The sequence below is a fragment of the Mobula hypostoma genome, chromosome 8 (assembly GCF_963921235.1).
Source record: "Mobula hypostoma chromosome 8, sMobHyp1.1, whole genome shotgun sequence".
Classification (NCBI taxonomy): domain Eukaryota; kingdom Metazoa; phylum Chordata; class Chondrichthyes; order Myliobatiformes; family Myliobatidae; genus Mobula; species Mobula hypostoma.
Genome location: NC_086104.1, coordinates 54,941,286 through 55,013,374, shown reverse-complemented (window position 1 = coordinate 55,013,374; position 72,089 = coordinate 54,941,286). Strand labels below are relative to the sequence as shown.

The 72,089-nt window shown below is 42.2% G+C and overlaps 1 long non-coding RNA gene across 1 annotated transcript; it reads left to right on the top strand.

The window, feature by feature from the left end:
- The first annotated feature begins 24,572 nt into the window (after positions 1 to 24,572).
- Positions 24,573 to 65,007, top strand: LOC134350116 (uncharacterized). The gene is made up of 3 exons (XR_010018819.1): positions 24,573 to 24,795; positions 49,480 to 49,553; positions 64,520 to 65,007. It is a non-coding gene; the product is annotated as an uncharacterized LOC134350116 (long non-coding RNA).
- The last annotated feature ends 7,082 nt before the right edge of the window (positions 65,008 to 72,089 follow it).

Below are 72,089 nucleotides of genomic sequence, written 5' to 3'. Positions count from 1 at the left end.
CAAACTCTCTGCCCCTCCTGCTATACTGGTATCATCTGCCTACTTGACCACAAGCCCATCGATTCAATCATCCAGATCAGTGACATATAATGTGAATAAACGTGGGCCCAACATCAGCCCCTGAGGAACAGAACTAGTCACCGCAGTCAGCTTGAAAGTGATGATAAGCAGCTTTTCGAACCACTGCTGTCCTTCTGGTGAAGGAACTGCCATGATGTTGTTTGGTGGAGAGTTACAGGCGACGTGTTGGGAAAGGTACAATAAAACATTTCCACCTCAGGATAGTGCGTGAGCTGGACGGAAGCCTGCAGTTGGTGCTGTTTTGATTCCCTTATTCTTCTTGGTGGTCAGAGTTGTGGGTTTGTGAGGTGAGGACCTACAGTATACCATGTGTGCCAAGAGCAGAGGAGATGAACATTTAGGATGGTGGATGTGATGCCAAACAAATGGGCTTTTAGTCTTGGAAGATGTTGAGCTTCTTGAACCAGAGGGCAGCTGTGGTCCAGACTAGTATAAGGTGGTTTATGATATGGTTCCCTCACCCCATATTTTAATTGTGATCCTAGACAAAAATATCAGCAAGCTATTTCATTGCAAAAGCATCATAATTAATTCAATACTTTTCTACCTATGATTATGGATTTTTCCAGCCTTGGTCAGTGATGCAAATTATAGCTATTCTCTCCTTTTTCTCATGCAAAAAAATTGAGATGAATAGTACTAAGGCACAGAATAATGAGGATTATCTGCCAGGTCTGTGGAGAACAGTCATACGCTGGGTGGTGTACTTAGCAGCTCTGAAAGGTTTGCCTTGTTTCCTCTGTGTTCCAGGTTTGTTCAACAAATGCATAAATGGACAGGGAGTGAAAAATATCACCAAGGAATACTAATAGCCTCAAATTTCACAAATATCTTTGTACTTGTGCTTTCTGTACATTTTGTGCAATTCACTCTTTTTAAAAATAATTCTGAGCTCCCTTCCTATGAGCTGCCCTCAGCCTACTGCTGAATAATGAATATATGGATAATGGGGAGAGGTTGCGGAGGTGGTGTGAGAATGACTACAAGCAGTAATTTAGCTGAGTTCAGATGATGTCATAAACCCCAGGAGTAAAGATTGATCTTTAGCAACTGCCAGTGATTAGATAATAGCACTGAAATTGTTTGCTGGTGTCTGTCCTGTTTCTGTTTTCTGTGAGGCATGTACACTTCATAGGTCAGCTTTTGTGCTGGCAAAGGCTGTCAATGCAAATGCCAAATGTTAGCAGGGAGGCCAGCATCTATGTGCACTATGCCCTTGAAGTGCGATGCTGATTACACAGCATGATGAATTACTCTTGGTTTACAATAAAAAATGATCTGTGATTGATTACTGATAAAATACGGGAACTGCTACACGGGATAGATGCAAATGCACACATTAATTCTGATATAATAGTGAATAAATTCACCATTTATATGAATTGGATGTAATAGCTGTGGACAGACAGTGCTATGTGTTCTTTACTCAATCCAGATTTATGTTTTTACAATTGTACTTCCTTATGATTTCCAAATCTTTCCTGCAAGACACTAATGCAAACTGAGGCACAGTTTGCTAAGCGCCAGCCACCTTTCTGCATTTGTCCTTTATGTGGGAGCCTAGGCATCTTACTTCTGTCAGGGCAATTTGCCCATGGCTAATTGATAGCTAATGAACAATGGAAGAATGTGCTAAGGAACCCGATCTTACCTTCAACTAATGCCCCCGCAAATACTCTCTAGCATTAATCACCAGACAATAATCAGAATTTGGAACAAGGGTATTTTTTAAACAATATTTTTCCTAAGAACTTGCTTATTTATCTTTTCAGGATCAGATTCCCTGAAGAGCAGTTGGGGAGTTCAAATCCATCTTAGCTTTACCAGACAACAGGAATTCTGCAGATGCTGGAAATTCAAGCAACATACATCAAAGTTGCTGGTGAACGCAGCAGGCCAGGCAGCATCTATAGGAAGAGGCGCAGTCGACGTTTCAGGCCGAGACCCTTCGTCAGGACGAAGGGTCTCGGCCTGAAACGTTGACTGCGCCTCTTCCTATAGATGCTGCCTGGCCTGCTGCGTTCACCAGCAACTTTGATGTATGTTGCTTAGCTTTACCAGAAACTGTTTATTAGGTAACTTGTAAAGGAAGGTTGCTGTGTTCGAGAACTGACATTTCCTGGTAGAACTCCAGGTCCAGACATTATGTCTTGCTGAGAAAACATCATGGTTACTATTCTGTATACAAAGAATGACAAGAAATATGGTTTATCAGTAGAGAGAAAGGCTACAAAAGGAGGGAACAAAGAACTTTTTTCCCTTCTCACTTCTGCTGGTTTACAAAAATAATATTGTTTTCGTGGTAGAAGGGATTCCATATATTTTAGTGAGCAGGTTGCAAAGATACAGCTTGTATCACAAGAGAAGCAATGGTATTCAGCCTCTGGTTCAGAATACTTATTGATTTTGTCATTTCTAAATATTTCTTAGTAATATATAGAAACTCAAAAACATCCTATTTCAATTAGTTTTAAGCTGTAACATTAATGGCAAAGTCTTGGAATGGCCACATTTCAATTCCACATATTTAATACCAGCATGTAATTATTGCATTGTGGCTAATATAACCATCCTAATTATATTTACATGCCAATTGGATTGTATAACACCACTTTTTCAGCTGTTGTACCAATCAAAAATACATTCTAAGCAAAGCAGATTGTGTGAACCATCATTTCTGGGTGAAACTATGCCAAGCTCAAAATTGACCTCGGGATAATGGTGAACCATGTGTACAGATGACATATTCCCTGCATCAGATGCACTCTGACTGATGTCAGTTGTTGTGTAATGAAAGAGTCAACCTCTACCAACATACACTGGAGCTCAGAGATTCTCACAGCAATACTTATTTCTGAAGATGCCATTAAGAGACACCTGAAGATCGGTTCCTTTAAAAGAGGCCTGGACAGATAGTGCCTAGTGCGTCTCTTCAGGCAATGATGAATACAGAAAATAAATAAACAAACAAACAAACAAATAAATAAAGGTAAGTATATAAATAGTTAAATTAAAAATGGAAGTACAAAAGCAGAAATAATAAAAAAGAACTGAGGTAATGCTCATGGGTTCACTGTCTGTTTAGAAATTGAATGCTCCTGAATCACTGAGTGTGTGCTTTTAGGCTTCTGTACCTCCTTCCTGAAGGTAATAATGCAAAGAGGGCATGTCCTGGTGATGGGCATCCTTAATAATGGACACTGCATTCCTGAGGCACCGATCCTTGAAGAGCTCTTGGATACTACAGAGTCTAGTACCCAACATGGTGCTGACTAATTTTACGACGTTCTGTAGCTTCTTTTGATCCTATGAAGTAGCACCACTGGCACCCCCACCATACCAGACTGTCATGCAACCTGTTAGAATGCTCTCCATGGTACATCTGTAGAAGTTTTCAAGTGTTTTATGTGACAATCAAAAACTCCTTAAACTCCTAATGATGTAAAGCTGTTGTCTTGCCTTCTTTATAGCTGCATCGATATGTTGGGATCAGGTTAGGTCCTCAAAGATATTGACACATGGGAACTTTCTCTCTCTCTCTGAGGAATGGTTCATGTTCCTTTGTCTTACCCTCTCTGAAGTCTCAATCAGTTCTTTGGTCTTAGTGACATTGAGTGTAGGGTTGTTGCTGTGACATCATTCAACTAGCTGGTATATCTCACTCCTGTACACTCCCTCGTCTCCAACTGAAATTCTGCCAACAGTGGTTGTATCATCAGAAAATTTATAGATGGCATTAGAACTATGCCTGGCCACACAGGCATTGGTATAGAGAGTATAGAGCAGTGGGCTAAGCACACATCCCTGAGATGCGTCAGTGTTAATCGTCATCGAGGAGGAGATTTTATTACCAATTCACACAGATTGCGGTCTTCTGGTTAGGCAGTCGAGGATCCAGTTACAGAGAGAGGTACAGAGGGGCAGGTCCTGTATTCTGTAGTTTATCAATCAGGACACCGTGAGAATGATGGCATTAAACGCTGAGCTATAGACAATGAACAGCATCCTGACATATGTGTTTGTATGTCTAAGTGATCTAAGGCCATGTGAAGAGCCATTATGATTGCGCCTGCCATTGACCTATTGTGACGATAAGCAAATCGCAATGGCTCCAGGTCCTTGCTGAGGCAGGAGTTTATTCTAGTCATGACCAGCCTCTCAAAGCATTTCATCATTGCAGATGTGAGTGCTACTGGGCGATAGTCATTAAGGCAGCTCATTCTACTCTTTTTGGGCACTGGTATAATTGTTGCCCTTTTGAAGCAGATGGGAACTTCTGACTGCAGCAGTGAGAGATTGAAAATGTCTTTGAATAGACCCACCAGTTGTTTAGCACACGTTTTCAGAGCCTTACCAGGTACTCCATTGGGGCCTGCCACCTTGCGAGGGTTCACCCTCCTGAAAGACAACCTAACGTCAGCCGGAACAAGCAGTTCTCAGCAGTCCACTGTTGTGTATTTAATACTTCAGTAATATTTGAGGAATATTGTAAATATTTGATTAAGCATACTTTGTTTAAATAATTCATTATGGGTTATATGTATGAAGTACATGAATGGCATATGTCATCACGGCAACAAGTCATAAGTGGGCATCTTGCTTAAAGTAAAAACAAATTTAGGCTCGCATTTCCTGGCTCCCTTGTTTTCCTTTCAATCAATTTTTATGTTTCGGAATTACAAAACATAAATATGGTGATGATGTATTTTCAAAACAAACCTGAGACAGTTGACAGTTGACTACCTGTTGAAGTGCAGCAATAAGTTCAAGATAAAAAAAAAGTGCAGCAAAATGGTCAAGTAAAAAATAGCAGCATGGCATGTGTCTCTTGAGAAGAGGTGACAGAGACAATCAAGTAAAAAAGGGAAGAAAATGGAAGAATTTACATGTTCATAAACAATGAGTACCAGGTGATAATAATCATAAAAAAGAGAGCTGTATCTGAAAGAGTGACATGTTTGATTGCATGAGAGATAAGTGGATTTCATATACTGAGAAAATTGAGCAATATTTTGCAGCAAATAGCCAATGAGATGTGAGTGCCAATTTTGTTGAGTACATTTTATTTAAAGGGCTGCAGTTTGCCTAGAAGTTGACTGCTCAAACCATCCCAGTTGAGGTGAGATTTACTGATATTGTGAAAGTAATGCAGGAACATTTAGAAACAAAACCATTGTTGATTGCAGAACCATTTCATAAGCAGAATCAAAAAGAAGGGGATTCCATTTCAGCATATCAGACTGAATTGAAGAAATTATCTGGGCATTATTAGTTCAAAGATGGGGTTAATGATGTACTGAGTGATTGTTTAGTTTGTGGAGTCTTACAAGAAAGCATTAAAAATGTCTCCTAACTTGATGCACAACTTACATTTAAAAGAGCAGCTGAAATAACTATATCAATAGAAATCACAGAGAGAGATGCAATTAAGTTGCAGTCAAGAATGAAAGTGAGTGTGAATAAAATTGCAATATCAAAACAGAAACTGGCCTGGCTGAACAAATTATGTTATTGTTGCGGGAAGGACTCACATACACCAGACCAATGTAGGTTTAAAGGCAAAACTTGCAGAAAATGCAACAAAGTAGGACACATAGAAAAAGCATGCTGAGCAGACACATGTAAATGGACTGCACAAGGAAGAGAATAAGTTAAAATGTCAAGTTAAATTTTCAAAAAGAACATTAATCTGCAAGCTGTTGGTGAAAAAATTACAATGATGGGAGGGACGCAGGACTGGGTACCCTTGAGATTTACTACCTGAAAACTAACAGCAGGCAAACATTACGGCTTATACCAGAAGTGAACGGTAAATTCATTAAAATGGAATTGGACACTGGCTCAGCTGTTTCATTTATTCCACAAAATGAGTTTGAATGGCATTTCAAAAATACTGAACTGAAGCCTGCAGATGTCCAACTAAGAACTTACACTGGAGAAAAATAACCTATGTGGGAATGACATTCATAACAGTGAAATACAACCACCTTGCCACATTAGGCTAGAATGTGGTAAAAGCAGAAGAGCCGCCATTGTTGGGTCATGATTGGCTGGGACAACTACAACTTGGTTGAAGATCCACACACCATTTACATGCCACATCGCCTGCAATAAAGTTAATGACAACGAATTATGCTATGTATGGGATGATGCTACAGCAGTGTTCAAGGATAGCATTGAAAAACTCAGATATATCAAGAGTAAAACAGTGTTAAATGAAAATGCCACACCCAAGTTTTACAAAGCCCGTCTGGTTCCTTATAATATCCGTGATAAGGTAGCCAGTGAGCTGGATAGTTTGGAGGCTGCAGGAGTTCTTTCCAAGATTGAGAGGAGCCCAAGGTAATGGCAGTAGCCAAGAAGAATGGGTCTATCAGGATTAACACAGTAATGTAAGTAGATCTGCACAAGATGGACGATATCTTTGCAAACCATTCTGAAGGAAACTTTTCAGCAGAGTGGTCTTAGCTGAGGCCCACCTACAGATGGAGAAAGAAGAAAAGTCCAAAGTGTTTCTCATCATAAACACTCACAAAGGGCTTTATCACTAAAATAGGCTTATTTCTGGAGTAACATCTGCTTCTCCACCAATGAGAAGCTCACTTATGGGGTAGACTTGCAGTACTTGAAGTTCTTATTGTCCAGAATTGTCTTGCAATCATAAAAAAAGTGTTTAAAAAAGACAAAAACACCTTTGGTTGGCCCCTGAGAGGTCATTGTTTGGAATGCACTACCATCATACTGGAAGTTGTCTGCAGTTGTACTGAATTTAGTCCTAAACTATTAGGAGTTGAGCAGAGCAGGGTGTAGAACACTCTAATGTTGTTGCGTGCTTGTCTTTGACCAGTTTTCTGACTTTCGATGCTACTGCAATACACAATGTTTTACCACACCAGAAGTAGTTCTAAGGTAATTGGAGGAAAGTATAGGGAGATGTCAGAGGTATTTTTTTTTAATGCAGAGTGATAGGTGTGTAGACCAAACTGTAGTGATGGTGGTGGAGACAGATACAATACAGGCAGTTAATCTTAGGGAGGCACATGAAAAAAAGAAAAATGGAGAGCTATGTGGGAGAAAATGGTTAGATTGATTAAAGAGCTGGTTAAAAGGCCACCACAACATTGTGGACTGAAGGGCCTGTGCTGTTCTATACTGTTCTATGTTAGCACAGAGAACATAGAAATCTACAGCACACTCCAGGCCCTTCGGTCCACAATGTTATGCCAACCATATACCCTATTCTAGAATTTCCCTACCGGATAACCCTCTACTTTTCTAAGCTCTGCGTACCTATCTAAGAGTCTCTTTAAAGACTCTATTGGATCCACCTCTACCACTGTCACTGGCAGTGCATTCTATGTACTCACCACTCTCTGTGTGAAAAACTTAACCTCTGACATCCCCCTTGTACCTACTTCCAAGCATCTTAAAACGATGCCCCCTCATGTTAGCCATTTCAGCCCCGAGAACAAGCCTCTAGCTATCCACATGATAGTGTGAAGTGTGTAGTTGAAGTGTCTTGTAATGCACTTCAACCCAGAAGAGAAAATACTGGCCTACAGCTGAAGCTGAAAACTATCAGCCTAAATAGGAGTTCAGAGCTCAACTGAGAGTGGGTCATTGGCTGAGTGTTAAAAATGAGTAACTGAGAGAGAAATAGAAATTGATCCTTGTTCTGTAACTCACAGGAAAAGTTTGAAGAGCTGGAAGTCAAACTTGAGAAAACACTTGGGCATCACTGTGGAAAGCAAAGAGCAACATCAGAAGAAAGGGCAGTGAGCATTTTAAAGTAACTGCTAATTTGTCGTACGATTAAAATGGACACATCATTGGCAGCAGCAGAATATATCATAGAATGTAGAAAATAGAACATAGAAATTTGCAGCGCATTACAGGCCCTTCGGCCCACAATGTTGTGCCGACCATGTAACCTGCTCTAGAAACTGCCTAGAATTTCCCTAGCGCATAGTCCTCTAACCAAAAAAAAAGACAAAAAATTAACTAATTGCACCTACCCTTGGATCTCCTTATCCAGCTAGCATGGGTGCAATAAGGGACATTTTACAGTACATATTGCATGTCAGAAATCAAAGTGGATTGATGTTCCTCCTAATTCTCTCATAAATAAATGGAATAAGCAATTAATTATTGAGGGGATCATGAAATGTTTGAAGAAAAATCACTCTTCCCCTCCAGGTTCCACTTTGGTTTTTCTCTACATGGGAGTAGTGCAGTGTTCACTTTTTTTGCCTAGGCATCAGAATGTTGGAATCTGGAGGGCCAGATCTACCAAATGGGTCAGGCTATAATTAACCTTGCCAAAGCAGAATCTAGGAGAGCAGCAACTCAGGGACTATTAATCTTCTGCTGTAGAGCAAGAGCTGGAGGGAATCCATTTCATAGATTAGCCTCCCAAAGAAGCTGCAATGGAACCGTATCAGAAAGCACCCTTGCTCTGATCCGAATACTGTGCTGAAAAAACACAAAAAACTGACGTGGAGAGTATAGGAATAGGACAGTGCTGTACCTGTCCTGTTTTAAAGTCATGATCATGGGCATCATTTGTATGCCACTGTTTAATTCTGAATTCTAATTTTCCTCGAATTGATTAGTTTTTAAAGACACTCAGAGGGATCTTAATAGTCAATCACATTACTCTATGTGGATCACATATGGGCCACAGCACATCAGACTGGCAAATACCTTTCTTTAATCACATTACTGAACTAAATGAATTGTTAAAACAATCCTAGTTTTATGGTTGCTATTAGTGTCACTAGCTTCTTGTCTGAGTTTTTCTTTGATTATTTGAATTTAAGTTCCTCAGCTGTCATCTCGGGATTTAAATTCATAAAATCCATCAAGCATCTGGAACTCAGGATGACAATTCAGTACTTTAAGTCTATGCTACAAAATCACTGACTTGAACCTGTTTTAGATGCAGCTGTGGTCCGTTTGGAATTCAGGCTGGACACAGCAACACTTGAGCAATGTGCAAGTGGTAGAAACCAAATATCTTAACACTCTCATCTCTTTGTAAGTTTGGGAAAAAGCAATGTCAATGTCATTTATACTAAACTATTCTTACATTAATTTTGGAATTATCTTAAGTTACGTCATTTCAGTCTTACAGTTTTTCCCTTATTGTAACCAATCGCACACCAGAAAGAATAGGATGTTTTGGCAGTTGACTGAAGAATTGGTGCAGAGGAACTCAGCAGGCCAGGCAGCATCCATGGAAAAGATATGGAACAGTTGACATTTTAGGCCAAGACCCTTCGGCGGGACTGGAGAAAAAAAAAGCCGAGGAGTAGATTTTAAAAGGTAGGGGGAGGGGAGAGAGAAACACGAGGTGATAGGTGCAGCCTGAAGGGGGAAGGAATGAAGTAAAGAGCTGGGAAGTAAATTGGTAAAAGAGACAGAAGGCCATGGAAGAAAGAAAAGGGGGGAGGAGCACCAGAGGGAGGCGATGGGCAGGCAAGGAGATAAGCTGAGAGAGACAAAAGGGGACGGGAAATGGTGAAGAAGAGGGGGGTGGGAGGCATTATTGGAAGTTTGAGAAATTGATGTTCATGCCATCAGGTTGGAAGCTACTCAAACGGAATATAAGGTGTTGTTCCTCCAACCTAAGTGTGGCCTTATCATGACAGTGAAGGAGGCCATGGATAGACATATTGGAATGGGAATGGGAAGTGGAATTAAAACGCATGACCACCAGGAGATCCCACTTTTTCATTTGGGACATAGGTGCTTAGTGAAGCAGTCTCCTAATCTACACTGGGTCACACCGATATACAGGAGGCCACACCAGGAACACCAGACACAGTATATGACCCCAACAAACTCTCTGGTGAAGTGCCTCCTCACCTGGAAGGACTGTTTATGCCCCTGAATGGAAGTGAGGGAGGAAGTGTAGGGGCAGGTGTAGCACTTGTTCCGCTTGCAAGGATAAGTGGAGGAGGGAGATAGGGAGATCAGTAGGGAGGGCCAAACAGACAAGGGATTCGCATAGGGGGCGATCCCTGTAGAAAGCAGAAAGTGGAGGCGGAGGGGAGGGTAAGATGTGCTTAGTGGTGGGATCCTGTTGGAAATGGCGAAGTTTTGGAGATTTTTATGCTGAATACGGAGGCTGGTGGGGTGGTAGGTGAGGACAAGAGGAACCTATCCCTGCTAGAGTGGTGGAAAGATACATATGTTACCATCACAACCAAGCCTTTGCCATGGGGTCTACGCACATGCACAGGCTAGAGGCAGAACAAGTTTAGCAATCGTGCTCATAAGTATGCACATTCCAACTAGTTAGTGTTTCATTGTGGTGGTATTTAGCTCCCTTCCTCTCCTTCCAGTCTTGTCAAGACTTGGCCAAAAGCACACAAGTGTTTACACTCCTTGCTTACCTTTTTCTTGTCCAGGAAAGAGGACCACTATCTAGACTGATGCTGGAAAGGAGCAGTATTCATTTCGTATTTAGTTATTGCTTCAAGCTGCAGTGTTGACATTAACTTTCAACTTGAGAGTTTTAGTTAACAGCCTAGTTGGGCTGAAGTTTATTGTTTTTCTTTTCCTTCAAGTTCTTTAACAGTTCACGTTAAAGCCAGTGAACTGTTGACCTGATTCAGTGCCTTTCTCTCTCCTCATCAGGGCTGTATCCACATTATTTGACAGCAAGTCATGATCACAGAAATGGGCCCAGCAGGGATAGAACTGCTGACCTTGGCCCTGACATTCATTGGCCAGAGTGGAGAGAAGTTACTGGCAGTCCAATCAGTGTTGGGAGAAGTGACTGAACCAATATGACAGATACTGTATCTCAGTCTGACAAGCCCAGTCTCAGCTAGAGGAGCAGATACCATCCCACACAGTGGCAGTTCAAAGTCTCACTCCAGACAACCAGAATCAGGTGGCATTGATCTCTGCTCTCACACTCACAGTCCAGAAACTTACTGCTGTTGCCAGCATCAGGCGATAGCCATGACCATCCACACAGAAACAATTCAGCAAGCTTTGGCCACTTGAGTTCCACTCCCAGCACCTCCCAGATCCTCCTTTTCTGCTGCACAATCAAACTCGGTCATTAGGGCCCTAACTTCCGCCTCCCTACCAGAACCGAATATTCCTCCACCAGGCGGATCTTCCAGTGGTACCAACAGCTGCAGGAGTTTCATTACTCAATGTGAGCTGACTTTCCAATCCCAACCTGGTCAGCTTGGTGGTGATGTACATAGACTGGTGTCCATGGTGAACCACCTGGTCAGACCCCCACTCACCCTGCTCAATCTGTTAATGCACAAACAACTTTAATTTCAACATCTCTGTTCAATATATGAGGGCTGCCAGCTTTTTATTTCACAATTCTCCTTTTTCCTAAGTGCCTTCACTAGGTGTCTTTAACTGTACAAGATCTGGCCCTCCTTCTTTGTGAGACAGTCAGCTTGTTGTTCCTTTGTAGTTGACCATAGCAGGTGATGAAACTTGTGCTTGGACAAGTTCTTTGACGGAGCTTATCTCTAGATGAAGCCGCTTCTCTGTAACTGACTTGAGGATTTGATGGCGTCAACCAAAGGGTAGTTGTCTGTGACACAAGTTATTTGTAGTCTGTTCTTCTTTGGGTCACTATGGAAAAGCTCAGAATAGAGTGTGGCCAGAAAAACAGCATTGTCAATGCCTTCAGACATTGCAAGGGTTTCCCCTGCCAGCATACTCTTCGGATGCTTTTTGATTGCCGATAGAGAGGTGCTTGTCTTTGTTTCTATTCCCATTCTCACCAGGAATACGTCCTGCATGTCCAGCGGTTCTCAGACAGCTCTTAGAGAATAACCATTATGCCAAGCTGGAAAAGTGTAAGTTTCTCAAAGAGCAGGTGTTGTTTTAGGGCTATATACTAACCGCTTCCAGTGTTTATTTAAAGTTCAGGCAGTCACAGAGTGGCCCAAGCCATCTATGATCAAACAAGCAACACACATAAAAGTTGCTGGTGAACACAGCAGGCCAGGCAGCATCTCTAGGAAATTTGAAAGGGGGAGCGGGAGGGGGAGATCCGAAATGATAGGAGAAAGCAGGAGGGGGAGGGATGGAGCCAAGAGCAGGACAGTTGATTGGCAAAATGGATATGAGGGATATGTGTAAACTCATTCTTTTTCTCTCTCTCCTCTTTCTCCCTCTGTCCCCCTCACTATACCCCTTGCCCATCCTCTGTACTTTCCTCCCCTCCCCCTTTTCTTTCTCCCTAGGCCTCCTGTCCCATAATCCTCTCATATCCCTTTTGCCAATCAACTGTCCAGCTCTTGGCTCCATCCCTCCCCCTCCTGTCTTCTCCTATCATTTCGGATCTCCCCCTCCCCCTCCCACTTTCAAATCTCTTACTAGCTCTTCTTTCAGTTAGTCCTGATGAAGGGTCTCGGCCTGAAACATCGACCATACATCTTCCTAGAGATGCTGCCTGGCCTGCTGCGTTCACCAGCAACTTTTATGTGTGTTGCTTGGAATTCTAGCATCTGCAGAATTCCTCGTGTTTGCATATGATCAAGCAAGTGCAGCACTTCATGGGATTTGCAAACATTTATCGCAGCTTCATCAGAATCTGCAGTTCTATCATGATCTCATAAATGCACTCACCAAGAAGACATCTGCAGAATTCCACTGGACAAACAAAGCAGACCAAGTGTTCTTGGAACCGAAGTGATGATGCGTCACTGTCCCGTGTTGCAACACCCAGACCCATCCTGGCCATTCATTGTCGAGGTGCATGCATCAGATGTCGGCTTTGGAGCTGTACTCTCCCAACACTCTTCTGCAGATAGCCAGATGCACTACTGTGCCTTTCTTTCCTATCACTTGAGTCCAACCAAGAATAACTATGACGTCGGAAACTGAGAACTTTTGTTAAGGAGGCCCTGGATGAATGATGACACTGGCTGGAGGGGGAAGAGGACCCTTTTTAGTATAGACAGATCACAAGAGGCTCTCCTATATCTGCGACACCAAGACACCCAACTCTTGTTAAGCCCTTTGGGCTCTCTTCGTCACCTGGTTTAATTTCATCCTCACCAACCATGCCAGCAGCAAGAACATCATGGCCAATGACCCCTGCCAGCAGTTTGACATGTCAGAGGGCAATGTCAGTCCAGAGCCCATCCTACCTCCATCCTGTACTGCTGCTCTGGTAACTTGGGGAACAGAGGCAGAGGTGAGGACCACCCAGCATTCGGATCCAAGTCCGGGTTGGGAAACTCCCAGCCGACTGTTTGTCCCCACTATGTTGTACCCCAAAGTGTTGGTATTGGGTTACTCCTCAAGAGACCATTTTGGTGGCCATCTATGTCCCAGGACATCCATGCCTTCTTCTTTGCCTGTCCCACCCACTTATGCTGAAACAAGACATCTTGCTACCGTCCAGCATGTCTTTTATATCTGCTGCCTGTGCCTCACTGCCCCTGGTCTCACTTCTTGGTGGATTTCATGCCCCCGTCTAATGGAAGCATTGCCATTCTGATCATTGTGGATCGATTCTCTAAGGCTGCCCACTTCATTGTTCTCCTGTCAGCTCACGAGTGCCACCCCCATGGTTCAACGTGAAGTCATGTTGCATGGCTTCCTTCAGGATATTGCGTCTAATCGAGGATCACTGTTCACATCCCGTCTCTGGATGGCCCTCTGTTCTCTTTTGGGAGCCACAGCCTGCCTCTCATCTGTTTCCACCCCCATTCTAAGGGCCTGACTGAGAGAGTGAATCACGAGCTGGAGACAACTCTGCACTGCCTTGCCTATTCCAAACCCACATCCTGGACCCTTCAATTGGTTGGGCAGAGTTCACTACCTCCAGACATCTGCCATTGACATTTCCTCCCTTGAATGCCAGAAGGAATTCCAGCCGCTGCTCTTTCTTGACCAGGAGATTGATGTGGGAGTTCCTGCTGTTGAACAATTGGTCCAGCGCTACAAGTACAGATGGAGATGGGCCCCGGCTTCCCTGCTGCACTCTCAGAAACAACATGCTAGGCAGTCTTTTCAGCTCCTCCAACAGGAAAGGCCTCTCAAGCCAGAGGAAGAAGCTTAGCTAATGTGTAGAGAACTTCCACTGAAAGTCAAGAGCTACAAGATGGCCTCACACTACATGGGACCATTTGTAGTGGAGGAGGCTATCAATAAGGTTTTGTTTGGAATGCCATCATCAGTGAAGATCCACCTGGTGTCCCATGTTTCCCAGCTCAAGCCGGTTACTACCTCCCCCTGGCTTCTGTCATCGCCATCCCCTCCCCTCTCCCCCCGTGGTGCATGGTTCCCTGGTCTATACTGTGTGTGTCGTATGGCATCTCACCGAGTGTGCGGCAAGGTCCAGTACCTCGTGCCTTGGGAGGAGGATGGTCCTGAGGAACTTTCTCGAGATCTGGCTGATGATACCCTGGACAAATAGCTCACCTGGGACTTCCAACGGGCACAGGTCAGTGGTATATGTCTCTCTCTCTCTCTCTCGACGTTTGAGCCTGAGACCCTTCATCAGAACCCAATCTATTCCTTTGCACAGATGCTGCCTGACCTGCTGAGTTGTTCCGGCATTTTGGGTGTGTTACTTTGGATTTCCAGCATCTGCAGAATCTTTTGTGTTTATGATCTACTGCGATATAGATATCTATAGGTGAAAATGGCCGCGATCAAACTCCTTCACTTACTTGTCCATTCTGGAAACTATATGAAGCCACTCTATAATTTTGTGTTTAACACTATTTCCCATTCAGTGACTGAAGAAGCATGGGAGTGCACCCACTTAATCACAAGAGACACTTTTGGAAAGTGAGGTCAAATGTCAGCAGCATTAGCTTGTGGAGTCAATCCTTTATATGTAATAAACAATCAGGAATTAAGTTTTGCTGCTGTTCGGAAGGAGCTTTGTCCTTCAAATATGTTCAGCATTATAAATGATTATGATAGGTAGTTAACACCATATTCTTTCTACCTTCCTGACAGCAAGAAATCTGCATTGTTCAGAATATCAGCTCTTTTATCTTTTTTTAATTACATCGTCTACAAAATTTAGTTTTGATCTAATGCACACAATTACTACTCAGACATTTTAAAAATTGTAGAAATGTGCATTTAAATCACATTCTTACACTCAGAATACATACATCTTCTGTATTCACAGAAGAGTAAATCAGGACATTGTGTAGGAAAGCATATTACAGGATACAAATCTATCATGTTTAACATCTATAAATGGAGATCTTTAATTAAGTTTCATTATAGGAAATTGTATTTGCTTTGTGTGAGACATTAGTACTCCTCTCATATAACAATAAGCACAGTATGTGGGAAGGTGAAGAAAATGTCAGCCGCCAGCTACTTTTCATGAGCTTCATTGCAAGCATATTTCACAAGATTTCAGATTGATTTTACTAACAACATTTATTTTTAAAGGGCGATTTTATTTTTATGAATACTTACAGGAAACATGAAAACAACATCAACAATTTCCCCCAGCAAGAGCACATGCTAAGTAAATAAAAAATCTTTTACATAAAATTGTCAAATATGCATAAAGATGTTTTCCAGTAGGAGAAAAAATGCCACTTTTTCTTCTATCTCTCAGAATCAAATTTAAGGAAATGTAAATCAAAATGTTGTATAAAAAGTGGTTTATAGTTTGATTTATTGAACTGAACGTGGAAAATACAGAGATGATTTTCCATAGTAAATCACATGTAAATTGTAATATTTAAATGAGTTCATACCAATTAGTGTAGTGTCAAATAATCTTTGATGTGTGGATTGATACTGCATCCACCCAACTCTAATTATGAAGGGCAGTATTTTATATATTTTAGACCTTGTTAAGTGATAAAGATGAATGCTGACTTCCTGACCATTTTGAAATGTGCACACATATTATAGATTTGTTAAATTTAATATTTGATTGATTATGAAAGTTAAAACAAAAGTGGAAAATAGTGGAATTTACCAATGAGTTTACAACTATATCTGAATGGTCGAAACAGGTGAATATATCATCTGTTGACTGCCAGTAGAAATTTGATTATTCCTAATAATAGCACAAAACGAAGCCTAACACAGTTAACCCATATACAAGCGTTTGTATATTCATGTTGGTAGAGATAGAAAGCAATCAGTTCTGGGCATCTCTACAAAGCCACACTCTGCTACATGTGTGATCATGGAAGATCTGTAAAGAAAATCCATAGGGCAGGTTGCTGAAGAGGAGAGGCTGGTGAGGAGTGAGTGGTGGTGAGGCTGGTTGGAGCATCAGGGTAGAGGGTGGACAGGGGTTGGAGTAGTGATATAATCATCCATGCTTTCCTGGCCAGATTTGATTTCCCTCAGTGGAGGTCAAGATCCATGTCCTATAGGTGTCAGACCTGCTCCTGCTGACACCTCCCAGCCTGCAGCACCCAGTCTCCACCCAACTAATAGGATTCACCTACCACTCATCACCTGCAGCCTATTTTTACCCCAGTTCTCATTCACATACTTGTTCTTCATCCGACCAGCTGGCCTCAACCAGTTGCTCCTAGCTTTCACTCTCCCTGCCTAAAGTTACCTTGCTGCCTGTTTTACTTAGGTTCTGTTCTCTCTTGTTTTGTGGCCCCTTATGGCTTGTTATTTGGTGGTCTGTTATTAAAGTTATCATTCACCGCTAAATTGTCTCCACTGCTCTGCTTTTGTGTCAAGCATTCTCTTCATTTCCCGACAAGAAGGAAGTGAGTGCAGTGATCATTTCCCATAGTAAATTGATGTGCTCCATGAAAGAGCACAGGGAAAATAAATTACCTTCCATAAGGCCATAAGATATGGGAGCAGAATTAGGCCATTTGTCGCATCAAGGCTGTTCTGCTATTTCATCATGGCTAATCCAAATTTCTTCACAGCCCCACTCTCCTGCCTTCTCCCCATATCTCTTCATACCCTGACCAATTAAGAATCTCTGCCTTAGATATACATAAAGACTTGGCCTCCACAGCTGCCCGAGGCAAAGAATTCCACAGATACATCACTCTCTGGCTAAAGAAATTTCTCCTCATCTCTGTTCTAAAAGGACGCCCCTATATTCTGAGGCTGTTCTCTCTGGTCTTAGACTCTCTCACCATAGCAAGCATCCTCTCTACATCCACTCTATTGACGTTTTTCAATATTCGATAGGTTTCAATGAGGTTACCCCTAATTCTTCTGAATTCCAGTGAATATGGCCTGAGAACCATCAAATGCTCTTCATGTGATAAGCCAATCAATCCTGGAATTATTTTTTTGTGGATCACCTTTGAACTCTCTCCAGTTTCAGCACATCCTTTGTAAAATAAGAAGCCCAAAGCTGCTCGAGTGAGGCTCAGCAGTACTTTATAAAGTCTCAAAATTACATCCTTGCTTTTATACTCTAGACCTCTTGAAATGAATGCTAATATTGAATTTGTCTTCCTCAGCACAGACTCAACCAGAAAATTAATCTGTAGGGAATTCTGCACAAGGACTGCAGGTCCCTTTGCGCCTCGTTTTTTTTTGCATTTTAACTCCATTTAGAAAATAGTCAGCCTTTTCATTTCTTCTACCAAAGTGCATGACCATACACTTCCCAACACTATATTCCATCTGCCATTTCTTTGCCCATTCTCCCAATCTGTCTAAGTCCTTCTGTAGCCTCTCTAAATCCTCAAAACTACCAGTTCCTCCATCTATCTTCATATCATCTGCAGAATTTGCAACAAAGCCATCAATTCCATCATCCAAATCGTTGAAATACTTTAAAAGTATTGGTCCCAACACAGACCCCTGTGGAACACCAGGAGTCACTGGCAGCCAACCAGAAAAGGCTCTCTTTATTCCCACTCTTTGTCTCCTGTCAATCAGCCAGAGCTTTATCCATGCTAGAATCTTTCCTGCAATAATATGGGCTTGTAGTTTGTTACGTAGCCTCGTGTGTGACACCTTGCTAAAGGACTTCTGAAAATCCATGTCCTGTTTGTTATTTCTTCAAATAATTCCAACAGATTTGTCAGGCAAGATTTCCCTTGAGGAAACGATGCCGACAATGGCCTATTTTATCACATGCATCCAAGTACCCTGACAACTCATCCTGAATAATCGACTCCAACATCTACCCAACCACTGAGGTCAAACGAACTGGCCTATAGTTTCCTCTCTTCTGCCTCTCTCCCTTCTTGAAGAGTGGAGTGACATTTGCAATTTTTTCAATCTTCTGGAACCATTCCAGAAAATAGTGATTATTAAAAGATCATTATTAATGGCTCCACAACCTCTTCAGCCACCTCTTTCAGAACTCTGGGGATTACACCATCTGGTAAAGGTGACATCTAACTTCAGACTTTTCAGTTTCCCAAGAACCTTCTCTCTCATAATGATACCTTTACACACTTCATGCCCCCTGACACCTGAAACTTCCACCATGCAGTTAGGGTCTTCCACCATGCTGTTAAGGATGCAAAATACTTATTCAGTTTGTCCACTATTTTCTTGTTTCTCATTACTACCTCTCCAGCATTGTTTTCCAGTGGTCCAATATCCATTTTCATCTCTCTTTTACACCTTATGTACCTGAAGAAACTTTTGGTATCCTCTTTAATATTATTTGCTAGCTTACTTTTGTATTCCATTTTTACCTTTTTAAACTTCTGTTCGTTTTTAAAAGATTCCCAATCCTCTAACTTTCCACTATTTTTTGTTCTATTATATGCCCTCTCTTCAGATTTTATGTTAGTTTTGACTTCTCTTTTTAGCCTTGGTTGTGCATCTTGCCTTTATAATACTTCTTCCTCTTTGGGATGTGTCTATCTTGTGCTTTCTGAATTAAGACCATAAGACATAGGAACAGAATTAGGCCATTCAGCCCATCAAGTCTGCACCACCATTCCATCACGGCTGATCCTGGATCTCACTCAACCCCACACAATGCCTTCTCGCAATATCCTTTGATGCCCTGACCAATCAGGAAACGATCAACTTTCACCTTGAATATATGCATGGACTTGGCCTCCACTGCAGTCTGTGGCAGAGCATTCCACAGATTCACTACTCTGGCTAAAAAAAATTCTCCTTACCTCTGTTCTAAAAGGTTGCCCCTCAATTTTGATCTGTGACCTCTAGTTCTGGATAACCCCACCATTGGAAACATCCTCTCCACCCTATCTAGTCCTTGCAACATTCAGTAGGTTTCAATGAGATCCCCTCACATTCTTCTGAATTCCAGTGAGTACAAGCCCAAAGCTGCCAAATATTCCTCATATATTAACCTTTTAATTCCTGCAATCATTCTCGTGAACCTCCTCTGGACTCTCTCCAATGACAACACATCTTTTTTGAGTTATGGGGTTAATAATCCAAGTAGAGCCTGACTAGTGTCTTATAAATGCTCAGCATTACCTCCTTGCTTTTATATTCTATTCCCCTTGAAATAAATACCAACATTGCATTTGCTTTCTTTACCACAGACTCAACCTGTAAATTAACCTTCTGGGAGTCTTGCATTAGGACTCCTGAATCCCTCTGCACCTTTAATGTTTGAGTCTTCTCCTCATTTATATAATAATCTGCACTATTGTTCTTTTTACCAAAATGCAGTATCTTACATTTCCCAACATTGTATTCCATCTGCCACGTTTTTGTCCATCCTTTCAATTTGTATAAGTCCTGCTGCAATCACATTGTTTCCTCAGCACTACCTACCCTTCCACCTATCTTTGTATCATCCGCAAACTTTGCCGCAAAGCTATCAATTCCATTATCTAAATCACTGACAATGTGAAAAGCAGCGGTGCAGATATTAACCCCTGAGGAACACCACTAGTCACTGGCAGCTAACCAGAAAAGGCCCCTTTTATTCCTACTCACTGCCTCCTGCCTGTCAGCCACTCCAATATCCATGCCAATATGTTTCCTGTAACGCCATAGGATTTTACGTTGTTAACCAGCCTCATATGCGGCACCTTATCAAATGCCTTTTGAAAATCCAAGTAAGTGACATCCACTGCCTCTCCTTTTTCCATCCTGCTGGTTACTTCCTTGAAGAACTCTAACAGATTTGCCAGACAAGATTTCTCTTGACAGAAACCATGCTGACGTTGACTTATTTTATCAATAGTCTCCCAGCTCCAAGTACCTCCATACCTTATCCCTAATAATAGGCTCCAACACTTTCTCAATCACTGAGGTTAGATTAACTGGCCTATAATTTCCTTTTTTTTACCTTCTTCTCTTCTTAAAAAGTGGAGTGACGTTTGCAATATTTCATTCCACTGGGACCATGCTAGAATCAGTTGATACTTGAAAGATCAAGAGCAATGCATCCAATTCCAACCATTGCTGTTCTCCCATCATCCCTGCCAGTGTTCTTTTCCAATCAATTCTGGCCAATTCCTCTCTCATGCCTCCGCAATTCCCTTTATCACTGTAATACTGATACATGTGACTTTACTTTCTCCTTTTCAAATTTCAGGGTGAATTCGATCATATTATGATCACTAAGGGTTATTTAACCTTTGGCTCTGTAATCAGTTCTGGTTCATTGCACAACACCCAATCCAGAATAGCTGATCCCCTAGTGGGCTCAAGCATGAGCTGTTTTAAAACTCCATCTCATAAGCATCCTAGAAATTTCCCCTCATGGAACCTAGCACCAACCTGATTTTCCCAATCTGCCTGAATATTGGAATCTCCCAGGACAATTGTGACATTGCCCTTTTGGCATGCATTTTCTATCCCCTGTTGTAATTTGTAGACCACATTCTTACTACTGTTGGGGTCTGTATAAAACTCCCATTAGGGTCTTTTTAGCCTTGCAGTTCCTTATCTCAATCCACAATGATTCTCCATCTTCCGGCCCTATTTCTAATGATTTGATTTCATTTTTTACCAACAGAGCAATGCTGCTCCCTCTGCCTTCCTGCCTGTCTTTTTGATAAAATGTGTAACCTTGGATATTAAGCTCCTACCTATAATCTTCTTTCAGCCATGATTCAGTGATGACTACAACATCATACATGCCAATCTACAGCTGTGCTACAAGATTATCTACCTTATTCCATATACTACAAATATAACACCTTCAGTACTGTATTCACGGTTTTCAATTTTACCTTACAACTCATCCTGTTGACCGTAATTTTGCCCTATCAACAGCCTCTCCTCATGACACATTGCATCTTACAATGCACTTCCCAGGCACTTCAGACTCTACTTAACTCATGCAACTGCAGCACCCACACCCCTGGAACCTTAACTCACACAGAAAGTTATCTATCATACTTCGATAGATATTTCTCCAGAGAGTATTGTGACGTGGCATTGTTACATTTCTCAATGCCTGTATCCTGATCACCAGTTTACAGAGCTGAATGCACACAGCTCATAAACACAGGCACAAGAATCAATCTCTGACAACCACATCATTCCTGCGCTCAGGTTTTAAATGTTTCCATTGTCTCTCCTCGTACAGTTGCCTGGAAGAGGCATTTGTCATAACAACTTGGAGGAGGTCCACAGCACCTCTCCAGTGTGGTAAAAGGATTGCTCCTTCCCATCAGCATTGGGGTCACCATGCAGCTGAGGATATATCAGCCATAGAAGATCTGTAACTATCTCCAGGATCTTGAACCTGCTTGCTTCCCTCATAGCAATGATTGCTCTTCCAACATAGATCTATGTGTCTGTTTGGCTATCCTAAAAGTACCATTACAAGGTTTTTCTCTTGTCCTTCATCATTGTAGTCTCAGACAGAACACCTCACCCACTCCAGCAGCACCAAATGATAGAGATGAAAGAAAACAAAGGTATCAGGTGGTTTCCACTGACCTATGGTCGAAAGTCTATGCTAGAAGCAGGAAGGATATGGAGAGACATTTGGCTCTCATAGCTGTAGATAGACTGGGCAGAGGAATAGCCACAGAGAAATCAGACATCAGAACGTATTTCTATCCTGTTGCAAGGTTTCGTACAGAGCCAGAAGCTCCTTCTCAGGGTATGACATGGCCATGAAATTTTACCAACGACTCTACTGTATTTCCTCAACAGGCTAAAGAAATTTGATGTCCCTGTTGACACTTACCTATTTTTATCAATGCCCCATAGAAAGCATCACAGCTTAGTATGGCATCTTCTCTACAAGAAACTGTAGAGTTGTGGACACCACTCAGCACTTCACGAAACCAGCCTTCCCTCCATGGATTCAACCTATACTTCTTGCTTCCTCAGTAGAGCAGCCAGCATAGTCAAAGACCCCACCCACCTGAGACACTCTCTGTTCTCTCCTCTTCCATCAGGCAGAAGATACAAAGGCCTGAAAGGACAGGCTGAAGGATAGCTTCTACTACTGTTTCAAGACTATTGAATAGTTCCATAGTAAAATAAAATAAATTCTTGGCCTCATAATCGACCTTGTTATGATGTTGCACCTTATTGTTTGCCTCCACTGCAGCATTTTGATCACTTTTACACTTCTTATGCATTATTGTTCTTCCTTATTCTAGCTCAATGTTGTGTAAGGACTTGATCTGTATGAGCAGTATGCAAGAGGTACTTTTCATTGTATGGTGTGATGATAATAAACCAATTCCAAGTCCTCATTTTATTTTGGCTGCGTAGCAAAAGATTCACTCACTCAAGTTCATGCATGAGCCAAGCAGAGAAATATTTATTGATTAGTCTCTTACCTGCAAGAAGGAGAGGGACCCAGTCTTCTTATAATGTGGTCTGTATATTAATTTTTTGTTGTTCAGAGAGTGGAATTTTATACACATTTAGAGATGTTAAAGTGAACTCACCAACGCCAAGATGTTTAATTACTATTTCTTGACCAACCAATGATGAGAATGCTTATAGCCAATCGCTTCTAACAAGACCTTCCTTAAATGATTATCATTTTTTTTTCCAGACCCTTGCCTTTGATTACATGCCACGTGTGCCCTTTGTTTAGATGAGGCTTCGGTGGTGGCATCAGCAGCAGGAACATCATCTTCAATTACCATGAGCTTCCAAGTCCTTCTGTGTCTTCGAATTCATATTGCCGAGCCTGCTGGTTCAGCTGCAGAAAGCAAATCTGACAAAGAACATCAGGGCAGAAGTATCTGTATTAAAGTGATTTATAATATCATAAACAAGTTAAAATGGCTGCTACCCCTTTGCTGCACTGCTCCATTTCACTTTCCTGGAGCCTTGTTATTGCTTCATGAAGGCCAAAGAAAATTCACTGACTGGCAGCAGGGCTTATGGAGATTGGTCCTGTGGAGAATCTTCTTTGATGCTGTCTGCTGACTTGCTTCTCCTCTGTGATATGACCTGCCTGTTCCTCCTTCACTTCCTGCTGGAGAGCTTCACAGTAAGCCAAAGGTGGTGAAAACACCAGAATCATATCTTGAGAAATGGGTGCTGAGTTTACAAACAGAAGTCAGAAGCCAAGAAAGGAGGTGGAAATCTTATACTGTCAAGATTCAGACCGCACTTATTTAAAGACAAATAAGTAATACAAACTCTTGATTGGATATTTGATCACAGTAAATTTGTACATTCAGTGTGGATAGTTTTTCGTGATTTACATGCTGATTCTCAGAGAGAAGCCTGAAGATTTCTATGCCACTTCTGTCCAATTGTCTTAACTTATCAGACCTTTCTAATCCTGCAGTGTACACCAGGCTGCAAGTGCAGCACACATCAGCCTCCAGAGACTTCAGTGACGAAGAGGATAGAGAGTCCCGGGCTTGTGTGGCAGAGTAGCCTATGTGTGAATGACGCAGCTGTAACTTTGCACATAGAAGATCACAGATCACCCTTACCAATTTAGTTGGACATCTGAACACAGCCAAGTGGCACATAAGATTAACATTGCATAGAAACATACAGTAAGCTCCACCACCAAAAGCTAGATTTGGCAGCGTAGCTGAGCTAGAAGGCCAAGCAGTACAAGCTCATTGAAATGTTTTCTTTAGGGTAAAATTGCTTTAGCAGTCAAAAGATTATTTTTGTCTTTGTGGTAAGTCAGGACTGGGGCAGCACAAGAAAATATCAAAGCAGGCCAATGCAGAAAATGGTACATTTTATCGGAAAGGGGACTTATGTAATAAGCTACAGGCAGAAAAGAGGTTCGAGGCACTTATTGCAAATTAACTTCTGTAGTAGTGCAGAGGAGTGACAGGTCTGTCAGGTACAGGTGGCCGCAGGCCTTTCGAGAGCAACTGACCTTTGGAGGAATGTGTTTAATAATTAAACATTGACTCAATGATTGAATCGAAAGTTGTTTTGATTTTATCGCGTACTGAACATTGTCAAAGGCTTCCAAAGTTCATGAGCATCAAATCATGCACATTTTAGCTTCAGATTGGTTAAGACATGATAGCCGAATTTCTGTACGTTGGTGGAATTTCCACAATGTGTGTAAGAGTGTGCTGCTTACCAAAATCAGAGAGAGCATGTGGATATCACTTTGAAGAATGCTGGGCATTCTCTCCTTCCTACAGGCTACATATTGATCAATACATATTTCTCGATAGGGCATAGGCACGTGAGTGATTCTGAGACATCTGCCTTGCCCTCTCGACCTGTGCTGCAGCTCCTGTTCTGGCAGCAGTAGGCAAAGAGCACTAAGTGTGAGGTGCCAGTGGGCCTCAGTAGCAGTAGTGTGACCTTGTAGCAGCCTCCTCAATCACCAGGCAACCTCCAGGGAGTTCTGTTCTGCAGCAGGCTGCAGTAGTATGTGCCAAGTGGGTGAGTAACTCTTTAAATCACACAGCTGCAGTGAGTGGATCACTTGCAAAACACGTTATGCTGTGAGTAATTAATGTTTTTTTAAATCAGGAAAATGTGACCCAATTTCAGCCGGCAAAGCTCCAAAAAAGCATTGAGCGATAGCTATCATTGTTCACTGTGTGTCTGGCTCCTGTTGGCACATATCACAGATTGACCCTGCTTTTTTACTGTTCACTCACAGAACATTCACATTGAACCCATGTAGGGTTTACAAACACAGTGCTACAATATCTGATTTCCAGGTAACTAGCCTCCCCTTTCCTACGAGACCGATAGAACTCTTGTGTACTTCTAGCATTTACTGCTTCGTTTTAGATTTCCAATATGGGTTTTTTCCTTTTTTCCTGTAATTGTGTTATGTCGTAGCTCAGTTCTCCACATGGGTCCACTCCTAACACATGCTGCAGTTGACAGAAGCCCAAAGGGACAATATCAGAAATCAAGAAGGCTGTGGAATCATTGCTGCAGATGGATGTTCATTTTCTCAGTCGGATTCAAACAGTAATTAAGATTTGGATAGAAATTTATTTTGGGATTCTTTCCTAATTTGATAATGGAAATTGCAGACTGTCTGTTGTAATATTCATTCCATTTGTGCTCCCCAGGCTAATTTCTACTTAAACATCTAGTTAATGTTTCCCTTCGCCTTTAGTTGGAAGTCTATTAACAGGAGAGGAAATAATTGTTGTGTGTGAATATTACCTATTATTGTTAGTCTTTATATTTAGTACTTGTGTACAGAGGATAGTGACATGAAAACAGGCACTGAACATGCTTATGAAAGCACCTACCTCTCCTCATTGTTTGCACTTCTCAGGGAGGTGGCTGCTGGGTAAATATGCAATTGTTACCTGAAGTTATATTTTTCATGTTGCTTTCAAATCTTCACAAAGAATTTGAGAAGCAGATGCAATAATGAATCCCAGTATTGTAAACCCCCATGGTTGTACTTCCTGCAGCGGAGGTGCAAATCGAAAGCTATTTTAATATTAACAGCTTCACAATAAATCAGGTTTTGCCACTTCTGGATTATCTTACTAAAACAGAAATGGTTCTCCTACAATGTTCAAGTAATTGGTGTGATTCCATGTTTCCATGTGTCCACTGAGTGATACTCTCACAAAGGCTATCAGCAGGAGGATAAAGACCATAGGGAATTAAATTCCTTCATATCATCTTCCAGCAACATCATACAGCAACAATGTTATCTAAAAGATAAAGCACTTTATGAATCTTTTTAATACAACAATCATTTACCTTGCTTGATGTTACCAAGTTTCTGGTGCATTTCTTTAATACTTTTTTTCCCCCAAGTACAGAGTTGCCAGCTAGGTCTCATCCTTCATTGAAAGCTGGTAACTCTTAGCAACTTGCTGACTTGAAAAGCAGTTGTTGGCAAACCAACACCAACAGGAAGGTGAGTAAAGGCATTTGATATCTGTTAAATTACAGTACAAAAATGCAAGATTGCACCAAGATCACATGTAATTTTTAATGCTGGGTTAAGAATATACAATAGTACTAGATCAGTGCAAAAAAGACAAATTATTAATGGACATTTAATATTTAATAGATGGCAAATACTTGCACCATTAATTGTTAGCAGCCAGATTTCCTTTTCCAACATAATCTGTCTGGTGTATTTATTTTTCTTGAATTAAACAATTGGTATGTGAAGAACATCAAATAAAAATAATATATTCCAACCTGCAAAAATTATATATACTTTGTTCAAACTGCACCCAGAGCCTTCCATGTGCCTCCAATCCCCCCAGATGCTTTTATCACATTTAAAATGGCTGTTAAAGTATATAATAGGTTCCCAGCATCTGTTATGCTTCCCTTTTTTTGTCACTGATGTGAGTGACATGAACACTAAATTATCCACCATCAGAGAGCTTAGGCTGCAAAGGGAGTGCCGGCCTTACAAATGGGGTCACCAGCAGTATCTTTAGAGGAAGCAATAGCATTTGAAATCTGCTGATCTGACTGGATTTGATGAAGGAAAGACCTCTAGGTATCCATTAAAACTAATTGTTTTCCAGTCAATTCAGTAGGGCCCAGCAGTGAAATTAGAATCAAATTTGGGGGTCCTAATTTTATTTTAAATCATCTTCAGTTGGCCTAATAATACAGACAATCTTAGTTATTGAAGTAATTAAACTGAGTGACTGACATAAACATGAAGGCTTTTAATAAGCTTTATTTTTTATGAAATGATGTAAAACTACAGTGAAACTATGGTACACGGAGCTTAGAAAAATAGAGGGCTATGGATTAACCCTAGGTAATTTCTAAGGTAAGGACATGCTCAGCACAGCTTTGTGGGCCAAAGGGCCTGTATTGTGCTGTAGGTTTTCTATGTTTCTACAGTCAATATTGTGCTAATAAACTAATTAGACCAATGACTGACGCAAGAATTGTATTTCGCTTTAAATCTATCATTTTGTTGTATTGAATTTCCATCAAGTCTGCATTATTGAAATTAAACTTTCAACATTACTAATAATGGTAGAATGGATGCTGCCTAACCTGCTGTGTTCCTCCAGCATTTTGTATGTGCTACTCCAGATTTCCAGCATCTGCAGAAACTCTTGTGTTTTCATCTCTTTAATCTTTTTTTAATTAAATAAGATTCTATTGAACTCCTTATTGGATTTATTAATGACAATTTACGATTTGAGGACTTGTATGGAAATTATCCAGAACTTGTGACATTATCTCTGCATCTGTCCTATGAACCTCATTCATCATTTGAAAGATCTGTATCAATTCACTTCAAAACTTTTATCCTAACCGCTTCAATCTTTTTCTAGTATAATCATTTTGACATGCATGTATCTATATATCTTGTACAATATGGAGACAAAATATGTGTACAGTATTTTTATGTGTGGCCTAGACATGTTTTTACATGCTTAATATAATTACTCCCTAACAATCATCAACTTGATGTCATCTGTATTTATTATATTATTCTTTAGCATTAACCATGTTTGAAATGGTGCTTACTGAAACAGTCAAAGTAATTATTATAAATTATGACCATCAGGTTGAGAACCAGTCTCTCTGAACAATACTGTTCACCACTTGCTTGTTGAGGTACCTGCTTTGTTACCTACTGCTTGTTTTCTGCTTTGTAAATAGTTCACTTCACATTTTGATACTTATCTCCTGTTCGCAAATTTGATGCCTTCTCAAAAGCCTTTTGAAAATGCAACTGTAATTCCTTATTCATTCTTTAAATTTGCAATCAACCAAACACATTTCAAACGTGAAGATAAAGTTGCCTATTCAGTTTTTTGGTCCTGTTTAATATTGATTTTATTTGTAAGGGTTTTTTACATTTAATTCTAATTTGATTATAATTTCCGATGAAGTAAATTGGGGGATAGTGACATAGCAATTGTTAGAAAACAGTTATTATTTAATATTTCTGGAATCTATATGATTAAAATAGACAAGTATTACATATATATTCTGTGCTTATACATTTGACTGGGTATTATATTCTGTATCAAAATAAATTATGATTAAATGAACTACTGGTAAAAAAAACAATTATTCTTTTCAACCTTGCTTTTAACAATAACAGTCAGAAGGTTTCTTTCCTCCATATGGTTTCTCTGAATAAGACATGGAATCACATATAATTAGTGAGAAGATAAGCCTAAAAGCAACTTGTTAAGTCCCTGCAAGGGAGATCTTATGAATGAAAAGCAAATGCTACCTCTTTCAATACAAAGATTGTTTATACAAAGGTAGTGCAAGACATAAAACTATCAGTGGAGCATGCTAGATCCTTAAGAAAACAGATTATCAAGTCATTTAATTGGTTTGTTCATATGAGTGTTCACTGTGCCCAATTTGGTGTGCCATGGTTCCCGAGGAGATAATAGATTATGTGCTGCGGGACAGTGATTTCAAAAGAAGCAAGCAAGAACAGTTGGAGACATTGAATTGTGCATAATTCGACACTTGACAAGGGCCAATAAAAAGAAGTGAGGTTTAAATGGAGTGACCATTGTATGAGTGGGACAGTATTAGAGTGAAGTAGAGTGAAGAGTTCAGGCTTTGACTCATAGAGGCTTTGATGAGGAGAAGAAATATTTTTGTTCAATTTTTCTTTCTTCTTTTTATTGGACAATTGGGGCAATGGGGATGCCAGGCAGGATAGTGGAATGCTCCTCTTACAGAATGTGGGAAGGCGGGGAGAGTTCCAGTATCCCTGATGACTACACCTGCAAGGAGTGCATCCACCTGCAGCTTTTTCCAGACCATGTTAAGGAATTGGAGTTGGAACTGGATGAACTCCTGATTATCCAGGAGGCTGAGGGGTTGATTGACAGGACATACAGTGAGGTAGTTACACCTAAGGTATGGACATAGATAACTGAATGACTGTCAGGAGGGGGAAAGGGGATAGGCAGTCAGTTCAGAGTACCTCTATGGCTATTCCCCTCTATAACAGGTATACCACTTTGGGTGCTGTTGGGAAGGATGACCTAGTAGAGGAAAGCAACAGTAGTCAGGTCTTCGGCACTGAATCCAGAGCTGTAGCTTAGAGTGAAAGGCAGGGAGAAGAGGTGAGCAGTAGTGGGGTTCAATGGTTAGGGAACACACAGGAGGTTCCATGGGTGAGAATGGGATTTCCCAGTGGGATGTTACCTCCCAGTCAGGGATACCTTGTATTGAGTCCACAGCATTCTTAAGTGGGAGGGTAAGTAGCCAGAGGTTGTGGCCCAGATTGGTACCAATGACCTAGGTAGGCTGATGAGGTAAGGTGAATTCAGGTAGTCAGGTGCTAAGTTAAAGGACAGGACCACCAGGGTTGTGATCTCAGGATTAATACATGTGCCATCTGATTTTTGGATCATTTGCTTCTTTTCCAGGGAAGGAGGGACCTGTACAGAGCAAAAGTTTGCACCTGAACTGGAGGGGGTTTTAAACTAGAGTTGCATGGGGATGGGAGCTAGAGTGCCAGAACATAGTGGAGTAGCTGTGGGGAAAGTGTTTGCTCAGCCTACATACAAAGTCAGGGATCAAAATGTTGAGTATGGTGCAACTAACATTCTGAATTGTGTATATTTCAATGCAAGGAGAGGCTTAGGCCTTGTCGATGAGCTTAGCCCATTGATCCACATGTAGAATTATGACATTGTTGTCATTGTTAATGAGAGCTGGTTGCAGAAGGGGACGAACCAGCAGCTCAATGTCGTCTGGTTCCATTGTTTTAGATGTGATAGAGTTGGAGGGATTAAGGTGGGAGGAGGGCATTACTACACAGGGAAAATGTCATGGCTGTGCTTAGGCAGGATAGGCTGGAGACCTTGTCTATTGAGAATATATGGGTGGAACTGAGGAATAAGAAAAGGATGGCCACATTAATGGGGTTATATTATAGACCATCAAACTGTCAGCGGGATTTAGAGGAGTAAATTTGTAGCGAGGTCACAGACTGTTGCAAGGAACATAAAGTTGTGATAGTTGGTGATTTTAACTTCCCACTCTTGACATGGACTCCCATACTGAAAAAGGACTGGATGGAATAGAGTTTGACAGATGTTCAAGAAAATGTCCGTACATAGAGATCCCACCTAGAGCGAATGTGATACTGGATCTCGTAAAAGGGAATGAGGTCCAGCACAGGTATTTAAAACACCCTTAGCAACAGGTGAGGTGACAGACAATTGGAGGATAGCTAATGTTGTTCCATTGTTTAAGAAAAGCTCTAAGAATAAGCCAGGAAATTAAGCCAGTGAGCCTGATGTCGATAGTGTGAGAGTTAATGGAAGATATTCGAAGGGGCTGGAATATAAACTTTTAGATAGACAGGGACTGATTAGGGATAGTCAACATGACGATATATGGTAGGCCATTCTAACCAATCTTGTAGACTTTTTCAAGGAAGTTACCAGGAAAGTTGATGAAGACAATGCAGTGTATGTTGTCTACATGGACTTTAGCAAGGCTTTTGAGTGTGTTCTGCATGGGAGGTTGATCAAAAAGATTCAGTTGTCTGGCATTCAGGATGAGGTATTAAATTGGATTAGACATTTGCTTCATGGGAGAAGCCAGAGAGAAAGTAGTTGGTTGCCTCTCGGACTGGAGGCCTGTGACTAGTGGTGTGCCTCAAGGATTGGTGCTGGGTCTGTTGTTATTTGTCATCTATAACAATAGTCTGGATGATAACGTAGTAAATTGGATCAGCAAATTTGTGGATGACAACAAAATTGGGGGTGTAGTGAACAGCAAGGAAGGCTATCACGGTTTGCAGCAGGATTTGGTTCAGCTGGAAAAATGGGAAAAAGACCTGAGGACCCGAGGTACTGGGTTAGGTTGAATAGGTGAGGACTTTATTCTTTAGAGTGTAGGAGAATGAGAGGAGATTTGATAGAGGTATACACAATTATGAGGGGTATAGATAGCGTAAGTGTAAACAGGCTCTTTCCACTGAGGTTGAGTGAGATTAGAACTAACGGTCATGGGTTGAGTGTGAAAGGTGAAATGTTTAAGGAGCACATGAGGGGGAACTCCTTTGCTCACAGGATGCTGAGAGTGTGGAAGTGGTGGATGCAGGTTTGATTTCAACATTTCAGAGAAATATGCATAGGTAGATGGATGATAGGGTATGGAGGGCTATCATTCAGTTGTGAAGGTCAATGGGACTTGGCAAATTAATAGTTCAGTGTGAACGAGATGGGCTGAGGGGCTTGTTTCTATGGTGTAGTGTCCTATGACTGTAAATTAATCTGCACTTCTTTTTACCTGAAAATAACTATTCTTCAATGGGTTCTGAAGCACTTTAGATTACCTTGGAAATAGAAACATAGAAACATAGAAAACCTACAGCACAATACAGGTCCTGAACATGTCCTTATGTTAAAAATTACTTAGGGTTGCCCATAGCCCTCCATTCTTCTGAGCTCCATGTTCCTGTCCAGGAGTCTCTTAAAAGACCCTATTGTATCCGCCTCCAGCACTGTCGCCGGCAGCCCGTTCCACGCACTCACATCTCCTCTGTATCTACTTCCAAGCACCTTAAAACTGTGCCCTCTCATGCTAGCCATTCCAGCCCTGGGAAAAAGCCTCTGATTATCCCCTTGATCAATGCCTCTCATCATCTTATACAAATGTTTCTTTTCCACTGCAGATTCATTCTGAGCCCTCTATTGATGGGGTGTTATGGGCTGCAGATTTCCAGTAAATTTGCAGCTTATCAGATGAAACTTTTATTATCAGTGAATTTCTTTCTGGCAACTCTTTTGGAAGTAAATAGTAATGTTGATCTTATTCTCAGGCACAATCCAGGCATCAGTTTTATCAGCAGGTGATAGCTCTGTTCTGCCATTCATTCCTTCTATGTGAATTTTCAAACAGTAAAGACATCAGAGACAGCTGCATAAAATACACAATGGGTGATAACAACTGAATGAGGAATTACATATAACATTAAAGATAGTTTCTTAAATTAAAGAGAAATCTTTAGTGGAGTAATAAACAGAGCTAATATTTCAGAAGTTATGGTTAAATCAAGCTGTGTATCATTTTCTCTTTCTTCCTGCCTTGGGAAAATGAGTGAACTGTTGGATAGAATCCATTATGGGTTTATAATTCTTCCCTCTAGGTTTTCTAGTGTGTGCTATTATTTAAAACCAAACTGCAAAAGAGCAAATAGTGCCCCATTTAATATCCCTGTGATCAAATACCACCTGAACATGTACTGAATGGAAGGATTTTTCTTAATGTGTTTAATAGGATTAATTTAAAGTTGCAGCAGCTAATAAGCTTTGTTATAATTGGAATCCTGCCACTTGTTGAAAGCTTTGTGACCTGTTGATTCCATTCCAAACTGGAAAATGATGTTCTTTATTAACAATGTGGCTGAAACACGATCAGCTCTCTGGCTCGTTTGATTGATGCCATCTGTGGTGGTTGGGAAAAATTCAATGGCACAACAGCTTAATGCTGTGGCAACTTCCACAATAATGGAAAGCTCCACCTACAGTATGTTCTAAATGTTCTCTGCGGGTGGTAAGGTGAGAGACAGCCTCCTTTGTGAACTAGTACATCAAAAAGCATTGTGAGTTTTAAAGCCAGGACCTGGACAATGATTGTGACAGCCTGGTTCCCGTAGGATGATATGATACCTTGGTGTTTGTGCTGCATTGAGTTCAGGATCCCCACTCTGCAATGACAAGCTTTGCTGCACTTACTGCAGATCAAAGAAAATGGAAGCAACTCTGGACCCACTTCTCAGCCGGCTGTGATTTCTACTTCTTCCTGCCTCTATAGTCTCTATCAGTGGTACCCATCTCCATCTTCAGGTTTCAATGATACAATAGTTTCCCTTGTAGCAGAGATTGGGCTGCCAGGGGGTCATGACCTATTGCCAGTTCACCTTACAGGATGTCCTTGGGAATATGGTTGTAATAATTTAATGAATCATTGGAAGTGTTGATGGCTTAATAATGAAAGTATACTGACAGGCTTAGCGTGCTCCAGATCCTCTCGGTTGGTAACCTTGAATTACTGAGATAACAAAGGTGGAAACCATTAAGCTTTTTCCCTTGACTTGCATGTATCGTCTCAGCCTTTCTACTGTAGAAAAAGTGTACAAAGGACACAGATTTTGAATTCTCATGGTTTGGTTTTCTCCATCATACTGCTCTAGGCCAGTGGTCCCCAACCTCCGGGCCGCGGACCGATACATTGCCGCGAAGAATGCAGCCGTGCGGCGGTAGCCAGAACGAACCCAGCACAAAGTCAAAATAAACAAGCTAATTAATTAGGTGCCGCCCGGCGCTTAAATGTTGGCCCAGATCAGAGGAGATTGCCGATTGCATCACCTTTGATCTGGGCTGACATTTACGTGCCGGGCAGCACCTAATTAATTAGCTTGTTTATTTTGGCTTTTTTCTTAAAGATGTGCTGGGTGCGTCCCGGCTACCGCTGCACCACTGCATTCTTCGCGGTAATGTATCGGTCCGCGGCCCGGAGGCCCATACTCTTTAGGCCCATAGTCTCTTACACAGGCTGGCCATTATAGATGAAACTTTTGTAACGCACGTGTTGATTTCTGCATTAAGTGACAATTGGTGAGTGATTGTGGAGCTGAAGGATGTGAAGCTGTCAATAAACTTGAACAGCATTTTACCCATAATAATTGATGAGGTTATAACTTATGTGTTTCTGATGCAGATGCGTATTACAAAATCTTTGCAAATTAAGACTTGAGGAGAATTCCAAGGATGTTTAGCCCCCAGATAGTGTTGATGACATAGTAATGAAAACATTCTGATGGATGGATGGTATGTGGCATTCTATGGTATTCCAGAATCTTGGATAATGAATGGTGCAACATAACAACCTTAATATTCTTCATTGGAATATATCTCAGGCTGCTGTCTGATCTGCCAAAGACTTACTGGACATTTAGTTTTACATCAGATTTTCAGTATCTGCATTATTTTGCAATCAGATATTGTTAACTTTGCTGTTGCTTTTCCTCTAGGAGTTCCCACCATGTTGTTCTGCACCCCAGTCCAACGGAAATTTCCATCTGTTTCTTTTACTTAATTAATTTAATTCATTTTCACAGAAAAAGTGGCTAAAGAATCTCCCTGCATCTGAATACTTCATTTACCTCTAATATTTTCCATTGATTGGTCATGATTGGTGAAATAGAAACTGGAATAGGTAAGAGGTTAGGTTTGAAAGAGTACAGATATCCTGGAAGGAAGTGACACTGTGGGGAGGAGCATAAAAATAGGGAGGTTGAGAAATGATAATTGGGTGCCAATGTTGATTCCTGAGAGTTGAGAGAAACAGGGAATGGAGCTTCAAGTTAAGTTATGAGTGGCAGAGTTTTTGATGAATTCAGTTTTATGTAACATTAGAACATTTGGCTATTCTATTCTTTAGCCTTATTTAACATAGAATAGTGCTGAACTCTACAGCATGATATTGTAATATCCTTTTAACATAATCTAAGATCAATCTAACACTCTTCTCCCACACAGCACTCCATTTCTCTTTCATCCATATGCCGATCTAGGAGTCTCTTAATTGCCTCAAATGTATCTGCCTCTACTACAGTATTACCCTTGACAGCACATTTCATGCACCCACCACCCGCTGTGTTAAAAAAACTTTCCTTTGATTTTCCCCTATACTTTCCTCCAATCACCTTAAAGTTATGCTCCCTTGTGTTAGCATTCCATTAAATTAAAGAAGGCATCCTGCTATTTTGCCTTTTCTTTTAAATAGCTCAAATGAAAAGGATTGCCTTGAAAAAAACGGGTATTGGTCTTGAAACAGTGTTCGACTTTCACTTCTTGTGATGCTGGTCTTTGACTACTGGACATGGATGGAATTGAAACTACTGCAGCTCATGAAAATCATGGGGACCAGATGGCTATAAGATTGCAATCAATCAATAGGTAGAATCTTACAGAAAACCCCTGATCTGCTCAACAACTTTAAATTATCTGGTTCTAACCGACTCATTTTCAAGATGGATATCTAGTCCCTTTTTTTTAAAAACGCAAACAACAGGAATTCTGCAGATGCTGGAAATTCAAGCAACACACATCAAAGTTGCTGGTGAACGCAGCAGGGCCAGGCAGCATCTCTAGGAAGAGGTACAGTCGACGTTTCAGGCCGAGACTCTTCGTCAGGACTAACTGAAGGAAGAGTTAGTAAGAGATTTGAAAGTTGGAGGGGGAGGGGGGATCCAAAATGATAGGAGAAGACAGGAGGGGGAGGGATGGAGCCAAGAGCTGGACAGGTGATTGGCAAAGGGGATATGAGAGGATCATGGGACAGGAGGTCTGGGGAGAAAGACGGGGGGGGCGGAACCCAGAGGATGGGCAAGGGGTATATTCAGAGGGACAGAGGGAGAAACAGGAGAGTGAGAGAAAGAATGTGTGTATAAAAATAAATAACACATGGGGTACGAGGGGGAGGTAGGGCATTAGCAGAAGTTAGAGAAGTCAATGTTCATGCCATCAGGTTGGAGGCTACCCAGACGGAATATAAGGTGTTGTTCCTCCAACCTGAGTGTGGCTGAATCTTTACAGTAGAGGAGGCCGTGGATAGACATGTCAGAATGGGAATGGGATGTGGAATTAAAATGTGTGGCCACTGGGAGATCCTGCTTTCTCTGGCGGACAGAGCGTAGCTGTTCAGCAAAGCGGTCTCCCAGTCTGCATCGGGTCTCGCCAATATATAGAAGGCCACATCGGGAGCACCGGACGCAGTATATCACCCCAGTCGACTCACAGGTGAAGTGTCGCCTCACCTGGAAGGACAGTTTGGGGCCCTGAATGGTGGTAAGGGAGGAAGTGTGAGGGCATGTATAGCACTTGTTCTGCTTACAAGGATAAGTGAGGGAGGGAGATCAGTGGGGAGGGATGGGGGGGACAAATGGACTGGGGAGTCGCGTAGGGAGCGATCCCTGCAGAAAGCAGAGAGAAGGGGGGAGGGAAAGATGTGCTTAGTGGTGGGATCCCGTTGGAGGTGGCGGAAGTTACGGAGAATAATATGTTGGACCCGGAGGCTGGTGGGGTGGTAGGTGAGGACCAGGGGAACCCTATTCCTAGTGGGGTGGCGGGAGGATGGAGTGAGAGCAGATGTACGTGAAATGGGGGAGATGCGTTTGAGAGCAGAGTTGATAGTGGAGGAAGGGAAGCCCCTTTCTTTAAAAAAGGAGGACACCTCCCTCGTCCTGGGATGAAAAGCCTCATCCTGAGAGCAGATGCGGCGGAGACGGACAAATTGCGAGAAGGGGATGGCATTTTTGCAAGAGACAGGGTGAGAAGAGGAATAGTCCAGATAGCTGTGAGAGTCAGTAGGCTTATAGTAGACATCAGTGGATAAGCTGTCTCCAGAGACAGAGACAGAAATATCTAGAAAGGGGAGGGAGGTGTCGGAAATGGACCAGGTAAACTTGAGGGCAGGGTGAAAGTTGGAGGCAAAGTTAATAAAGTCAACGAGCTCAGCATGCGTGCAGGAAGCAGTGCCAATGCAGTCGTCGATGTAGCGAAGGAAAAGTGGGGGACAGATACCAGAATAGGCACGGAACATAGATTGTTCCACAAAGCCACCAAAAAGGCAGGCATAGCTAGGACCCATACAGGTGCCCATAGCTACACCTTTAGTTTGGAGGAAGTGGGAGGAGCCAAAGGAGAAATTATTAAGAGTAAGGACTAATTCCGCTAGACGGAACAGAGTGGTGGTAGAGGGGAACTGATTAGGTCTGGAATCCAAAAAGAAGCGGAGAACTTTGAGACCTTCCTGATGGGGGGTGGAAGTATATAGGGACTGGACATCCATGGTGAAAATAAAGCAGTGGGGGCCAGGGAACTTAAAATCATCGAAAAGTTTAAGAGTGTGAGAAGTGTCACGAACATAGGTAGGAAGGGATTGAACAAGGGGGGATAAAACCCTGTCGAGGTATGCAGAAATGAGTTCGGTGGGGCAGGAGCAAGCTGAGTCAATAGGTCTGCCAGGACAGGCAGGTTTGTGGATCTTGGGTAGGAGGTAGAAACGGGAAGTGCGAGGTGTGGGAACTATAAGGTTGGTAGCAGTGGATGGGAGATCCCCTGAGCGGATAAATTCGGTGATGGTGTGGGAGACAATGGCCTGGTGCTCCTTAGTGGGGTCACGATCGCGGGGTAAATAAGAGGAGGTATCCGCGAGTTGTCGCTGTGCCTTGGCAAGGTAGAGGTCAGTACGCTAGACTACAACAGCACCCCCCTTATCGGCGGGTTTAATAATAAGGTTAGGATCAGTGCGGAGGGAGTGGAGAGCAGAGCATTCCGAAGGAGTGAGGTTGGAATGGGAACAAGATGAGGTGAAGTCGAGACGGTTGATGTCCCGTCGGCAGTTAGCGATAAAGAGATCCAGAGCAGGCAGAAGACCAGAGCGGGGTGTCCATGAAGAAGAGAAGGGTTGAAGATGGGAGAAGAGGTCATCGGTGGGAGTGGAAGAGTCCTTGCCGAAGAAGTAGGCTCGGAAATGGAGACGGCGGAAGAAGAGTTCCGCATCGTGGCGAACACGGAACTCGCTGAGGTGTGGGCGAAGGGGGACAAAGGTGAGGCCCTTACTGAGGACAGAGCGTTCTGCCTCCGACAGTTGAAGGTCAGAGGGGATGGTAAAGACCCAGCACGGATGAGTGCTGGGATCAAACGGGGGAGGCTGGGGGTGTCAATGGAGAGGGGAGGGTTGGGGTGAGAAGAAGATGGAGCCTCTGAGTACCCAGGAGTTGACGATGGGATCTGAAGGAGATGGGATTGCAGAGTATTGGTGGGGGAAGGGGAGACGGGAGTCACAATAGCAGCACATAAAGACCCGGCCTGGAGTTCTTCTTCTTCCGCTGTCTCCGTCTCGGAGCCTACTTCTTCGGCAAGGACTCTGCCACCCCCACCGATGACCCCTTCTCCCGTCTTCAACCCTCCTCTTCTTCATGGACACCCCGCTCTAGTCTTCTGCCTGCTCTGGATCTCTTTATCGCTAACTGCCGACGGGACATCAACCATCTCGACTTATCCACACCTTGTTCCCATTCCAACCTCACTCCTTCGGAACGCTCTGCTCTCCACTCCCTCCGCACTAATCCTAACATTATTAAACACGCCGATAAGGGAGGTGCTGTTGTAGTCTGGCGTACTGACCTCTACCTTGCCGAGGCACAGCGACAACTCGCGAATACCTCCTCTTATTTACCCCTCGATCGTGACCCCACTAAGGAGCACCAGGTCATTGTCTCCCACACCATTACCGACTTTATCCGCTCAAGGGATCTCCCATCCACTGCTACCAACCTTATAGTTCCCACACCTCGCACTTCCCGTTTCTACCACCTACCCAAGATCCACAAACCTGCCTGCCCTGGCAGACCTATTGTCTCAGCTTGCTCCTGCCCCACCGAACTCGTTTCTGCATACCTCGACACGGTTTTATCCCCCCTTGTTCAATCCCTTCCTACTTATGTTCGTGACACTTCTCACGCTCTTAAACTTTTCGATGATTTTAAGTTCCCTGGCCCCCACCGCTTTATTTTCACCATGGACGTCCAGTCCCTATATACTTCCACCCCCATCAGGAAGGTCTCAAAGTTCTCTGCTTCTTTTTGGATTCCAGACCTAATCAGTTCCCCTCTACCACCACTCTGTTCCGTCTAGCGGAATTAGTCCTTACTCTTAATAATTTCTCCTTTGGCTCCTCCCACTTCCTCCAAACTAAAGGTGTAGCTATGGGCACCCATATGGGTCCTAGCTATGCTGCCTTTTTGTTGGCTTTGTGGAACAATCTATGTTCCGTGCCTGTTCTGGTATCTGTCCCCCACTTTTCCTTCGCTACATTGACGACTGCATTGGCGCTGCTTCCTGCATGCATGCTGAGCTCGTTGACTTTATTAACTTTGCCTCCAACTTTCACCCTGCCCTCAAGTTTACCTGGTCCATTTCCAACACCTCCCTTCCCTTTCTAGATCTTTCTGTCTCTGTCTCTGGAGACAGCTTATCCACTGATGTCTACTATAAGCCTACTGATTCTCACAGCTATCTGGACTATTCCTCTTCTCACCCTGTCTCTTGCAAAAATGCCATCCCCTTCTCGCAATTCGTCCGTCTCCACCGCATCTGCTCTCAGGATGAGGCTTTTCATTCCAGGATAAGGGAGATGTCCTCCTTTTTTAAAGAAAGGGACTTCCCTTCCTCCACTATCAACTCTGCTCTCAAATGCATCTACCCCATTTCACGTACATCTGCTCTCACTCCATCCTCCCACCACCCCACTAGGAATAGGATTCCCCTGGTCCTCACCTACCACCCCACCAGCCTCCGGGTCCAACATATTATTCTCCGTAACTTCCGCCACCTCCAACGGGATCCCACCACTAAACACATCTTTCCCTCCCCGCTCTCTCTGCTTTCCGCAGAGATCGCTCCCTACGCGACTCCCTTGTCCATTGTCCCCCCCATCCCTCCCCACTGATCTCCCTCCTGGCACTTATCCTTGTAAGCGGAACAAGTGCTATACATGCCCTTACACTTCCTCCCTTACCACCATTCAAGGCCCCAAACTGTCCTTCCAGGTAAGGCGACACTTCACCTGTGAGTCGACTGGGGTGATATACTGCGTCCGGTGCTCCCGATGTGGCCTTCTATATGTTGGCGAGACCCGACGCAGACTGGGAGACCGCTTTGCTGAACAGCTACGCTCTGTCCGCCAGAGAAAGCAGGATCTCCCAGTGGCCACACATTTTAATTCCACATCCCATTCCCATTCTGACATGTCTATCCACGGCCTACTCTACTGTAAAGATTCAGCCACACTCAGGTTGGAGGAACAACACCTTATATTCCGTCTGGGTAGCCTCCAACCTGATGGCATTAACATTGACTTCTCTAACTTCCGCTAATGCCCCACCTCCCCCTCGAACCCCATGTGTTATTTATTTTTATACACACATTCTTTCTCTCACTCTCCTTTTTCTCCCTCTGTCCCTCTGACTATACCCCTTGCCCATCCTCTGGGTTCCTCCCCCCCCCCTTGTCTTTCTCCCCGGAACTCCTGTCCCATGATCCTCTCATATCCCCTTTGCCAATCACCTGTCCAGCTCTTGGCTCCATCCCTCCCCCTCCTGTCTTCTCCTATCATTTTGTATCTCCCCCTCCCCCTCCCACTTTCAAATATCTTACTAACTCTTCCTTCAGTTAGTCCTGATGAAGGGTCTCGGCATAAAACGTCGACTGTACCTCTTCCTAGAGATGCTGCCTGGCCTGCTGCATTCACCAGCAACTTTAATGTGTGTTGCTATCTAGTCCCTATACACTTCTATCCCCATCAAGATCTTAAAACTCTCTGCTTCTTTCTCAACAAAAGATCCAAGCAGATCCCCTCCACTACGACACGCATCCCTCTAGCAGAACTGGTTCTCATCCTCAACAATTTTTCCTTTGGCTCCTCTCGCATTCTCCAAACTCAAGGGGTAGACATGGGCAGTCACATGAGCCCCAGCTACGCCTGCCTTTTCATTGGCGATGTAGAACCGACCATATTGCAAGCCTTCCATGGAAATGGTCCCCAACTCTTTCTGTGCTACATTGTCGACTGAATTGTTGCTGCTTCATGAATCCATGCTGAACTCGTCAATTTCAGCAATTTTTCCTCCGATTTCCACTCTGCACTTAAATTTAATTGGTCCATATCTGACACCTCCCTCCCCTTTTTCTATCTTTCTGTCTCCATCTCTGGAGACAATCTGTCTACTGACATCTTTTCTAAACCTACCAATTCCCATGGCTATCTTGGCTATACCTCTTCCCATCCTGCCTCCTACAGAAATGTTAATCCTTTTCTCAGTTCCTCTGTCTCCCCTGCATCTGTTCCCATGATGAGGTTTTCCTTTCTATAGGGTTAGAGATGTCCTCTCCCTTCAAAGAATGAGGTTTTCCTTCCTCCATCATCAATGCTGCCCTCATCCACATCTCCTCCATTTCCCTGACATCTTCCCGCCAACTTAGCAGGGAGAGAATTCATCTTGCCTTCACCTACCACTGCATGAGCCTCTGCTTTCACCTCGTCATTCTCCGCATCGTTCACCATCTTCAAAAGGATCCTACCACCAAACACATCTTTACCTCCCCCCCCACTGTGATTCCCTTGTCCAGTCGTCCCTCCCCACTAATCTCCCTGCTGCCATATAGCCTTGCAAGCAACCACAATGCTACATCTACCTCCATTCAGGGCCCCAAACACTTCACCTACGAACATGTTGGAGTCATCTACTGCATCCAGTGCTCCCGATGCGGCCTCCTCTACATTCGTGAAACCTGACATAAATTGGGTGACTGCTTTGCTGAGCGTCTCCACACCATTTGCAAAGAGCAGAATTTCCTGATGGCCAAGCATTTTAATTTCTATCCCTAATCCTCTTCTGACATGTCAGTCCATGGCTTCCACTTTTGCCACAATGAGGCCACTCTCAGGGTAGAGGAGCAACACCTCATATTTTGCCTGGCATGAACGTTGATTTCTCCTTCCAGTTTAAAAAAATGCCCTCCCCCTTCCTTCTTCTTCTATTCCCCACTCTGGCCTCTTACTCGCCTCACCTACCTATCATCTCCCCCGGTGCCCCTCCTTCTTTCCTTTCTCCCGTGATACACGATCAGATTCCTTCTTCTCTAGCACTTTGTCTTACCCACCAACTTGGCTTCACCTTTCATCTTTTACCTAGTCTTCCTTTCCCTCTCCCCACCATTTCATTCTGGCATCTAGCCCCTTCCTTCCCTGTCCTGAAGAATGGTTTCAGCCTGAAACGCTGACCATTTATTAATTTCCATAGATGCTGCCTGACCTGCAGAATTTGTGCAGCATTTTGTGTGTCTTAGAGAAAACATTCCCATCTGTCAAGGGGAATGTATCAGTTATTGAAATGCAGGAATTACCTTCCTCTTTTACATAGGCAAACTAAAACTGCAGGAACTCCAGCTGAGTTTCTTTCTATTTACATGTGATTTAGGCTGTAAAGAATTCCACAAATTTATAGTGCACAAATACTTTTGAGCCTGTCTTGTCAGTTGAGTGCACTGCAGATTAAGTCAGGATACATAATGAGGAACACTTGCCTGATTTTATATGTTTTTAAAAATGAGAAAGGTTCACCAACAAAAGTTCTTTGAATTCATTTTCAAAATAGATAATGTCCTAGCATAAAATGAAAGGAATTCAAAGGTTCAAAGGTTCATTTATTATCAAAGTGTACAACTCTGGAATTCTTCAATTCTCCAGTAAGACAAGAAACCAAGAAAGAAAAGAAAGACAGCACGATCATCAACCCCACCTCCCCACAACAAAGACAAACAAAAATGCAATGGCACATCAACCTCCAAATCCCTCCTCCTACACAAATACTGAGCAAAATAGATCAGAAACATCGACATCCCACCCCCCCCAACATATTTCACCGACTAAAGCAACGATGGAGATTGAAGCATCAGAGCAAGCCCAGGCTGCTTGCCTTTTGATCAGCTGCTCTGTACCAGAGAGGGGAGAGCCTGCCGCTGCTCCCAGGGACTGTTGCCCAGGTTTTTTCTGCATTTTGGATGTGTAGTTGGACTACAGACTTTCTCTCAGTCTTATAGATTTTATATTCTGTGTTTTTTCTTCTCATTTTTTTTGAGCGTGGGGAGAGCAATTTGGGATCGATGTGCCTGATCTGTTTTGTTTGTTTTTTTTGTGCAGGAAGGGGAATGTTGCGGGGGGGGGGGTGGTGGTGGTGGGGTATGTCAATGTTTCTGATCCATTTTGCTCAGTATTTGTGTAGGAGGAAGGATTTAGGGGTTGATGTGCCTGTTGCATTTTTGTTTGTCTTGGAAAATGGAAGGAGAGCCAAATATCGGCTTGCACCACATCCTGCAGCCTGCCGACTACTCACACACACTGCCTCTGTTTCACAGAATCCTCTCGGAGACTGCAGAGCAATGGAATTTAAAAGAATACAAAAATACAAATAGGAAACACTGGAAATGTTCAGTAGGCCAGGCAGAATCTATGGAGAGAGAAATAGATCAATTACTCATCAGCATTAAGAATCAGATAAATAATCCCTTTAAGTTTATGGGTACAGATTCTGCTTTGAATGCTATCTTGGTGTAAAGAGCATCCAATGCTAACAGAACTTTTAGAAGTATTTAAAAAAATTTCTCCTCTCAGATTTCAACTCAGGTCCATTTTCATATCTCAGAACATAAAACTTGTCCCTTATCATTACATTCAAGCAGCAGTTTAGAACTTCTTTCTTTCAACATTATGAATGTTAGGTCTTTGACTTTCATTGGACAAATTATTTGAAATGGATTCCCTTTTAAACATAGAAACATAGAAACATAGAAAATAGGTGCAGGAGTAGGCCATTCGGCCCTTCGAGCCTGCACCGCCATTTATTATGATCATGGCTGATCATCCAACTCACAACCCCGCCGCAGCCTTCCCTCCATACCCCCTGACCCCCGTAGCCACAAGGGCCATTAAAGAATGCAGGTTTTAGCAAGACATTCAGTTAATCACCTTTGTTGTAGAGATTCATGTGAAATAGTGAGTTTCTTGACAAATTAAGGAAGATTAGAGGTTTTTGAACCATGCTTATACATATTGTCATACCCAAATGAGCCAGATTAATTTTAAGAAATTGCTCCATACAAATTTATATTCAAATCTCTCAATAATAATTAATTTGATCAGGGAGATGCCCAGTATTGTGATCCATTCCCCTTTGCACATTTTTTGACAATGTCAGCACACTACAAGATGATTACTAGAATAAGATGTATCAATAAGGGATGTCCAGAAGATCTGACTATTCCATCAGTCAATGAATAAGTATCAGGATTCAAGCATGGCAAGAAATTATGAAGACAAATGGTATGTTGGCCTTTATTGCAAAAGGATTTGAGCACAAGAACAAGCATGTCTTACTGCAATTACACGGGGCTGTGCTGAGGCCACTCCTGGAAGATTGTGTTCAGTTCTGATCTACAGAGTCACAGAGTAACACAACATGAGAAAGGACCTTTTGGTCCAATTTGTCCCTGTCTGTCAAGGTACACATAGTTACATTTTGTCACTCCAAAATCTAATCGAAACAAAAAACATGGGTGTCAGGAAATGTGTCTACTTCATTTTACTTCATAAGGCGCACACTAGTGATACGGCGCTGTAATGATGCATATCATTCCTGTACTTCTTACATATAACTCGAAATGAATTATGCAAACATTTCCAGTCAAAATGGCGCTTACGTACAACGCTCCTTTTGTCGACATCTTCTGGATGGGTCATGGAACCATCTTTTTCACTTAAGTCTTTTACATTTGTTTCCCATTTTGAAAGTGATTCTGGAACTGTTGGAGGCTGCGTTTTGCTGTTTGGAGATCACTTGTGTGCTTTAGTACTCTGCAGTCTCCGAGGTTCAAGGAGGCAGAGGCAACGTGAGTGAACCTCGTGCTGACAAGCCTGCAGGATGGCACGTGTGCCAATGCTTGACACCGTTTTGCTGATTAATGTGACGAGGGTGACTGAGACGTCAAGGAGAGAGTGGAAGTTGGGAGATCGTTTGGGTGTTCCAGTGCTCTGCAGTCTCTGAGAGGATTCCGGGAGGCCGAGGCAGCGTGCATGAACCTCACAGTGGGCAGGGCACAAGCCGATATCTGGCTCCATTTCACTGATTAAAGCTTCCATTGTTCGCCGACTAAAGCAATGAGGGTGATTGAAGCATCAAAGCAAGTGTGGAGGTTGAGCACTGGCTGCCTCTCTTTTGATTGCTCTGCTATGTTACCAGAAAGGGGAGTGCCTGCCCTGTGGGGAATGTTGCTCAGGGTTTTTTTTCTGCGTTTTGGATGTTGATTTGGAGTATAAAATCTTTATTTCAGTCTTATGGTCTTTATATTCTGTGTATTTTCGCTCCATCTTCTCTTTTGTTTTTGTGCGTGGGAGAGGGGTCGATGTGCCTGATCCATTTTGTTTGTTTTTTTTTGTGCCAGAAGTGGGATTTGGGGATTGCTGTGCCTGTCCCATTTTTGTTCGTTTCTTTATGGGGAGGTGGTATTTGGGGGTTGATAATCATGCTGCTTTTCTTTCTTTTCTTAGTTTCATGGCTTCCTGGAGAATTGAAGAATTTCAGTTGTGTACTTTAATAATAAAATGAACCTTTGAACTTTTGAACAAACTTAGAATGCTTGATGAAACAATATAGTAACAATATTACTCAAATATTGGTGGCACGAGACCATGAATCTGTGTCTGGAAAGTCTTGCTTCAGTCTGTCATGGTGAGGCGACACAAGGTTGTATGGAAGACCGGCAGTTGCCCATGCAACAAGTCTCCACTCTCCACAACACCAATGTTGTCCAAGGGAAGGGCAAGGGCCGATACAGTTTGGCACCAGTGTAGTCGCAGGAGTTGCCAGAACGAGGTCGAATGCAACGTCAGACTGCCTTAGGGACTCCAGCTCCGGATTTGTCCTCAGGGATTACTGCTGAAGCTTTTCTCATGAGTGGGTATGGCTGCAAGGCAGCAGAGGTTTGAAATCAGAGTTTTCCCTCTCTTAGATGGACTGCCTTCCCAGGCTGACGAGCTCCATCTACCTGAAGCACTGGTTTTTAAGGCACCAGGACCCGCCTTCGCCCCTTCTCCTGTCAGTAGAAACAGTTCCGCCGGGCTTAGAGGCTAAGCCACACGAGAAGGCCAGGAGTTGGACTTGGTTGTCAGAGGCTATTTGAGGCATATGTCATGAAGAGCACTTTTAGGTAGTGGGAGCTTGTCCCCACTACCACTCCTTGGCTTGACAACCTTGCAACCCATTACTCAAACATTACTGAAATATTAAATACACAACACTCCTCCCTGCTTAGCTATCAACTCCAGCTCAAACACAAAGAAGAAAAAATCTGCAGATGCCGGAAATCCGAGCAACACACACAAAATGCTGGAAGAACTCAACACACCAGGCAGCATCTATGGAAAAAAGTTCAGTCGACGCTTCAAGCTGTGGAAGAAAGAAAAGAGGGGAGGAGCAACAGAGGGAGGCAATGGTCAGGCAAGTAGATAAGGTGAGAGAGGAAAAAGAGAATGGGGAATGGTGAAGCAGAGGTGGGGCATTACCGGAAGTTTGAGAAATCGACATTCATGCCATCAGGCTGAAGGCTGACCAGACAGAATATAAGGAATATAACTCCAGATCAATATAGAATGTATTTTAACTCAAATATGTGAAGTATTGCTCTCTGGTATGCATGTAAAAAATTTGTAAAGCAAAGATGCTTTCAAAAATAATGAAATGAAAGGTTTCTAAATATAAAAAAAATTGCCATGAAGGGCAGTAAACAGAAAATATATATTCACACATGGTATAATATATAATACAACTACTACATAAACATCATGGTAAATTTTAAATTGTCCTGTTCAGACCTAAATATTTAATCGTCGTGGAGGATTTCTTAATATTGTGGGATAATGTCTTTTCCGACAATTGATGTGGTGGGGTGGGTGTTTGGTCACTCTGCTTGGCAGGAGAGACTTGTGGCTGTGAAACAATTTCTGCTTCTGGGGACTTCTCCGTGGTGTTTGTAGGTTCACTCTGGGACTGCAGGAAGTGGTTCTGACAACTCTGGACACCTTTCTTCTCCAACAATTGACTTTACTTTCCTCAATTGATCAATGTGTTGTCTCTCTATGACATCATCTCCACAGTGTAGGAGAGTGTTCCAGTTCTGTCCTTAATCTTCCCAAGTACCCACTTTAGATTAGCTCTGTAATGTCTCACCAAGACTGCTTGTCCAGGGGTGAAACATAGAAACTCCTTGTATGAGGAGCCCTCAGTTCGTCTCAGCTGTTTGGCCTGCATACTCCTTCTGAGATTGGGTTTGTACAGATCCAATTGTGAATGTAAGGAATGACTCAGGAACAGCATAGCTGGTAAGTTGTTGGTTGTTGAGTTTTCTGCATTGTGATTTGCAAGGAGGAAATTGCCAAGCTTCTGATTTAGTGTCAGAGTCGTGTGTTCCATTGGCATTACTGGCAATGTGTTCTTTAGACTCTGGGCAGACCTTTCCACCAAGCCATTTGTAGCTGGGTAGTATGGTGCAGACGTACTCTGTCCTATTCCATCCATTTTCAGGAATGACTGAAACTGTTCTGCAACAAACTCTGGTCCATTGTCATTGACTACGTGTTCTGAAACACCAGTCCTTGAGAAAAGGCTTCTCAATACGTCAGCTGAGTGCAAAGCTGTAGTGAAAGTTATTGGGAGCACTTTTGACCACATTGTAGCTGCATCTACTGCTACCAAGAAATCAGTGTGTAATTTCACTCTGCAGCAGTAAGGGAATGTGATGCAAAGGCTCTGGGACATTTATTTCCATTACTCAGTATGTGACATGATTGCAGCAATATCATTAGACAAGGCATCACAAGCAAGCTTCACTGGGTATTGGGAGCACAGTAGCATGTTTGGCAGGAGCATGTTAGAGAAATAGACAAATTCTAAAAAGGACCACAACTGTGACACATGCTTTGGCCTTGGGGTATCCAACACTACTTGAATTTTGTCTGCATACTTGTGTAGTCCTCGTGTATCAATACTCTGACCACAGTAAATAATGCTTGGTTAAAATAATTGACACTTGTTGCATTGTGCTCTGAGCCCATAATCTTCAAATGTTTTGAACACTATCTTGAGATTTTGGAGATGCTCTTTGTCATCTTCACCAGTGGTAATAATGTCATCCTGGTAACACTGAGTGCCAGGGCACCCTTGTAGCACATGGTCCATAGCTTATTGCCAGATTGCAGGTGCGGATGCTATTCCAAAAATAAGCCTATTATATTGATAAAGCTCTAAGTGAGTGTTTAAGGTGAGAAACACTTTGGACTCTTTTCCTATGTCCATCTGCAGGAAGGCTGCAGCAAAGTCTGCTTTGCAGAAGTGCTTCCTTTCAGAAAGGTTTGCCGATGACACTACATTAGTTGGCCTAATCTCAAACAATAACGACATGGCCTACAGGGAAGAAGTCCTCATCCTGACACAGAGGTGTCAAGAAAACAACCTCTCCCTCAATGTCGCCAAACCAAAGGAGCTAGTTGTGGATTACAGGAGGAATGAAGACAGGCTAACTCCTATTGGCAACAATAGATCTGGGGTTGAGACGGTAAACAGTTTTAAGTTCCTTGGCATCCACATCACCGAGGACCCCATGTGGTCTGTACATACCAGCTGTGTGGTGAAAAAGGCACAACAGCGCCTCTTTCACCACAGATGGTTGAGGAAGTTTGGTATGGGCCCCCAAATCCTATGAACTTTCTATTGAGAGCATCCTGACTGGCTGCATCACTTCCTGGTATGGGAATTGTACCTCCCTTAATTGTAGGACACTGCAGAGAGTGGTGCGGACAGCCCAGCACATCTGCAGTTGTGAACTTCCCATGATTCAGGACAATTATGAAGATAGGTGTGAAAAAAGGGGCCGAAGGATCATTGGGGACCCGAGTCACCCCAACCACAATCTATTCCAGCTGCTACCATCCAGGAAATGGTACTGCAGCATAAAAGCCAGGACCAACAGGTTCCGGGATAGCTTCTTCCATCGGGCCATCAGACTGATTAAATCACGGTGATTTGAGTGTATCTCTATGTTACATTGACTGTTCTATTTATTATAAATTATTATAAATTACTATGATTGCACATTGCACATTTAGATGGCGTTGTAATGTAAAGATTTTTACTCATGTATGTGAAGGATGTAAGAAATAAAGTCAATTCAATTCAATTCTAAAGGTATCTTCTTTTCTAGGCAGAGGGCTTTCAGTACTTTCAGTACTGGGTTGATGGTGACCTTACAATCACCATGGATCTTTACACTGGTGTGGCCCATGAGCTCCACACAACCTTGAAAAGAATTCCTTTAGCCTCTATTAAAAGGAACCAGATGGGTTTTGCAAAACTTGGATGTGGCATTTTCATTTAACACTATTTTACCCTTGATATGTTTGTGTTCTCAATGAAATCCTTGAACATTTCTGTGCTGTCAAAGAGTATGTTTCTTAATTTGCTTTCAATTGACTCTATTTCAGGGATGTAGCATAAAAATGGTGGATGGATCTCCAATCAAGTTACAGTTGTCTCAGCTCATCACAGACCCACGAAGGTGGCCCTCCTGTTTTTACCACATACAAGCGCAATATAGCTTGTTGGTGGTTGTATTTCACTGTTATGAATGTCATTCCCACATGAGTTATCTTTTGCCCAGTATACAGTTAGTTCAAAAATTGAAGTAAATTTATTATCAAAGTACATATATGTCACCATACACTACCCTGAATTTATTTTTCTTGAGGAGTTCTTTTTTCTTAGTTGGATACCTGCAGTCTTCTGTTCAGTATCTTTAACATACCATTGAAACTTATTTTGTGGAATGATTGAAACAGCCAAGCCCATTAGATTTCACATTGTAAATCTCAAGGCTACTCAGTCCTGTGTCACTCTCATCATTATCAGATTTGTCATCAACAACATACAAATTAGTGCTCTTCTTGAAACTGCAACTTGACTTTTTATCTTTTTCTCTTCCCTCTGCAGTCCATTTGTTTTAATCTGTCTGGCATGCTCTTTGTATGTGTCCTACTTTGTAGCAGATTCTGCACGTTTCTCCTTTAAGCATGCATTGGTCTAGTGTATGTGGCTCCCTGCCACAACAGTAACACTATTTGTTCAGCCAGACAGGTTGATTTCTGTTTAGACATTGCAATTTTGTTCACTCTCACTTTCATTCCTGACTGCAACTCAATTGTGTCGCTGGCTACTGTTTTCATTGATACAGCAATTTCAACCGCTCTTTTGCTATGCTCATTACCTATGAACCCATGAATGTCGTCCATTTTCTGCCTTTGTTTAACATGATCATCTCTCTCTCCCTTTCGTAGAAACACGTGCTGTGCTTTTTTTTCACTCCATTGTCTCACTCCCCCTTTGCGAAGAAAAACATGCTGCACTTCAACTGTAGAGGGTCATCTTAAAACTTAATTCTCATCACTGTTACATTTTGTAACTCCAAAAATGAATCAAAAGAAAAACATGGGAGCAGAGAAACGGGTCTACTTAGTTTTACTTTAGTGAGGCATGCACCTATGACATGGTGCCGTAATGTTGTATGCCATTTACATACTTCTAGTATATAACCCATGATGAATTATGTAAACAAAAAAAATGCTTAATGAAAGAATAGATTTACAATATTACATATTGTAGAAATATTAAATATGCAACATCCAGCTGATCTCATCCTGTTTGCCCACATTTGGCCCAAATTCCTCTAATCCTTTCTTATCATGCATTTATTCAAATGTCTTTTAAATGTAGCTATTGTACCAGCCACAATTATTTTTCTGGTAGCTTGTTCCATATACACATCATCTTATAACTTTTTCTTCTCTCACCTTAAACCTATGCCCTCTGGTTTTTGGTTCCTTTACCCTGGGATAAAGACCATGTGCATTCACTCTATCTCTGCCTCTCCCGATTTTATACACCTCTATAAAATCACCTCTCAATTTCCTACATTCAAAGAATGAAACCCTACCCTGACCGGCTACCTCCCGTAACTCAGGCCCTAATGCTCTTAAACCTTATCTGAGGAAGCATGTTCTTGCATTTGGTGGAGTGCAACAAAGATTTTCTAGACTGATTCCTGGGAAGAAATGACTGATGACTGAATGCAAATTGGATTGGTTAGACCTTAATTAAAAGGCATAGAGAAAAATGAGTAAGGATCTCATTGAAACCTGGAAAATTCTAATAGTTCTGGACAGACTAGGGAGGATGTTGCTGATGGCTGGAGAGTACAAAACCATAGACAAGTCTAAGGATATGGGCTTTGTCATTTAGAGCCAAGATCAGAAGAAATTTCTTCATTCAGAGGGTAGCAAATTTCACTGGAATTTTCTGCCACAGAAAGCAGTGCAGGCCAAGTCATGGAACATAATCTAAAAGGAAGTAGATACATATCTTAATGCTTAATGTATCTGGGGTTTTAGAGGAAAGGCTGGACTAAGATATTGAAATGGATGAATATGTTGACTGGAAGAGCAGGCCCAAAGAGCTAAAAGGTCAACTCCCGTTACTACTTTTTATTTCTATGATTTAGGTCACTTCTAATAATTTTCTTCCACAGACACAATTTGGAAAATAAAAGCAAGCCAAGTATATTTTCACCAATCTAAGAAGTTTCTTCAACAAAAATAGGTTGGTGCACATATTCGAACTGTCTCCTCCATTACTATCAAATGAACAGTATCTTTATCCTGTTGATAATAAGGGAAAATTATTATCCCCTCATTCCTTATTATCCTAGGATAATAAGGGATGAGAGGCATTGATCGTGTGGCTAACATCAGAGGCCACAGTTTTAAGGTGCTTGGAAGTAGGTATGGAGGAGATGTTCGGGGCAGGTTTTTTTATGCAGAGAGTGGTGAGTGAGCCGAATGGGCTGCTGGTGACGGTGGTGGAGGCGGATACGATAGGGTCTTTTAAGAGACTCCTGGATAGGTACATGGAGCTTAGAACAATAGAGGGCTATGGGTAATCCTAGGTAATTTCTAAAATAAGTACATCTGGCACAGCATTATGGGCTGAAGGGCCTGCACTGTGCTGTAGGTTTTCTATGTTTCTATGTTTTCTATGAAAATGCAGTTTATCACAATGAATACTGAAGTGAAAATTCCCAAGTCTTGAAGAGGAAGTTGAGTCACAAATAGGATGTGAAAATGACAAAAGAACATCTTTATTAAGGCAGAAGCCAAGAGAGCTTTTGCTTTAGGAAAGTAGTTAGATTTCCAAAAGAAAATTGAAAATTTATTCAGGTTTATCATAGTAAGTTGTGGGAATGGAAGCACAGTGTTAAGTTACTGAGCTAGCATCTGGACTATGGAAGATCTGAGATAAACTCCCACCATGGTACTGGGGAATATAATTGGAAGAAATCTTAAGCTAAATAAATAAATATAATATTTACATAGGATCAGCAGTGTTAGCTGGGCAACTACAAGATCATTGTTATAATTCATCCAATTCAATGTTTCCTCCAGAGACATTTTGGCATCCTTACCCTGGTTTATGTGTCTCCAGTACAGTGATTCTTATCTGTCTCATTGATTCAGTGCAATTAGAAGTAGGAAATAAACTTCAACCCATATAATATCGTCCATATTTTATGAATTAATAAAGCAAAAGCTTAGTTTTGGAATATATTATGTATCCTTTCTATTTTGTGTAATTGTATGAAGTTGAATTATGACAATTGCAAAAAGTGAACTTAAACATAAATTCAACTTATTAACTTCATATCAATCTTCATATTGGACATCAAAGCCAGGTAGCAAACAGATCCATTTTATACTGATCATTAGCTTATATTTTGAAAAGCAGCTAACAAAGTATCGAGTTTCTTTCAATGCCAGCATTTTAACTTAGATCCACTCTATTTCTTTAAACAGGAGCTTTAGTATGGTACAAACACAGGAAAATCTGCAGAAACTTGTAGTTCAAGCAATACACAGGATGCTGGAAGAACTCAACAGGCCAGGCAGCATCTTCAGAAAAAAGTAAAACAGTCAACGTTTCAGGCCATGATTCTTCATCAGTCCTGAAATGTCGACTGTTTACTCTTTTCCACAGATACTGCCTAGCTTGCTGAGTTCCAGCAGCATTTTGTATGCTTAGCTTTGATATAGTTTTGACAACACAGTTCCATTGAGGTATTGATATTTGGGCAGCATGGTAATGTAGCAGTTAGCGCATTGCTTTGTAGTGACACTGACTGGGGTTCAATTCCTGACACTGGCTGTAAGGAGCTTATATGTTTCCCACATGACTGCATGGATTTCCTCCGGGTGCTCAGGTTTCCTCCCACATTCCAATGACATGACATGCATGTTAGTAGGTTAATTGGTCACATGGGTGTAATTGGTCGGCGCGGGCATGTTGGTCCAGACTGGCCTGTTTCTGTGTTGTATCTCCAAACTAAATTAAATACTATTGTAACAAAAAAAGCCACAAAACCCTTGAATAAAAGTAAGTATCTTATGGAACTACTTTATTTTGAATTAGAATCAGAATCAGGTTTAATATCACTGGCAAACATCATGAAGTGTGATGTTATGTGGTATCAGTACATGTAATACATCATAATAAAATCTATAAATTACAGTAAGAAACATAGATATTAAAACTCAATAAGTAATGCAAACAGAGAAACAGAGACAGAGAATTTATTGGAAATATGGATTATGGTGCATGGGTGCAGAGGTCTATAGGATAGTAGAAACAGAAAATGAAGTGATGTACAATGTTAACCATTGTGGGCAGAAAACAGAGGAAGCAATTTAGTTTTGTTTAGCTGAAGTGGCCCCTTCTCTGAAAGAACATCGAATGATCTCAGGCTAGGTAACATATATATCAGTTTACTTAACCTTTGATAAACCTCCATTTTTTATTCATTATTAATGTACACACAAAGTTGTCTTCGTACTAAACAGAAATACATTTCAAACGGAGCTATGGGAAGAATGAGAAAATTGAAAAAGATACAAATATCCTGTCCAGATCACAAGGGGATGCTATTGCTACATTCATGGGTCATGTTATTTAACAAGCAGAGAGGTCAGAATAAGAATGAAGTACTTAGGCCATGAAATTCCTATCCATATCACACATTGTTTCTACACTATTTGTTTCAAATTTCTTGAGTGCATATTTTCAGCGTTACCTCATGATAAATTTGGCACTGGCATGTGCATTGGAAGTCGAGAGATTGTGATATCTGTTCTTGTCTAACATTAACCTTGTTGTTAAGGATACAGAGTGAGCTAACAGAGAACCCCCTCCTCTCACCACCTCAGCCAATCAATGTGTGCTATTTAAAAAGATTATTACAGATATGTTTATCAATGATTAAAAGGATAAGTGTAACTTGGACCTTCAGTGTGACATGGAAATTAAAGAGAAGCACAAAACAGAGTTACATGCTAGAAAAGAGAGGAAAGGGACAGTAAAAAAAGTACTCTTGTCAAGAAGAAATATGCACAAAGTGCTTCCCAGGGAGAATTTCACTTGCATTAACTTGAGACAGGAGCAATTCCTAAGGTGATTACTTCATTGAAAAGGTCTTCAAAGAAACCACTTGAAAGCTGTAACTTCACCACAGGCCTACCTGTCATTTCTGCTTTGAATTCTTACCGTCTAGCTTTTTCTCCCCAGAAAGGTTACAGAAACTCTGTACACAAAGAGAGCTAGGTGTATTACCTCCTTGAAGAGACAGAAACAGGAAAATAAGGACACTAGAGTAGCTAACATCCCAATGGTGTAAGTAACCATTGACAACTTCAGACTTTCACATCTAAATCCTGAGATATACTAGAATTGATATGACTCCATTAATATCCATCTGCTGTCTGGCTTTGTCCAGAAAGGGATAATGGTGAATGCCTGATAACAAGAGAGAAAACAGTTTTCCTTTGAATCAGCAGTCTATTGACCCTACTTCAGATGAAATCTTGGGTCCTTGGGCCAAGTGAAGGTTCCTGAGCTCCAGGTCATCTGGATGGCCAGCACAGCCATCTGAATCCTGCACACAGGGGATAATTATATGTGAATGCAGTACAGTAGTCTTCAGTTACTTAGAATGCCAATATCCTCGGGCTCTGCTTCCATTGAAAGTGCAGCCCAGAGCCAGTTTGCTTTCATATGTTGCATTCATTACTACCTGACAATTATTGGATTTACCCACAGAGAGGAAGCAATAAATAATATGGAGGAGGATGAACTGGAGAAAGATAAGGAAGGAAGGAGGAAATGTTTGGAGGCCCCTTCCAGCCAGGCAGGTAGGGAGCAGCTGACAAATTTGCATTTTCAAGCAATAGATTTTCTCCAATCTTTAGAAAATAATGTTGTTCATGACATGTAATATGACATGGACAACATGTAGGCTTTACAGAGGAATGGAACGTAGCATTCTTAATACAGATCATCTCATCTTGAGATAGTGAATCTCCCCAGACATTTAAAATGGTGTTATTGTATATGCTTATATGAATCAATTATTTAAAGAGAGCATACTCTGATATTATCAGGACAGATAAGTACATATGACGTGAGCACTACAGCCCTAGTAGCTTCAGTGAGATCCATGGAACACTGTTTACTTGTGGTGGAGAAGTTTGCTGATGACCAGAGAAGAACATCGGTAGCTCTGAGTTGACAAGTCATGGTATTGGACTACACAGACATATCACAAGCTACAGCATCAAAGTCTCGTATGCATGTTCCATGGAATTACTGTAGTATCTCTGGAATAGCACCTTCACTGTGTTGTGGATCAGATGCCCGGTGTAGCAGGATACTCTCGGACTTGCTTTGAACACAGAAGCAAGCTGGCAGCAGAGTACTTACCATTTCATTGTGTAGTTGTCTTCCCTTTGCTCCCTCATCAAGATCTTCAATAGGAAAACTTATGCAACTTTGCCTTCTGAAAAATGTGGCAGTAGGACTACCCTCTCCCCTTATCCTGGAAAAAGACCATGAATGTCCCATGATCTGCCATGAACAGATCTTTCAGCTCACCACTATATAAAGTATTGAGATTTGATGTGGTGACTGCATGCCTCCTCCATTACTACCATTCTCTGCACCTGATATTGTCTGGTTAGATCAGAGTTCTTGATCATCGGAATGGAGATAGACACAATGGCAGGGTTTATAATGATGCTGGCGTTTTAGAATTAAACATTGCAGTACAATGACAGTGGTGTCTGCCATGGTTGAACAGCTGGCAATATGTAGAAGTACATAGGTTTTAGCATTGAAATTAAACAAAAGATACTTGAAAGAGAGTTATGAGCTCTGATAGATAGCAACCGTTGATAGGTCAGCAGTGATGTTATGGAACATTGAGCAATGTGATTTATCAGTGGCACAGTGGCTGCAAGGTGTGGTTTGATGTATTCACTGACATTGACTGCACCCCTGAGATAACTAATACTCCTATGGCACACTGCTCATGTCCTTGGTTTGATTATTCCTGTTGCAACTTCATTCTGCTGTCATTCAGCTCTTTGTCTGGACTATTGTGGGTAGATAACAGATTAGATCTGTCCTCAACCATATTTAGACACAGCTTCCAGAAAATCACAAACACAAAGTCATTGTTCCATTGCTGAATGCAACAACAAAGGACCTCTTTCAAAAGGTACTCAGTCAGCATTGGGTAGCTAGAAATGAAGCAGGTAATTCATGCAATTAGGCCCAGGAGGTACTCTTATGTTAACTGTAAGATAGCACTGTTTCCTGTGCAAATTTGTTTGCCCCTGCATCCGACTATAAAAATGCCAGTTAGCTGTAAATCACAATCCCATTGCCTGACTTCCAGCACAAATCAAATTTGTCAATGTTATTCATCATCATAAATAGCAATGCCACAGTATCTTAAAAGGTACTAAAGACAAGCCAGAATTAGTAGCATAGTGTGAGTGAAATAACACATTACAACTTTAATCCTCAGTTCTATTTTTTATTTTATGCTGAAGTAAGGGAAACAACATAAATGTCATATCTAATTTTTGTTCACAAGGATAAAATGCATAAATATTAAGAACGGATCAAGGTGGATAAACATAGAAACACAGAAAATAGGTGCAGGAGTAGGCCATTCGGCCCTTCGAGCCTGCACCGCCATTCAGTACGATCATGGCTGATCATCCAACTCAGAACCCTGTACCTGCCTTCTCTCCATACCCCATCATCCCTTTAGCCACAAGGGCCATATCTAACTCCCTCTTAAATATAGCCAATGAACTGGCCTCAACTGTTTCCTGTGGCAGAGAATTCCACAGATTCACCACTCTCTGTGTGAAGAAGTTTTTCCTCATCTCGGTCCTAAAAGGCTTCCCCTTTATCCTCATACTGTGACCCTCGGTCTGGACCTCCCCAACATCGGGAACAATCTTCCTGCATCTAGCCTGTCCAATCCATTTAGAATTTTATACATTTCAATAAGATCCCCTCCTCAATCTTCTAAATTCCAGAGAGTATAAGCCTAGTCGATCCAGTCTTTCATCATATGAAAGTCCTGCCATCCCAGGACTCAATCTGGTGAACCTTCTTTGTACTCCCTCTATGGCAAGAATGTCTTTCGTCAGATTAGGGGACCAAAACTGCACACAATACTCCAGGTGTGGTTTCAACAAGGCCTTGTACAACTGCAGTAGTACCTCCCTGCTCCTGTACTCGAATCCTCTTGCTATGAATGCCAGCTTACCATTCGCCTTTTTCACCGCCTGCTGTACCTGCGTGCCCACTTTCAATGACTGGTGTACAATGACACCCAGGTCTCGTTGCACCTCCCCTTTTCCTAATTGGCCACCATTTAGTTAATAATGTTTTCCTGTTCTTGCCACCAAAGTGGATAACCTCACATTTATCCACATTAAATTGCATCTGCCATGAATTTGCCCACTCACCTAACCTATCCAAGTCACCCTGCATCTTCTTAGCATCCTCCTTACAGCTAATACTGCCACCCAGCTTCGTGTCATCCGCAAACTTGGAGATGCTGCATTTAATTCCCTCGTCTAAGTCATTAATATATATTGTAAACAACTGGGGTCCCAGCACTGAGCCTTGCGGTACCCCACTAGTCACTGCCTCCCATTCTGAAAAGGTCCTGTTTATTCCCACTCTTTGCTTCCTGTCTGCCAACCAATTCTCTATCCACATCAATACCATACCCCCAATACCGTGTGCTTTAAGTTTGCACACTAATCTCCTGTGTGGGACCTTGTCAAAAGCCTTTTGAAAATCCAAATATACCACATCCACTGGTTCTCTCCTATCCACTCTACTAGTTACATCCTCAAAAAATTCTATGAGGTTCGTCAGACATGATTTTCCTTTCACAAATCCATACTGACCTTGTCCGATGATTTCACCGCTTTCCAAATGTGCTGTTATCACATCTTTGATAACTGACTCTAGCATTTTCCCCACCACCAATGTCAGGCTTACCGGTCTATAATTCCCTGGTTTCTCTCTCCCTCCTTTGTTAAAAAGCGGGGTTACATTAGCCACCCTCCAATCCTCAGGAACTAATCCAGAATCTAAAGAGTTTTGAAAAATTATCACTAATGCATCCACTATTTCTTGGGCTACTTCCTTAAGCACTCTGGGATGCAGAGCATCTGGCCCTGGGAAGTTATCTGCCTTTAATCCCTTCAATTTACCTAACACCACTTCCCTACTAGCTTGTATTTCCCTCAGTTCCTCCATCTCACTGGACCCTCTGTACCCTACTATTTCTGGAAGATTATTTATGTCCTCCTTAGTGAAGACAGAACCAAAGTAGTTATTCAATTCGTCTGCCATGTCCTTGCTCCCCATAATCAATTCACCTGTTTCTGTCTGTAGGGGACCTACACTTGTCTTAACCAATCTTTCTTTTTCACATATCTATAAAAGCTTTTACAGTCAGCTTTTATGTTCCCTGCCAGCTTTCTCTCATAATCTTTTTTCCCTTTCCTAAATAAGCCCTTTGTCCTCCTCTGCTGGACTCTGAATTTCTCCCAATCCTCAGGTGAGCCGCTTTTTCTGGCTAATTTGTATGTTTCTTCTTTGGAATTGATACTATCCCTAATTTCTCTTGTCAGCCACGGGTGCACTACCTTCCCTGGTTTATTCTTTTGCCAAACTGGGATGAACAATTATTGTAGTTCATCCATACGATCCTTAAATGCTTGCCATTGCATATTCACTGTCAACCCTTTAAGTATCATTTGCCAGTCTATCTTAGCTAATTCATGTCTCATACCTTCAAAGTTACCCTTCTTTAAGTTCAGAACCTTTGTTACTGAATTAACTATATCACTCTCCATTTTAATGAAGAATTCCACCATATTATGGTCACTCTTACCCAAGGGTTATATAGAAACATAGAAAACCTACAGCACAATACAGGCCCTTCGGCCCACAAAGCTGTGCTGAACATGTCCTTACCTTAGAAACTTCCTGAGGTTACCCATAGCCCTCTATTTTTCTGAGCTCCATGTACTTGTCCAGGAGTCTCTTAAAGGACCCTATTGTATCAGACATCCACCAGTCACCGGCAGCCCATTCCATGCACTCACCACTCTGAGAAAAAAACATACCCCTGACATCTCCTCTGGACCTACTTCCAAGCACCTTAAAACTGTGCCCTCTTGTGCTAGCCATTCCAGCCCTGAGAAAAAGCCTCAGTGTCATAATGGGCGGGGGGGGGGGGAAGCGTTGGGAACAGACCCAAATGCAAGACACGGACACTGAAGTACTAGGAACAGGACAGGACAAAACTAAATGACAGGACAGGACACAGACTAGGAGTAGGGTCAGGAACACAGACTAGGCTGGGGAAGCAGGGCCAGGATGAGGGACTGGGAACAAGGAGCCTGGGTGTGGACTCCGAGCCAGAGACTGGACAGGGACCCAGAACCTGGGTCTTGACTTGGGCTTGGACCCCAAAACCAGGCGAAGGCGCGACGGGGCTTGGGTCCCTGGAGGCCAGGCAAAGGCGCGGCGGGGCTTGGGCCCCTGGAGGCCAGGCGAAGGCGCGACGAGGCTTGAGATCCTCGAGGCCAGATGAAGACATGACGAGGCTTGGGATCCTCAAGGCCAGACGAGGGCATGACAGGGCAAGGGTACTTTGAGGCAACTCCTGGGCAGGACGCAGGACTCCTCCCCACAGAGACAAGGACAGAGAGGGACAGACACAGCTGTGACCAGAAAAGTTATGGATTCCTTGGCAAGGAAACTGAAGGTGGTTCTGGAGCTAAAGCAGATTCTTTGTATAATGAGGTTAGATAATAATGCTGCTTATTAGGCAGCAGCATAAGAATTTAAGACTATCAGGCTGGATCACACTTGCAGCCAGGTAATAGGTCTATAGAGAATTGCTGGCACACAGCTTTCTGAGTCCCCAAGTCTAATGGGCATCTGCACCTGGCCACTTCAGTGCAGAAGTGTGGAAGTCAGACGTGAACATCCCTAGCCTCTTACTTCTCTTCTAGACACCCACTGAGTCACAGGAGCTTTGGTGTGACCTGGACACAGATTCAGTTCATGTGTGGCCACTCAGGTTTACATCTGGAACTGGTGCATTTTCATTTGGATATGATTGCTGTCTTTCATTTATTCTCGTTATTGGTATCAGAGAAACATAAAAACATAGAAAACCTACAGCACAATACAGGCCTTTTGGACCACAGATACACTTACTTAGAAATTACCTAAGGTTACCCATAGCCCTCTATTTTTCAACGCTCCATGTACCTATCCAGGAGTCTCTTAAAAGACCCAATCTTATCTGCCTCCACCACAGTCGCCGGCAGCCCATTCCACGCACTCACCACTCTCTGCGTAAAAAAACTTACACCTGATATTTCCTCTGTACCTATTTCCAAGCATCTTAAAACTGTGCCCTCTCATGCTAGCCATTTCAGCCCTGGGAAAAAGCCTCTGACTATCCACATGATCAATGCCTCTCATCATCTTATACACCTCTGTCAGGTCACCTTCATCCTCCGTTGCTCTAAGGAGGAAAGGCCGAGTTCACTCAACCTATTCTCATAAGGCATGCTCCCCAATCCAGGCAAAGTCCTTTTAAGTCTCCTCTGCACCCTTTCTATGGTTTGCACATCCTTCCTGTAGTGAAGTGACCAGAACTCTGCACAGTACTCCAAGTGGGATCTGACCAGGGTCCTATATGGTTGCAACAGTACCTCTTGGCTCTTAAACTTAGTCCAATGATTGATGAAGGCCAATGCACCGTATGTCTTTTTAACCACAGACTCAACCTGCGCAGCAGCTTTGAGTGTCCTATGGACTCGGACCCCAAGATCCCTCTGATCCTCCACACTGCCAAGAGTCTTACCATTAATACTATGTTCTGCCATCATATTTGACCTACCAAAATGAACCACCTCAAACTTGTCTAGGTTGAACTCCCCTGCCATTTCTCAGCCCAGTTTTGCATCCTATCGATGTCCCACTGTAACCTCTGACAGCCCTCCACACTGTCTACAACACCCCCAACCTTTATGTCATCAGCAAATTTACTAACCCATCCCTCCACTTCCTCATCCAGGTTATTTATAAAAATCACGAAAAGTAGGGATCCCAGAACAGATCCCTGAGGCACGCCACTGGTCTAATTAATTTACAGTTATCAATTAAATATGCTATATAGCCATAGAGGTATACAGCATGGAAATAGGCCGCTTGGCCCGGCACATTCCCCTGACTGTGTTATTCAGTAAGCCAGCCCAATTGTCCTGGTTTAGCCTACAGTGCTCCAACTCTCTCCAATCCATTGACTTATCTGGATGACTTTTCAATGAATCCACTTGAATCACTATTTCTGGCATCAGATGCCAAATAAGCATCAGCCTTTGACTGAAGAAACTTTCCTTTATGTCACCTCTCACCTCTGATATTAAATGTATGCCCTCTTGTTTTTAGCAGACCTTCCCTGAGGAAGATGACAATATTCTCCACCCTTTCTATGCCCCTCATGATCTTATAAACCTCTATCAATCTCCTCTGTTCTAGGGAATAGAGCCCTAGTGTACACTACCTTTCAGATGGCATACGAACATAAGAAATAGGAGCAGGAGTAGGCCATCCGGCCCATCGAGTCTGCCCTGCTATTCAATAAGATCATGGCTGATCTGTCTGTAAACTCAGCTCCATCTACCTGCCTTTTCCCCACAATCCTTAATCCCTCCACAATGTAAAAATTTATCTAACTGTATCTTAAATATATTTAGTGAAGAAACCTGAACTGCTTCCCTGGGCCTAGAATTGCACAGATTAGATTATGAGGTCATGCAGTCCCCTTTTATTGTCATTTAGTAATGCATGCATTAAGAAATGATACAACGTTTTTCCAGACTGATATCATGGAAACACATGACAAAACAACTTAAAAATTAACAAAAACCACATAATTATAACATATAGTTACAACAGTGCAAAACAATACCGTAATTTGATTCACCACTCTCTGGGAAAAACAGTTTCTCCTTATTTCCGCCCTAAATCTTCTCCCCTAAACCTTGAGGCAATGTCCCCTAGTTCAAGGCTCACCTACCAATGGAAACAAATTTCCTACTTCTATCTTATCTATCCCTTTCAAAATTTTGTATGTTTCTATAAGATCTCCTCTCATTCTTCTGAATTCCAGAGAGTATAGTCCCAGGCGACTCAATCTCTCCTCATGTGATCCCCTTCATCCCTGGAATCAATCTGGTGAACCACCTCCGCACTGCCTCCAAAGCTAGTATACCCTTCCTCAAGTATGGAGACTAGAACTGCACACAGTACTCCAGGTGTGGTCTCACCAGTACCCTGTATAGTTGCAGCATGACCTCCCTGCTCTTGAATTCAATCCCTCTAGCAATGAGGGCCAACATTCCGTTTGCCTTCTTAATAACCTGTTGTACCTGCAAGGCAACTTTTTGCGATTCATTGACAAGCACTCCCAAGTCCCTCTGCACAACAGCATGCTGCAATCTTTCACCATTTAAATAATAATCTGTTCTTCTATTATTCCTTCCAAAGTGGATGATCTCACATTTACCAGTGTTGTATTCCATCTACCAGACCTTGGCCCTCTGCAGACTCTCCACATCCTCTGTACAATTTGCTTTTCCACTCAGTTTAGTGTCATCAGCAAATTTTGCTATGCTACACTCAGTCCCCTCTTCCAAATCATCAATGTAAATGGTAAACAGCTGCGGGCCTAGTACCGATCCCTGCGGCACCCCACTCACCACTGACTGCCAACCGGAGTAACACCCATTTATACCAACTCTCTGCCTTCTATTAGTTAACAAATCCACTATCCATGCCAAAACACTTCCTCCGACTCCATGCATCCGTATCTTATTTATAAGTCTCTTGTGCGGCACCTTATCAAACGCCTTCTGGAAATCCAAGTATACAACATCCACCTGTTCCCCTCTATCCACTACACTCATTATGTCCTCAAGGAACTCAAGTAAGTTTGTCAAACAGGACCTGGCCTTTCTGAATCCATGCTGCATCTGTCTAATGGAACCACTCCTTGCTGAATGTTTCGCTATTTTCTCCTTAATGACAGCTTGAAGCATTTTCCCGACTACAGATGTCAACCTAACTGGCCTATAGTTGCCTATCTTTTGCCTACAACCTTTTTTAAATAGTGGTGTGACATTTGCTGTCTCCCAATCTGCCCGAACCTGCTCAGAGTCTAGAGACTTTTGATAAATGATTACCAACGCGTCTATTATAACCTCCACCAATTCCTTCAGCACCCTGGAATGCATCCCATCAGGACCAGGGGAATCATCTGCCGTCAGGCCCTCTAGTTTGCTCATCACCATCTCTTTAGTGACAGTGATCTTATCGAGGTCGTCACCTCCCAGTTTGTCCATAACATCCTTCTTTGGCATATTAGACGTGTCCTCCACCATGAAGACCGACACAAAATAATCGTTCAATGCCTCAGCCATTTCCTTATCACCCAATATCAATTTCCTCTTCTCATCTTCCAAGGGACCTACGTTGACTGTGGCCACCCTCTTCCACTTTATATATTTATAAATTTATGGTAGAGTAGTGGTTAGCACAATACCTTACAGTACCCGTGACCTGGGTTCAATGCCAGTCACTGTCTGTAAGGAGATTATATGTTCTCCCCAGGATGCATGGGTTTCCTTGCACAGTCCAAAGATGTACTGGTTGGTATGTTAATTGGTCATTATAAATTGTCCCGTGATTAGTCTAGAGTTAATTTGGTGCTTGCTGGGTGGTGCAGATTGAAGGGCTGGAAGGGCTGATTCTGCACTGTATCTCAATAAAAAAATAAACAAACCCAGGTACAATCCTGGTAAATATTTCTTGTTCAATAACATTTTTCCTATAACAGCGTGACCAAAACTGTACATAATACTCCAAGTTGGAGGTGGAGTTAAGATAGCGCTAAACGGTGACTCCTTTACTTGCATCTTCGGAAACAGCTCTATTTCCATCTTTAATATCTTTATTTTTCCCTTTCAGGGTTCTTTTGAAGACCCTGACCTGGAGTTACATGCCGACTTTGGTTCTTTGCGGGAATAGGACCCGTTCTCAGTGTTTCAGGACTGGCCATTGCTGTTTGGCACGCCAAGGGTTCAGCCTGAGAGTCCAGCTCGAATTCAAAAGCCTAAGATCTCGGGGCTCTGGAGACGGATGGATCGAGGGTCGGTGTCATGACAGGAGACTCCTGTGTTGTCGGGGAGGCCAGAAAATCTTTCACTGTGGGCCTGAAGACCCGAGATTTGTGCGATCTTCAGGCACAAAGTTCTTAAAAAAGCAGCGAAACGGACTTTTTAACATCGTAAACCAGTGGGTTGTTGTTATGTCTCCTGCTTGCTGTGAAAATGGGGGACACCTCCCTCTCCCTTATTAAGGAGAGAGAGAACCTGTGGTTTGTATAATGCCAGATGAAATGCGATAGTCTTTGGGGTAACTACAAGGTATGTGTCTTTGTTATTGCCTAGTTCATGTTTGTGCTTGGTAGCCGGTGCTCTTTTTTTGCTGGGGGGTGGATTGTTGCTTACTGCTGCTTACACATGGGAGGGGGGAGCTGGAGGGGAATTTGGGGTTTTTGCATTTAACTGTTGTTCATTCTTTGGGGCACTTCTCTGTTTTTATAGATGTTTGTGAAGAAAAGGCATTTCAGGATGTATATTGTATACATTTCTCTGACATTAAATTGTATCTTTGAAACTTTGAACCTTTGAAGTGCAGCCTCACATAAATTATCATTTCTAATACTCAATGCCCTGACTGATGAAGACCAGTATACTGTCTTCCTCATGCTCTATCTATCCTTGGCACTGCTGTCCTCGAACTATACACTTACATTGGCCTGTACCCTACCTCATTATGTAAGTCCTACCCAGGTTTGATCTCCTAAAATGCAATATCTCACATTTATCTGAATTGAAGGCCATTTGTCATTCCTCAGCCCAGATACCTCAAAGATCAAGATATCCCTGTCATTTTTCATAACATTCTACACTATCTACAAAACCAGCAGTATTATCCACAGACTTACTAAATATGCCTTGGGCATTCACATCCAAATTGTTTATATAAATTACAAACACAAATGGCTCCAACTAGGTGTGTGGGACAGGTCTCCGGTCTGAGAAAGAACCATTGACCATTATCCTCTGCTTCCTACTATCCAGACTAGCCTGCCATGAGGGACCTCGTCAAACGCCTCGCTAAGGTCCGTACAGACAATACCCACCGTCCTACCATCATCTACTCTTGGTGAACTCCTTGAAGAACTCTAAGAGGTTTGTCTGATACAAATTCCAGTGCAGAAAAAACCATGCTGACTATGCTGAATCAGATCCTGTCCCTCAAATACTGGTAGATCCTGTCCTGAAGAATCCCCTCCACCACTGCCCAGGGGCTTCCCAACTTGTTTTTGCTATGCTCACCTGCAGCCAGAGATAGAGCAAAAAACTCTGCAAGGGCCTCCGCAATTGCTTCTCCAGTTTGCCACAGGGTGTGAGAATACACCAGGCCAGGAAATTTGTCCACTTTATGATTCCAATATCTTCTCCCTGATAAATTTGTATATAGTGCAAGATAACACCACTCATTACCCCATTTTGCTTAGCTGCCATTACTTTCTCCACAGTAAAAAAAGAGAAATGTCTATTAAAAATCTCACCCATATCCAAGTCTCTTGGGATTTTGCCTCACCTTGCCTGGCAGTTCCTTCTGATATTCTCTCGATACTTTCCTAAATTCTCTTTTCAGTACACTCCTATACTCCTGTTGTAAATGAATTCATTAATGTTCATTTTTAATGTTAATTATATTAAATTATGTATTTGCTTTCTAACTGTTCATATATATCTCTTACTTTTCAACTTTCCAGCTCTAGGAGAATCTATAGATGCCACATTGGCTTCCTTGGCCACCTCCAATCCCACAGAACAGATGTAGGGTGGAAGCAAATCCCCCACAACCCCAAGGAGCCACATATTCGCATCTGAAGATGGGTATTCTCTGTAAATACATTGTGTGTATGCTCTGCACACACTGAAGGAATTGTCTGAAATTTGCAACATTTCATTCAAAGTCTTCCTTCCCACCCACTCCTCCTCATATGCTTCTTCCGAAGCAGAAATTTATTCACATTTGTGGACAAACATCCGAATCAGGTTTATTATCACTTACAATATGTCATGAAATCTGTTGATCTGCGGCAGCAGAACAGTGCAAGGCATAAAAATCACAATAAGTTACAACAGGTAAATAAATAAATCAATAAATAGTGCTGAAGTGGAATAGTGTCCAGGGATTCATGGAACTATCCAGAAACCTGATGGTGGAGGGGAAGAAGCTGTTCCTAAGATATTGAGTGTGTGTCTTTGCTTCTGACGTTCCTCCCTGAAGGGGCATGTCTGTGCAGGTGAGGGTCCCTGTTTGCAGAGGGAAGTACATAGGGCCAGGTTTTGATGCTTGTTGATCAGTACGAGAAGATGATGGTGTTGAATGCTGAGCTGTAATCAATAAACAGCAGCGTGAACTAGGCATTGCTGGTTACCAGGTGCTCCAAGCTGAATGGAAAGCCCATGATCTTACATTAATGTTCTTCTATATCACCCTCATACTAAATTCCAGATCCTGAGAAGTGCCTATAAGACCTTGAGTAATTAATCTTCCATTCCCAAAAAGTAGCAGCGTAGGCTGCAGACGAGGACAGTGACTGGCATGGGAGTTTATTGGGGAGGCGTACCCATGTGCACTCCTGCCCAGGATGAATAATGTCAGAGAATGCAAATGTAAATAAGGAGGAGGAAAGTGCCAACATGAATGGAAGTGGAGATGGAAAGATAATTGTTTTGGATTAAGAGAGCAATAAAGAGCTAAATGCTGTGACATCTCTGTGACAGTGCAATAGTATATTCAGAATAATTTAACAACCAAGAGCATTCATACGTTTCACTAACAGTCTCAAAAAATTCAGGAAAGCCACATTTGCTTTCCAGTACAAGTAACTCGGTCCTACATGTACCTGTGTCTGAAAGTAGGCCTAAGGTGTATTGTACTTAAATGCAGCTGAAGTGTAAATTATCACCTCAATGCATGAAAATTTAACTGATAAAATATTATGGGTGATACACACAAACTGTTGGAGGAACTCAGCAGGTCAGACAGCATCTCTGGAAATGAACAGATAGTCAACGTTTCCAGCCGAGACCCTTCTTCAGGTAAGAGGAGTATGAGAGAAGGTGCCAGATTAAAAAGGTGGGCTGAGGAGAAAGAGGTTAGCTGCAAAGTCATAGGTTGAAGCCAGGTGGGTGGGAAAGGTTAAGGGCTGGAAATGAAAGAATCTGTTAGGGGAGGGTAGTGGACCACAGGGGAAAGGGAAGCAGGAGGGGACCTGAGAGAAGTAATAGGCAGATGAGAAGAAGTAAAATGTCAGAGTGGGAAACAGAGGAATAGGGGGAGAGGAAGTTTGTTTATTGGAAGGAGCAATCTCTGTGGAAAGCGGAGGCGGGTGGGAGGTGAAGATATGTTTAGTGGTAGGATTCCTTTGGAGAAATAAATTGTAAATGAACTCACCCAGTCTAGGGATTAAAGATTTGGAGAGAAAGAGCATGAAAGCTGTGAAGTAAGACCAACAGAGGATGAGAACACAAACAAAGGAAAGTCAGAATTGTGAAATGCTGTGCTTTAGGGTGAAGGTTGCAATGCTTTTCACCCTGACACATGCACAGAACATTTCATGGGTGTTTCCTAATGGCAGCCTCCTGTGGAGTTTATGGAAAAGAGTTAACAGTCAGCACTTCAGGACTGGTGAGGGGTCTCATCCAGAAACATCGACTGTTTACTCTTTTCCATTGATACTGTCTGGCCTGCTGACTTCCTCCAGCACTTTGTGTGTAATGCTTCGGATTTCCAGCATCTGCAGATTTTCTTGTGTCCTGTGGAGTTTGTAGCTGCTCTATTGGAGTCACGCTGGCCAAAGGGAATCTTAAGGTACAGTATCCAAGTTAGCTACGTTATAGCAGTGTGAAATCAGCAGCAGTGAGAGGGTATCTGGCCACTCATGCAGTAACCTGATCTAATAGGGTCCCTGCCACACATGGTCAAAACCATTGATGATATGGGATCAGGATTAACTCCATGATGTGGAAATGTTACGATCATTATCGGTGACATTGGTGAACACAAACGGAGCACAGAAAGTTGAGTTTGGCAGAGATTTTGGCCGAAGATTGGTTTCCCTGTGGGGATGCATTAATTAGCAGTCTTTTCTGCACAGTGTGCTCCTTGTTATATTCTGAGTGATAAACACTGATCAAAACTCTAACAGTGAACTCCGATGTGGCTGATGACATTTAAAGGTGTGCATCTGGTGCAACAAACATCAAACTCACGAAGGTGAATTGTGCATGGAAGTGCCCAGACCAACTTCTCAACGGTCACAAACTGAACAGAAAATACATGCATAAGTGAATCTAATCTCTGGTCACGTACTTCTAAGATCTTAATTTGTACTTTGAGAATATTAAACTTAGGGCTGATCAAACATCTACAGTTAATTTTCTAAATTGGTACATAAACTGTTGACGAAGTAAATTGATTACCGGAGAGTAGAGGTAAATCTCTCCTGTTCATTATAAATTGCAAATATAATCCAAGGCCACCCACTGAATATTTAAATATAAAGTAGTTGTCATAGGAGGTGAAGAAATATTAATTGAATTCATTTCCTTACACAAATCATTGATGGCTTCAGATTTGGCATTTTAACAGCTTAACTTTCAGACAATATGCAGAATTATGTGCCACGCCAGGCACAACAACAGTGAATACAGATTTTTTATATACCTTTTCAATTTGAACAGAAGGAAAAGCAGGATAGCTAATTACAAAGTAGTGGACATGATGATATATATTAATTCCACCAATCATATCCACAATCAGTAAATAGGATAAGGGTTAAATATAAGAGAAGAATCTGTAGATGCTGAAAATCCAAGCAGCACCCACAAAATGGAGGAACTCAGCAGGCCAGGCAGCATCCATGGAAAAAAGCACAGTCAACGTTTCGGGCCAAGACCCTTCAGCAGGACTGAGGCAAATATAACAGATCCGCAAAACGTGTAAAGATTATGATGCTCTTATAATGCAGTACGAATGCTATAAGGAGTCAGAATTCAGCAGATAGTGCACAGGCTGCAAAACTCAGTATTGACTTGTGAGATTCTTGCAGTATTTAAATCTAGATTGCAATATTGAAAATCCAAATTCACCCCTTAAAGAGAGGTGCATTGTTGGTTATAGTAAGTGGTGACAAGAATTCTGCAACAGAGATTGACATATGAAGCTAAAAACTGGCACAGGGAACGATTAGAAAAGGATCTGCAATGGAGGCCCCGATGGAGCATCAGGAGTAGGTAACCACAGGACCTTTCAGATGAACTGTGAGGACAGTCCATGGTGAAAATAGGTGATGTTCTGTGGTAAACCATATATATATGTTGTAGCTGGGTTACCTGTCTGGACATGCCCCTCTGCTGACTGCTCCTGTGGCTCCTCCCACAGACCCCTGAATAAAGGCGATTGTGCCACTGCTCCTCTTCTCACTCCAAGGCAGATACTCAGCATGGTCGAGGACACATTTTACTGCTAATAAAAGCCTTTCAGTATTTACTCTACTTCTAGTCTTTTGGAGTAATTGATAGTGCATCATGTTCTTAGCGAGGAGGGTACAGAATGAAAATGAAGAGGATGTAACCTAGGGAAAGCAAAGGCAAATAGACACAGCCATCAGACATCTGAGTGGTTTATGAGCATTACCTTGTCATTCCTTTTCCTTGCACTCTTTATTTTTATAATTTATAGTAATTTTATGTATTTGCATTGTACTGCTGCCGCAAAACAAAAATAATCATATTAAATCTGATTGAGATTCTAAATTTAATTCTAGCTAAATACAAGGTGATGTAGTTTGTGAGGATGAAGATGAAAATGACTGGGGCATTTTCAATGAATAGTGTCCTGGGGGTTATTGAGGATCAGAGGGATTTTGGTGAACCAATCCAAGGACTTCTGAAGAAGAAGCACCGATAAATAGATTGGTTAAGAAGACAGAAGGATGCCAAACAATATGTAAAATTAATCCAAAGATTTGATAGAAAACTATAAGAACATAATTGATCGTAATAACCCATCAGTCCCCTGTTTGAATATGGGTTAAGAGTTACTGCTAGAATTTGTTTAGTCTTAACTTTGCACTCTTAAGCATAATTCCTTCATGGGAACATGGGATTGTTGAATTTATCAGAATTCCAAAACAAATCCAGTGAATTTTTTGAGATAAAATGCAAAGGTATTTAGATATTAGATTTTACAGTTCTTTCATGAATGTATAATGGGTTGGGGTGTGCTAGAACAAAACAGGACATCTCAGAGCGTAAGTGGTTAGCTGGATTTTTTCCTGATAAGATTTCTTTTTATGTCCAGGGTTACTGGAGCTAATAATAAAGTAGCAGAGACAGGCTTTCTGAGACTGGAGTTAATGGGGAAATTATCCATCTATCTCCTTAGCTAGTGAGATGAAGGATTGTAAAGTAAGCAGAGGGATGTGGAGGAATCAGTGAGAGAAAGACCATTGAAAGGGGGAAAATAAGCATGGGAAAACAGAATAAAGAAAGATAGTAATAAGTGCTTAAACTTTAAAAGTTGTCATTTTAGAATTTCTACTAACTATTCATTTCCTGAAGCTATGAGATCCCACAATTTAACTGTTGTCTTTCAAGGTAGGGAGGTTAATTACTAATCATTAGCAAGTATTATGTTGTTTAAAGGTTATGTAAGCCAGTAATTACTAGACTTAGCTGTCTATATCGATTTCAAAGGGTTATAAATGCGCAAATACAATAGCCTCATGGCATTCATAGGGAGGAAAGAAAATGTAAGCCATATCATGAAGCTAGCACGGAGATCTGCAAACTTATTGGCAAATTCTTGTCACTTGTAATTCACTCTATGTCCCCTTCTTGGCACAAGCTGATGACCAGTTTAAATATTAGTAATACCACTTCATATCATTTTTTTTACTGTAATCTCCTAAAATGTAGTATACAACAATTGGAAGTTCCTAAATTTTTAATTTTAATATTTAGCCAATGATTGGTGTGTCAAGGCTGACTTGGACGGGAAAGGCAGTTTCCCGGAGCAAATAGCTTTCACAACATTGCGTCCAGATATAATCAAATGGTCTGACACCAGTAGAGAAGCGGTTATTGGTGAACTCACAGTCTCCTGGGAAGACAGCCATCGATGAAGCCCATGAGCGCAAGTTAACCAAGTATGCAGAGTTAAGATCAGAGTGCAGATGGAAGGTCTCATGCTATCCATTTGAAGTAGGCTGCCGTGGGTTTACTGCGTTCACTCTCCAGAAGTGGCTGCATGACCTTGGCTTCAATAGAAGAGAGATCAAGTCAACCAGCAGGGCTGAGGCTGAGGCAGCAGAGAAAGGATCAGCATGGGTGTGGACCAAGTATGTCCAGAGGGGCAGATAGTCAGACAGTGTATACATATCTTG